General features: G+C 43.5%; 1 protein-coding gene across 2 annotated transcripts; it reads left to right on the top strand.

The window, feature by feature from the left end:
• Positions 1 to 15,379: 15,379 nt before the first annotated feature.
• LOC139366674 (uncharacterized) lies at positions 15,380 to 49,214 on the top strand. 2 transcript variants are annotated; one of them, XM_071104357.1, is made up of 6 exons: positions 15,380 to 15,513; positions 37,288 to 37,416; positions 37,520 to 37,597; positions 37,700 to 37,819; positions 38,005 to 38,349; positions 48,915 to 49,214. In XM_071104357.1, the coding sequence occupies exons 1-5, from the start codon at positions 15,400 to 15,402 to the stop codon at positions 38,290 to 38,292; spliced, it is 729 nt and encodes a 242-aa protein (XP_070960458.1). In that variant the 5' UTR covers positions 15,380 to 15,399; the 3' UTR covers positions 38,293 to 38,349; positions 48,915 to 49,214. The 2 variants fall into 2 exon arrangements, with proteins under 2 accessions (XP_070960458.1, XP_070960459.1); XM_071104358.1 differs by having other exon boundaries at positions 15,464 to 15,513; positions 37,350 to 37,416.
• The last annotated feature ends 22,875 nt before the right edge of the window (positions 49,215 to 72,089 follow it).

Here is a 72,089-nt window from a genome sequence, read left to right as displayed (position 1 = left end):
ATTCCGAATAAAATGTGCTTCGCCCTGAGATAGTCTTCTCTGGAGCAGGTTAGATCTGAAGGATTCGTTGACATATAAATGTACCTGGCTAATAGGTGAGCCACATTCGTGGTACCAGTTATCTCGAGTTGAACTCAAGAGTTAACCAAAGTTATCTTGCTAACACCTCAAACGACATTTGTAGTATGGGGCTGTGGTCGCAGACAAGGCTGCAGTAGCGGTGCCTGGGTAAAATCACCGGGGAAGCCAGGCCAGGGGGGAAAAAGCCATATTACAACCTATGTGTTGTGATAATTGCCTTGTTTTCTCTTTAACCTGGTAGTTCATGTGCCTTGTGACTGTGATATATAGGCCTAAGGCTGAGACAGTAAGAACACACAGTGGCAGAACAAATTGAACCACAGTTTTGTTTCATCACAAAACCGGAGAGCAACATCTGTCCGGTGAAGTCCACAGAGCGTATTGCATGTAACAATCAGTTACATGACCTACAGCATGGCCAAGCAAGTTAATGTTTCTGACATTATCGGACCACTAAACTGTTGATTTAGAACCACGGAGAGTTCCTGGAAGTCGCAAGAAAACAGGAGCTGCCTTCACTATTCGAGCACCATTTCAACATCATCAAATCAACTATGCTTAGTCTAATACAGTGACAACTAAAAGATACCAAGAACAAGTTTAGTCTAATCCACATAAGCTAAATATGGTGACTGTCCAGGGTCCTGATTTCTGTGTGTGTGTGTGTGTGTGTGTGTGTGTGTGTGTGTGTGTGTGTGTGTGTGTGTGTGTGTGTGTGTGCGTGCGTGCGTGCATGTAGAAAAAACATATTGACTCACCCTTCTCGTAGAGAAACACCAATGCCATCCTCCTCTCTCATGTTGACAAAATGGTCTATGACTCTGTCATACAGTACACACTTAAATGTTTTGTTGTCCTAGGCTACCTGGCTAAAATGATTGCTCGCTAGCTTAACTTCCTTTCATTGTCAAGGTTAGCTAGTGTTAGGTTCTAATTCTCAGAGTAAAAAACTCACCGGACATTATGATCAATCAATCAATCAATCAATCAAATGTATTTATAAAGCCCTTCTTACATCAGCTGATGTCACAAAGTGCTGTACAGAAACCCAGCCTAAAGCCCCAAACAGCAAGCAATGCAGGTGTAGAAGTACGGTGGTTAGGAACAACTCACCAGAAAGGCCGAAACCTAGGAAGAAACTTAGAGAGGAACCAGGCTCTGAGGGGTGGCCAGTCCTCTTCTGGCTGTGCCGGGTGGAGATTATAACAGAACATGGCCAAGATGTTCAAATGTTCATAGATGAACAGCAGGGTCAGATAATAATAATCACAGTGGTTGTAGAGGGTGCAACAGGTCAGCACCTCAGGAGTAAATGTCAGTTGGCTTTTCATAGCCGATCATTCAGAGTATCTCTACCGGTGCTGCTGTCTCTAGAAAGTTTAAAACAGCAGGTCTGGGACAAGGTAGCATGTCCGGTGAACAGGCAATGGTTCCATAGCCGCAGGCAGAACAGTTGAAACTGGAGCAACAGCACAAGCAGTTGGACTGGGGACAGCAAGGTGTCATCGGGCGAGGTAGTCCTGAGGCATGGTCCTAGAGAAAAAGAGAGAAAGAGAAACAGAGAGAGAAAAAGACAGAGATAATTAGAGAGAGCAGACTTAAATTCACACAGGACACCGGATAAGACAGGAGAAATACTCCAAATATAAGACTGACCCTATCTCCCCGACACATAAACTATTGCAGCATAAATACTGGAGGCTGAGACAGGAGGGGTCAGGAGACACTGTGGCCCTGTCCGACGATACCCCTGGACAGGGCCAAACAGAACAGAAGGATATAACCCCACCCACGTTGCCAAAGCACAGCCCCCACACCACTAGAGGGATCTCTTCAACCACCAACTTACTATTCTGAGTCAAGGCCGAGTATAGCTCACGAAGATCTCCCCCACGGCACGAACTAGAGGAGGGGGCGCCAACCCAGACAGGAAGATCCCGTCAGTGACTCAACCCACTCAAGTGACGTACCCCTCCTAGGGACAGCATGGAAGAGGACCAGTAAGCCAGTGACTCAGCCCCTGTAATAGGGTTAGAGGCAGAGAATCCCAGTGGAGAGAGGGGAACCGGCCAGGCAGAGACAGCAAGGGCGGTTCGTTGCTCCAGTGCCTTTCCGTTCACCTTCATACTCCTGGGCCAGACTACACTCAATCATAAGACCTACAAAAGAGATAAGTCTTCAATCAAGACTTAGAGGTGGAGACCGAGTCTGCATTTCTCACATGGATAGGCAGACCATTCCATAAAAATGAAGCTCTATAGGAGAAAGCCCTGCCTCCAGCTGTTTGCTGAGAAATTCTAGGGACAGTAAGGAGGCCTGCGTCTTGTGACTGTAGCGTACGTGTAGGTATGTACGGCAGGACCAAATCGGAAAGATAGGTAGGAGCAAGCCCATACATTTTTCTGCATCATTTTTGGAAAGAAAGTTTCTGATTTTTGCAATGTTACGTAGATGGAAAAAAGCTGTCATTGAAACAGTCTTGATATGTTCTTCAAAAGAGAGATCAGGGTCCAGAGTAACGCCGAGGTTCTTCACAAATTTTTTTTTGAGACGACTGTACAACCATCAAGATTAATTGTCAGATTCAACAGAAGATCTATTTGTTTCTTGGGACCAAGAACAAGCATCTCTGTTTTGTCTGAGTTTAAAAGTAGAACATTTGCCACCATCCACTTCCTTATGTCTTAAACACAGGCTTCCAGGGAGGGTTTCATCGAAATGTACAGCTGTGTATTGTTTCCAATCTCTCCAAAATATTGTGGTGATCGATGGTATCAAAAGCAGCACTAAGGTCTAGGAGCACGAGGACAGATGCAGAGCCTCGGTCTGACGCCATTAAAAGGTCATATACCACCTTCACAAGTGCAGGCTCAGTGCTATGATAGGCTCTAAAACCAGACAGAAGCATTTTGTATACATTATTTATCTTCGGGTAGGCAGTGAGGAACATTTTAAACATTTTTGAGAGGAATGGAAGACACGATAATACGTTTTTATATTTTCTGGGTTAAGGTTTGTCTTTTTCAAGAGAGGCTTTATTACTGCCACTTTTAGTGAGTTTGGTACACATTCGGTGGATAGAGAGCCGTTTATTATGTTCAACATAGGAGGGCCAAGCACAGGAAGCAACTCTCAGTAGTTTAGTTGGAACAGGGTCCAGTATGCAGCTTGAAGGTTTTGAGGCCATGACTATTTTCATGAATGTGTCAAGAGATATAGTATTAAAAAACTTGAGCGTCTCCCTTGATCCTAGGTCCTGGCAGAGTTGTGCAGACTCAGGACAACTGAGCTTTGGAGGAATACGCAGATTTAAGGAGGAGTCCGTAATTTGCTTTCTAATGATCATGATCTTTTCCTCAAAGAAGTTTGAATTTATCACTGCTGAAGTGAAAGCCATCCTCTCTTTAGGAATGCTGCTTTTTAGTTAGCTTTGCGATAGTATCAAAAATACATTTTGGATTGTTCTTATTCTCCTCAATTAAGTTGGAAAAATAGGATGACCGAGCAGCAGTGAGGGCTCTTCGATACTGCACAGTACTGTCTTTCCAAGCTAGTCGGAAGACTTCCAGTTTAGTGTAGCTCCATTTCCGTTCCAATTTTCTGGAAGCTTGCATCAGAGCTCGGGTATTTTCTGGTTACCAGGGAGCTAGTTTCTTATGACTTAAGTCTTAAGTGTTTTTTGTTTTTAGGGGTGCGACTGCATCTAGGGTATTACGCAAGTTCCTCAGTTGGTATTTAACTGATTTTTGTACTCTGATGTCCTTGGGTAGGTGGAAGGAGTCTGGAAGGTCATCTAGGAATCTTTGGGTTGTCTGATAATTTATAGCACAGCCTTTGATTATCCTTGGTTGGGGTCTGAGCAGAATATTTGTTGTGATTGCAAGCGTAATAAAATGGTGGTCCAGGATTATGAGGAATAACATTAAGATCCACAACATTTATTCCACGGGACAAAACTAAGTCCAGAATATGACGCTCAGTGAGTAGGTCCGGAGACATGTTGGACAAAATCCACTGAGTCGATGATGGCTCCGAAAGCCTTTTGGAGTGGGTCTATGGACTTTTCCATGTGAATATTAAAGTCACCAAAATGTTGAATATTATCTGCTATGACTACAAGGTCCGATAGAAATTCAGGGAACTCAGTGAGGAACTCTGTATATGGCCCAGGAGGCCTGTAAACAGTAGCTATAAAAAGTGATTGAGTAGACTGCATAGATTTCATGACTAGAAGCTCAAAAGACGAAAACGCAACCGTTTTTTGTGTAAATTGAAATTTGCTATTGTAAATGTTAACAACACCTCCGCCTTTGCGGGATGCGCGGGGGATATGGTCACTAGTGTAACCAGGAGGATAGGCATCATATGACACAGTAAATTCATCAGGCTTAAGCCATGTTTCAGTCAGGCCAATCACATCAAGATTATGATCAGTGATTAGCTCATTGACTATAACTGCCTTGGAAGTGAGGGATCTAACATTAAGTAGCCCTATTTTGAGATGTGAGAATCACAATCTCTTTCAATAATGACAGGAATGGAGGAGGTCTTTATTCCAGTGAGATTGCTAAGGCGAACACTGCCATGTTTAGTTTTGCCCAACCTAGATCGAGGCACAGACAATGGGGATAGTTGAGATGACTACACTGACTGTGCTAGTGACAGACTCCACTAAGCTGGCATGCTGGCTAACAGCATGCTTCCCTGCACTCAACACATTCCAAGCTTACTAAAATCAAATCAAATCAAATGTATTTGTCACATACACATGGTTAGCAGATGTTAATGCGAGTGTAGCGAAATGCTTGTGCTTCTAGTTCCGACAATGCAGTAATAACCAACGAGTAATCTAACCTAACAATTCCAAAACTACTACTTTATACACACAAGTGTAAAGGGATAAAGAATATGTACACAAAGATAAGATATATACTATATACCTTCCTCCTACAGATAACCATTAACTTCTGGTGTAGGCCCTGTAAACATCAGCACTCCCTCAGTGACATGTATACGTATATTTCATACTCTCAGAACCCAACACTAGTTAACATTAGCCTTCTACATCTAGCTACGTGTTGAATTTCTCTCAGTCCAGGGTCACAATGTATGAGTTAATGGTTGGATCAGAATCGCTGTTATAATCATTGACCAGTACAGAGAATTAAGTAAAACCACAAGTCCAAATCACTATCTCCATCCATGGCTAATTTAGGAAAGGGACAATTTTAGCTATATTATTAGCTGCCGGAGGACAACAACACAACGAGATGCAACAATTCAAGTTGTTTCTGTCATTTACATATTTATCTCGATGCAATATGATAGGAGTGAAGCCAAATCCAAACTGGCTTCCCTTTACACTTTTTTTTGGTGCACCAGGGCCATTCACAGTTGAGCTCACTCAGTTTAGCTCACTCGCTGATTGGCTATTATTTTATACTTGTTTTTATCAAAGGAGGCCAAATGCTCGCTGGCTTCCCTTGCATTCAATTCTACAGGTGGCAAAAATGTCATACTCTTTTTGACCAGACTGCATCAACTAGATGGCCTACACGTAGAGAGAAAGGGGAGCGCTGTTTCACTCACTCAGATGCTTTCTCCGGTGAGATAAATTCAGCCTTTTGTGAAATGAAGAAAAATTATGAAAACACAGAGTGACTAAACACATTTTATATGTTTTGTGGGGGGTGGGGGGTGGGCTGGACTAAAGCTTAGATTCATTGATACTGTGTAATGTGCAATTTAAATTTAAATTTTTGCCTCATTGCCTGCATCCGTAATGGGTCAGCGGTCAAACGACCTCCTCTCATCACTGTAAAACACTCCCTGAAACACTTCAGCGAGCAGGCCTTTCTAATCGACCTGGCCGGGGTATCCTGGAAGGATATTGACCTCATCCCGTCAGTAGAGGATGCCTGGATATTTTTTAAAAATGCCTTCCTAACCATCTTAAATAAACATGCCCCATTCAAGAAATTTAGAACCAGGAACAGATATAGCCCTTGGTTCTCCCCAGACCTGACTGCCCTTAACCAACACAAAAACATCCTATGGCGTTCTGCATTAGCATCGAACAGCCCCCGTGATATGCAGCTGTTCAGGGAAGCTAGAAACCATTATACACAGGCAGTTAGAAAAGCCAAGGCTAGCTTTTTCAAGCAGAAATTTGCTTCTTGCAACACTAACTCAAAAAAGTTCTGGGACACTGTAAAGTCCATGGAGAATAAGAACACCTCCTCCCAGCTGCCCACTGCACTGAAGATAGGAAACACTGTCACCACTGATAAATCCACCATAATTGAGAATTTCAATAAGCATTTTTCTACGGCTGGCCATGCTTTCCACCTGGCTACTCCTACCCCTGTCAACAGCACTGCACCCCCAACAGCAACTCGCCCAAGCCTTCCCCATTTCTCCTTCTCCCAAATCCATTCAGCTGATGTTCTGAAAGAGCTGCAAAATCTGGACCCCTACAAATCAGCCGGGCTAGACAATCTGGACCCTTTCTTTCTAAAATGATCTGCCGAAATTGTTGCCACCCCTATTACTAGCCTGTTCAACCTCTCTTTCGTGTCGTCTGAGATTCCCAAAGATTGGAAAGCAGCTGCGGTCATCCCCCTCTTCAAAGGGGGGGACACTCTTGACCCAAACTGCTACAGACCTATATCTATCCTACCATGCCTTTCTAATGTCTTTGAAAGCCAAGTCAACAAACAGATTACCGACCATTTCGAATCTCACCATACCTTCTCTGCTATGCAATCTGGTTTCAGAGCTGGTCATGGGTGCACCTCAGCCACGCTCAAGGTCCTAAACGATATCTTAACCGCCATCGATAAGAAACATTACTGTGCAGCCGTATTCATTGATCTGGCCAAGGCTTTCGACTCTGTCAATCACCACATCCTCATCGGCAGACTCAACAGCCTTGGTTTCTCAAATGATTGCCTCGCCTGGTTCACCAACTACTTCTCTGATAGAGTTCAGTGTGTCAAATCGGAGGGTCTGTTGTCCGGACATCTGGCAGTCTCTATGGGGGTGCCACAGGGTTCAATTCTTGGACCGACTCTCTTATCTGTATACACTGAGGTCGCTCTTGCTGCTGGTGAGTCTCTGATCCACCTCTACGCAGACGACACCATTCTGTATACTTCCGGCCCTTCTTTGGACACTGTGTTAACAACCCTCCAGGCAAGCTTCAATGCCATACAACTCTCTTTCCGTGGCCTCCAATTGCTCTTAAATACAAGTAAAACTAAATGCATGCTCTTCAACCGATCGCTACCTGCACCTACCCGCCTGTCCAACATCACTACTCTGGATGGCTCTGACTTAGAATACGTGGACAACTACAAATACTTAGGTGTCTGGTTAGACTGTAAACTCTCCTTCCAGACCCATATCAAACATCTCCAATCCAAAGTTAAATCTAGAATTGGCTTCCTATTTCGCAACAAAGCATCCTTCACTCATGCTGCCAAACATACCCTTGTAAAACTGACCATCCTACCAATCCTCGACTTTGGCGATGTCATTTACAAAATAGCCTCCAATACCCTACTCAACAAATTGGATGCAGTCTATCACAGTGCAATCCGTTTTGTCACCAAAGCCCCATATACTACCCACCATTGCGACCTGTACGCTCTCGTTGGCTGGCCCTCGCTTCATACTCGTCGCCAAACCCACTGGCTCCATGTCATCTACAAGACCCTGCTAGGTAAAGTCCCCCCTTATCTCAGCTCGCTGGTCACCATAGCATCTCCCACCTGTAGCACACGCTCCAGCAGGTATATCTCTCTAGTCACCCCCAAAACCAATTCTTTCTTTGGCCGCCTCTCTTTCCAGTTCTCTGCTGCCAATGACTGGAACGAACTACAAAAATCTCTGAAACTGGAAACACTTATCTCCCTCACTAGCTTTAAGCACCAACTGTCAGAGCAGCTCACAGATTACTGCACCTGTACATAGCCCATCTATAATTTAGCCCAAACAACTACCTCTTTCCCAACTGTATTTAATTTATTTATTTATTTTGCTCCTTTGCACCCCATTATTTTTATTTCTACTTTGCACATTCTTCCATTGCAAAACTACCATTCCAGTGTTTTACTTGCTATATTGTATTTACCTTGCCACCATGGCCTTTTTGCCTTTACCTCCCTTCTCACCTCATTTGCTCACATTGTATATAGACTTGTTTATACTGTATTATTGACTGTATGTTTGTTTTACTCCATGTGTAACTCTGTGTTGTTGTATCTGTCGAACTGCTTTGCTTTATCTTGGCCAGGTCGCAATTGTAAATGAGAACTTGTTCTCAACTTGCCTACCTGGTTAAATAAAGGTAAAATAAATAAAAAAAATAAAAAAAACCTCTGCATAGACAAGTAATGGTCCATTTGTTTTAGTGTTTATCAATATTAACTCACTACACCTCAGGAGGAAACAGAGAGGTGGCACTACACCTCAGGAGGAAACAGAGAGATGGCACTACACCTCAGGAGGAAACAGAGAGGTGGCACTACACCTCAGGAGGAAACAGAGAGATGGTACTACACCTCAGGAGGAAACAGAGAGATGGTACTACACCTCAGGAGGAAACAGAGAGATGGTACTACACCTCAGGAGGAAACATAGGTGGAAGTTACCTCCGTAGCCTACATTTATTCAGAAAGCCGGTGGCAAGTATTTGTTGTCGTTGTTTAGCTGTCTAACAAACATTTGATACCCACGGTTAGCTCCTGGTTCTGATCCGCTCTGCCAAGCGGAATCCTTGTCCAGAGGTGCGCAGTTACTGGTGTGACTTCATTGGAGTAGACTGTAGCCTGGTTTCACAAAAGCATCTTAAGGCTAAATTCATTGTTAGAACCATTGAGCCTTAAGATGCTTTTGGGGAACTGGGTCGAGAGCCGTAGAGAGTTTTCCATCCTTTCTGCCAGAGCATTCTATGAACACGGTATTGAACTAATATTACATTATGATTGTTATTGTGTCTCTGTATTGATTTATATCAATACTGAAGGTCAATAATAATAATACATTTAACTTGTTTAGCGCTTTTCATTACAGAAAATAATCTCAAAGTGCATAAAAATCAAAGTAAACGTTTAAATTGAGATGGTAAAGATGGAGATGAAATGTCTATATTTTGCTTTGGATGAAAGGCTCAGTGTTGATGCAGTTTGGATTGGAAATATACTGTACAACTGGAAATACGATCAATCCGTGTACAGAATCAAATACGTTATTATGTATTCGTTTTTTTTTTATATCATTGAGATACTTTCCTGTTATGAGGTTTAAGAAAATATAGCCGTTATTGTATTTAAGCAGGCTGTGGAAGCGACAGGCTATAGGCCTAATGCACATGCTTCTTTGGGCTATGCCATGCCACCGTGGCATTTGTATGTAGCTGTGTAATTGTCTTGAACAGTTTATTCAGCTAAGATCTGTAAGCAAGTCAATTTCCTTTTGGGATTTTAAGCCCACGTGTCATTTTTTGTCTTTCGTCATCCTTTCACTGTACATATGGATATCCTGCACTTGTAAATAAACTATTCTGCACTTGAAGACCTTTCTGCAAGCCAGCCTTCCTGTCTCCTCCCTTGGCTGTAAGGGTCAGCTATTTTAAACACACACACACTGTAGGAATTCACACTTTGAGAAATAACATCAGGTCAGTTAGTGACATCCTCATATAGTTTTTAATTGAAAGGAGAACACCCAGCTAGCACATAACGTTCTGAGAACCATATGGTGGGAATTTCAGTTCTTCAGCATAACGTTTCCTACAGGTTTCCTCGTGGTTCTATTTAAAGTAATGTTCTCAAATTGTTCCTAGAAAGTTAAGAAAAAACATTCTTCTGTGGGAATTTCAGTACTTCAGCGTAAGGTTTCCTACAAGTTTCCTCATGGTTCTATTAAAATAACGGATGTTATTTAAAAACGTATACAGTCCGTTCTCAGCATCAACAAAACTCTCTATCCTCCATTTTGTTAAGTGTGTTCAGGTATGTTGGCCGCACCCACTGTTTGGATCTTAATAAGTGCCTGTTTCCTTTGAAATGGGGTCTGTTTGAACAGACTAAAATGAACAGCGTTGCATGAGTTACAAAAAAACATGTCATGGTAGCTCCATCCTGGTGGTGCTGTGGACTGATTCCATAATAGAGAACAAAAGATCATAGGTTTGAATCTCACTGCGCAAAAAAAATGTGCTTGCATGATTAATACCTAAGCAAATTCATTTCCATGTGTCCTATCTGTGCTTGGAGTTCAAAGCAGTTAACCCAAATTAAGCTAGCAGTGTTATTAAAAAGTCATATTGAAAAATTTTCTCGGAACGCTATTTAATTACCTTTGAATAACCTATCATTTCCATTCTCAGCACGTTAATAAAACCTTCCAGGAAAACTTTCAGGGAACCATAGTAAAACGTTCTCAGAACCCTCTTGGAACCCTAGTAAAACGTTCTCAGAACCCTCCTGGAACCATAGCAAAACGTTCTCAGAACCCTCCTGGAACCCTAGTAAAACGTTCTCAGAACCCTCCTGGAACCCTAGTAAAACGTTCTCAGAACCCTCCTGGAAACCTAGTAAAACGTTCTCAGAACCCTCCTGGAACCATAGTAAAACATTCTCAGAACCTCCCTGCGATTAAAACATTTACGTTCCCAGAACAAGTGAAATTTTCAGAACGTTTACATTTTTATTTTCAATCTTACCTGAAAGGAAACTACTGGCTTCATTCCCAGAATCAATGTGAAACCAAAAACCTATAATCCCACAACTTCCAAGGAACCAAATATACTAGCTGGGCATTGCTATAATCACAGGAACATGACAGTGGTGCCACTGACACCAATCAACCCAGTAAAACAAACTCAAATATCAAATAGCAGCGTTATGTGGCTCTGGCTAAAAGTGGTGCACTATATGGGGAATAGGGTGCAAGATAGTGAGATGGCTGGAGACTCAACAGGCGTGATGAATGGATATGCTAGTTGACATGGTTTTGACCCCATCCTTTCACAGGGGGGCCATTAAGCTTCACAGCACTGCTGATGGACATCTCAATGAGGCGAGGCTATGAGATATCATGTCTGTAGTGTGTCTCTGCACATTGACACTGCTTCTTCTCATGGGAACACTGTAACCTAATCTCTCTGGGGTCAACTGTCACTATAAATCTCTGTTATGGAACAGAGAGAGAGTGTGTGTGTGTGTGTGTGTGTGTGTGTGTGTGTGTGTGTGTGTGTGTGTGTGTGTGTGTGTGTGTGTGTGTGTGTGTGTGTGTGTGTGTGTGTGACTGTGAGAGTGTGTGAGTGTGTGTACAGTGACGGTTCTAGCTTGCACCCCCACTCGTAAATATCAAAAAGAAGTAACAAAGGGCCTCCCGGGTGGCGCAGTGGTCTAGGACACTGCATCGCAGCGCTAGCTGTGCCACCAGAAACTCTGGGTACGCGCCCAGGCTCTGTCGCAGCCGGCCGCGACCGGGAGGTTCGTGGGGCGACGCACAATTGGCCTAGCGTCGTCCGGGTTAGGGAGGGTTTGGCCGGTAGGGATATCCTTGTCTCGTCGTGTACCAGCGACTCCTGTGGCGGGCCGGGTGCAGTGCGCGCTAACCAAGTGTTTCCTCCGACACAGTGGTGCGGCTGGCTTCCGGGTTGGATGCGCGCTGTGTTAAGAAGCAGTGCGGCTTAGTTGGGTTGTGTTTCGGAGGACGCGTGACTTTCGACCTTCGTCTCTCCCGAGCCCATACGGCAGTTGTAGGGATGAGACTAGTAATTACTAACAATTGGATAACACGAAATTGGGGAGAAAAGGGGGTAAAATTAAAATAAATAAAAAAAGAAGTAACAAAGACAAATAGAAACAAATTGTAGTATATAAATACAAACAAAAAGAGGATCAAACTATAACACTATTACTCTACCGCTAACAAAAAACACACAAATAAAACTAAATTGCACAATATGATAAATGATAAAGAAGAGAACCTGAATAGTACACTATTGCCTTTCAAACAAGAAACGCACAACTATTTGATAGGTTCCCCCGCTCCCCCTACCACGGGCTTCCAGTGGGGAGACCTGAGGTCAACTTTCCCCCCCGCCCCCCTCCCCGTCTCGTACTTCTGACCGGGAGACCTGAGGTCAACTTCCCCCCCCCCCCCCCCCCCCGCCCCCCTCCCCATCTCGTACTTCTGACTGGGAGACCTGAGGTCAACTTTCCCCCCCGCCTCCTCCCCGTCTCGTACTTCTGACTTGGAGACCTGAGGTCAACTTTCTCCCCCCCGCCCCCTGCCCGTCTCGTACTTCTGACTGGGAGACCTGAGGTCAACTTTACCCCCCGCCCCCCTCCCCGTCTCGTACTTCTGACTGGGAGACCTGAGGTCAACTTTCCCCCCCGCCCCCCTCTACGTCTCGTACTTCTGATTGGGAGACCTGAGGTCAACTTTCCCCCCCGCCCCCCTCCCCGTCTCGTACTTCTGACCGGGAGACCTTCCCAGGCAGTAGCCTGCCTAGCTCACAAACTAGAATCAGGGCGCCCACTCCGACAAAGGTTAATTGACCCACAGTCCCACACGGTGACATGATATCATGGACATGACATGCAATAGAAAACCGATCGCGTAAATGTCACCATTCCAAATGTATTTTCTATTATTATCATTATAATGTTTTATTGCGGGCACCCTGTGCCGCCCTGGGCAAGATGCCACCCTCGGCAAGATGCTGCCCTGGGTGGCTGCCCTGGGCAAGATGCTGCCCTGGGTGGCTGCCCTGGGCAAGATGCTGCCCTGGGTGGCTGCCCTCGGCAAGATGCTGCCCTGGGTGGCTGCCCTCGGCAAGATGCTGCCCTGGGTGGCTGCCCTCGGCAAGATGCTGCCCTGGGTGGCTGCCCTCGGCAAGATGCTGCCCTGGGTGGCTGCCCTCGGCAAGATGCTGCCCTGGGTGGATGCCCTCGGCAAGATGCCGCCCTGGGCAAGATGCCGCCCTGGTTGGCTGCCCTTGGCAAGATGCCGCCCTGGGTGGCTGCCCTCGGCAAGATGCCGCCCTGGGTGGATGCCCTCGGCAAGATGCCGCCCTGGGTGGCTGCCCTCGGCAAGATTCCGCCCTGGGTGTTTGCCCTCGGCAAGATGCCGCCCTGGGTGGCTGCCCTCGGCAAGATGCCGCCCTGGGCAAGATGCCGCCCTGGGTGGCTGCCCTGGGCAAGATGCCGCCCTGGGTGGCTGCCCTCGGCAAGATGCCGCCCTTGGTGGCTGCCCTCGGCAAGATGCCGCCCTGGGTGGCTGCCCTCGGCAAGATGCCGCCCTGGGTGGCTGCCCATGTCGCCTTTACCTAAATCCTCCACTGCGCTTATGTTAATATGTTGGCATGTTTCAAACGATGGGAGGGAACTGTTTACTTTAGCTCTAGACTTCCTGGAGCTGCGGAGGGCTGATGAAGTATGAGGAAATCTCATCACACACACAGTTTAAACACACCTCTCACATTTCCAACTGATTAGAGACATGCTTTTGACTCAACACCATCAACATCCTCACCTCATCCCCCTCTCCTCTGTAGGACTAAGACGCTTATCGTGTGTGAAGCACCTCACTGACAAGAGCGGTATATCTGGCAATGACTAAATGTATCGTTGTGTTGCAATGCATATACTGGTAGCTCTGGCAAGGGTTCCCTCAATCTGACTACTGTCTCAGAAATGATCCAACTTGTCGGCTGTATTTGAGGCGTAGTCCACCACACCCACATCCTCTCAAAGGCAACATTTGTTTCAAATCCATTTTAATTTACACACCGCCTTGTCACATCAGGGAAAGTGGATCGATGTCTGATTACTCTCAAACAATTGCCTTCCTTCACTTTCGAGTATGACCACTGACATGAGAATATGGTAGCAGGGGTGACCAATTAATTATTGGCAAACCAATTCAGGGACTGAAAAATGTTTCTGTTCCCAAGAGATGCACATTTTTGTTCCAGCCCAGCACAAACACGTTCAAATAATCAATTGATTATCAAGCCCTCCATTTGGTATTTTTATGTCATTTCTTTCCATACCATGGACTGAATTGACCCCAACCTTGTTTGAGGGGGTTGAAGGCAGGCAGTTCATTCAGGAAGTGATGATGAAATAATGAAATTTTGACATAAATAGCTTCTCGTTTTCAGCTGATTGAGAACGTATTCATTTTTAAATTAAAGTCCTGAATTGACTACCTTCAATTCAAATTGACCATGACCCTGACCCCAAGTCAGTTTTCCATCATATTGCTTTCACCTACTGAAAAAGGGCAGTGATTTGGACTGAACAGGGTGATAGATAAACTCACAGATGATGAAAGGCAGTAACGTGCTAGTTCCCAGAGAAAGGTCCTTTAACTTGTTATTATTGGCTCAGGGAATGGAGCAAGGCTACATGACTCACCCCTAAGATTCAACATACCGCACACATAAATAAGGAAACGGGTGCATTGCATGAAATTAGATCTGCCTTGCCAATGTCAACTCCTACAAATGAGGACAAGAGTTATCATGCTGGAACCTCAGCCTGGAATGTGATGACTGTTGTCATCAGTGCTTGACTTGGACTGAAATACATGTTTGTACTCATTTTGGGTGGTGGAACAGTTCATATTTAGGTGCTATCTCGTTGATATAAATCTGAATGCATTACCAGCGCATTGAAAAGTTGATGTAATACTTTCCTGTGAATATATTGTCTACTGCCAAAAGGACCAACAGCATGAACAACTGGTAAAGTACAGTAAAATGTCATTTTATTCAACCTTCTGGCTTGTAGAGGTTGTGCGAGGAAACTTTCCTTATTCAAACTAATTTCTGCCTGATGTAGAATTCTGTGCAATTCAATGTTGGGTTTCCAGGCAAAGCCCCTGTGAGCTCCTGCCCAAGTCAAGCAATGGTTGTCATGGTTACCCTGTTGACGTTCTGTTTTCCAGGATGCACCAGTTCCCAGCCATCAAACTCTGATGGATGACTAACAGACACAGACCTGCATGCCCCCTCTCTCACACTGCCTCTAACACTCTCTCTCATACACACACTTACAAAATGGCCTGAAACTCATGACAAAACCTCATGTTCCTTCCAAGGGACAACATCATTGACATGTCTATCATTGATTGGCCATTAGGCTCAGCAGGAGAGTATAAGAAAAAATTGGAAGTAGCGAAATATTTGACTCTTTTCATGCAAATATGCTGGTTTCTTCACACAGAAGTTGCAGGTGTTGCAATCGACCCCCCTTACTTTGCCCCAGTCTCCCCCCAGTGTGGGACGTCCCAATGGGCGGATTTCAGGAGGGTTTGACAAGTAAAACTCCCAGTGTCGATTCTCTCGTCAAGTGTTGTCGCGCGTGTTTATTTCTTGGCTGGAGTATGAGCGGACCAAAGCTACAGGTAGGTCGACTGCATTGGTGTTTCCGGTGATATCATGCGCAGCGTCAGCGACGCACTCACAGCGCGTTTGGGGCTTGGTACGCGTGGATGGGGAGACGGGAGTAGGAATAGTTGTAATGCGCGCGCCTTGTAAACATTTTATACGTTCCCATCGGTTTTTAATTGGACATTGAAGCGAAAACGTTTAATTTGATGATATAGCCTACTCCAGTATTTTGGATTTGAGAGCAAATGTGTTTTATAGGAAGCTATAGTATAGAACAGAATGTCGCATTTTATTCGAAGGTATCTGTTTTACCGTTTAGAAATGAAAGCACTGTATCTAGTTCCCCATTTGAAGGTGTCATATCATACGTATTTGGACAAATTCACTTAGTGTTTTAAAGTGATCAAAAGTTTAATAGTTGGTCCCAAATAGAGCCCCGCAGCGGTAAAGCTGCAATAGCGTACCACAGTATGAGTCACAATACCCATAAAACATAGCGGTCAAACAGTTTCCACGTTTTTCCACCATTCATTTTTTCCACGGGGGATTTTAGAAACACTTAAAATAAGGGCTGTGTGACTGTGTGACAATTTTCTCCCTGGTCCCTAAAAGAAATAGACACATTTAAAAGTGTTAACTACAATTAGTGTTAACTAGAACCACTAATGGGGTGGCAGGTAGCCTAGTGGTTAGAGCGTTGAGCCAGCAAGAGAAAGGTTGGTAGATCAAATCCCTGAGCTGACAAGGTAAACATCTGAACAAGGCAGTTCCCAGGTAGGCCGTCATTGTAAATAGGAATTTGTTCTTAACTGACTTGTGAAGTAAAATAATGCATTCATTCTATCACCCCTTTTCTGGTGAGCACTACTTTATTTAGTCTTCTGGGGCAACAAGTTATGACAGAAGAGAGGCTGCTTATATCTAACTATAGTTGACAAACAATGGCCTCCCAAATGTCACAAATTATAAGCAGAAAGTTGTCTAAATTTGGGGTGAAAATAGCAAGTAGGCTATACGGTCCAGTACGGTGTATCAGCTAAATAAATGATTGTGGAATTATTATGGTGGATCAAACTGCTCGAGTAGTCTACTTTTTGAAGTGATTTGTTTGACAGTCCAGATGAAAACATGATCACACAACACCCATGATACGAGAAACTGAGCCTGCGCAGACCGTAAAACAACAGTAAACGGGATAAGATAGTTAGTTACATGCCACTGTATCCCGTCTAAGATCAGTATATACCATGCATCTTATCTGGGTTTCTCATAACCGGGTTACAAGCTTTTTGGGGTTATTGTAAATGGGATATGATGTTTATATGTGCCGACTCAAGTATTTTGTTTTTGAGTATCCCGAATAACAACAGGATATTGGCATGTATGTAAACATGGTCTTTGACATTCTGATTGAATCTATTCCGTTTGTGTTGGAAAGAGTTGATACTGTGGGGGAAAAAAATATCCAATCTTTTTCTTTGGTGGTCTCTGGAGAAAGAAATCTAGCAAGCTAGGGACATTTCCATCTAAAAGGACCCATGAGCAACAACATGTGAAGTTCATAGAAGCATGGTCAATTGGGTTTGACATCAAAGCTATTAGTCAATAAAAACAATGTTTTAAATGAAGGCATATACAAAAGTATGTGGACACCCCTAAAAAAAGGGTGGCTACTTTGAAGACTCTCAGATACAGTGGGGCAAAAAAGTATTTAGTCAGCCACCAATTGTGCAAGTTCTCCCACTTAAAAAGATGAGAGAGGCCTGTAATATTTATCATAGGTACACTTCAACTATGACAGACAAAATGAGGGGAAAAAATCCAGAAAATCACATTGTAGGATTTTTAATGAATTTATTTGCAAATTATGGTGGGAAATAAGTATTTGGTCAATAACAAAAGTTTATCTCAATACTTTGTTATATACCCTTTGTTGGCAATGACAGAGGTCAAACGTTTTCTGTAAGTTTTCAAAAGGTTTTCACGCACTGTTGCTGGTATTTTTGCCCATTCCTCCATGCAGATCTCCTCTAAAGCAGTGATGTTTTGGGGCTGTTGCTGGGCAACACAGACTTTAAACTCGCTCCAAAGATTTTCTATGGGGTTGAGAAGCCACTCCTTCGTTGCCCGGGCGGTGTGTTTGGGATCATTGTCATGCTGAAAGACCCAGCCACGTTTCATCTTCAATGCCCTTGCTGATGGAAGGAGGTTTTCACTCAAAATCTCCCGATACATGGCCCCATTCATTCTTTCCTTTACACGGATCAGTCGTCCTGGTCCCTTTGCAGAAAAACAGCCCTAAAGCATGATGTTTCCACCCCCATGCTTCACAGTAGGTATGGTGCTTTGGATGCAACTAAGCATTCTTTGTCCTCCAAAAACGACGAGTTGAGTTTTTACCAAAAAGTTATATTTTGGTTTCATCTGACCGTATGATATTCTCCCAATCTTCTTCTGGATCATCCAAATGCTCTCTAGCAAACTTCCGACGGCCTGGACATGTACTGGCTTAAGCAGGGGGACACGTCTGGCAGTGCAGGATTTGAGTCCCTGGCGGCGTAGTGTGTTACTGATGGTATGCTTTGTTACTTTGGTCCCAGCTCTCTGCAGGTCATTCACTAGGTCCCCCCGTGTGGTTCTGGGATTTTTGCTCACCATTTTTGTGATCATTTTGATCCCATGGGGTGAGATCTTGAGTGGAGCCCCTGATCGAGGGAGATTATCAGTGGTCTTGTATGTCTTCCATTTCCTAATAATTGTTCCCACAGTTGATTTCTTCAAACCAAGCTGCTTACCTATTGCAGATTCAGTCTTCCCAGCCTGGTGCAGGTCTACAATTTTGTTTCTGATGTCCTTTGACAGCTCTTTGGTCTTGGCCATAGTTGAGTTTGGAGTGTGACTGTTTGAGGTTGTGGACAGGTGTCTTTTATACTGATAACAAGTTCAAACAGGTGCTATTAATACAGGTAACAAGTGGAGGACAGAGGAGCCTCTTAAAGAAGAAGTTACAGGTCTGTGAGAGCCAGAAATCTTGCTTGTTTGTAGGTGACCAAATACTTATTTTCCACCATAATTTGCAAATAAATTCATTAAAAATCCTACAATGTGAATTTCTGTATTTTTTTTTTCTCATTTTGTCTGTCATAGTTGAAGTGTACATATGATGAAAATTACAGGCCACTCTCATCTTTTTAAGTGGGAGACCTTGCATAATTGGTGGCTGACTAAATACTTTTTTGCCCCACTGTATATACAGTCGAAGTCGGAAGTTTACATACACTTAGGTTGGAGTTCTTGTTAACAAACTATAGTTTTGGCAAGTCGGTCAGCACATCTATTTTGTGCATGACACAAGTAATTTTTTCCAACAATTGTTTACAGACAGATTATTTAACTTATAATTCACTGTATCACAATTCTAGTGGGTCAGAAGTATACACACACTAAGTTGACTTGCCTTTAAACAGCTTGGAAAATTCCAGAAAATTATGTCATGGCGTTAGGAGCTTCTGATAGGCTAATTGAGTCATTTGAGTCATTCGGAAGTATACCTGTGGATGTATTTCAAGGCCCACCTTCAAACTCAGTGCCTCTTTGCTTGACATCATGGGAAAATCTAAAGAAATCAGCCAAGACCCCAGAACAAAATTGTAGACCCCCACAAGTCTGGTTCATCCTTGGGAAAAATGTCCAAATGCCTGAAGGTACCACGTTCATCAGTACAAACAATTGTACACAAGTATAAACACCATGGGACCACACAGCCATCATACCACTCAGGAAGGAAACGCATTCTGTCTCCTAGAGATGAACGTACTTTGGTGCGAGAAGTGCAAATCAATCCCAGAAAAGCTTGTGAAGATGCTGGAGAAAACAGGTACAAAAGTATTTTATCCACAGTAAAATGAGTCCTATATTGACATAACCTGAAAGGCTGATCAGCAAAACCGCTGCTCCAAAACCGCCATTAAAAAAGCCAGACTACGGTTTGCAACTGCACATGGGGACAAAGATCATACTTTTGGAAGAAATTAAAAATTAAACTGTTTGGCCATAATGACCATTGTTATGTTTGAAGGGAAAAGGGGGAGGCTTGCAAGCCGAAGAACACCATCCCAACCGTCAAGCGCCGGGGTGACAGCATCATGTTGTGGGGGTGCTTTGCTGCAGAGGGACTGGTGCACTTCACAAAGTAGATGGCATCATGAGGAAGGAAAATTATGTGGATATATTAAAGCAACATCTCAAGACATCATAAAGCTTGGTCGGAAATGGGTCTTCCAAATGGACAATGACCCAAGCATACTTCCAAAGTTGTGGCAAAATGGCTTGAGGACAACAAAGTCAAGGTATTGGAGTGGCCATCACAAAGCCCTGACCTCAATCCCATAGAAAATGTGTGGGCAGAACTGAAGAAGCGTGTGCGAGCAAGGAGGCCTACAAACCTGACACCAGCTCTGTCAGGAGGAATGTTCCAAAATTTACCCAAGTTATTTTTGGAAGTTGTGGAAGGCTACCCTAAACATTTGATCAAAGTTAAACAATTTAAAGGCAATACTACCAAATACTAATTGTGTATGTAAACTTCTGACCCACTGGGAATGTGATGAAATAAATAAAAGCTGAAATAAATCATTCTCTCTACTATTATTCTGACATTTCAGTCTTAAAATAAAGTGGTGATCCTAACTGGCACAAAACAGGGAATTTTGTTATGGTGAGTGAATGAGGACCCAAAAGCGAACTAACTTAAACAGAGCTTCTTTAATAACCAAACATAGGTAGGCTCAGATAGACCGGCAGATTCCGACAGGACAGGACAAGGTTACAGCAAACATGACGATAGTCTGGCTCAGGCATGAAACACAAACAAGAATCCGACAAGGACAGGAACAGAAACAGAGAGAGATATAGGGACCTAATCAGAGGGAAAAAAGGGAACAGGTGGGAAACGGGGTGAATGGGTAGTTAGAGGAGACAAGGAACAGCTGGGAGAAAGCGGGGGAGAAAAGGTAACCTAACAACGACCAGCAGAGGGAGACAGGGTGAAGGGAAAGGACAGAGACAAGACACAACATGACAGTACCCCCCCACTCACCGAGCGCCTCCTGGCGCACTCGAGGAGGAAACCTGGCGGCAACGGAGGAAATCCTCGATCAGCGCACGGTCCAGCACGTCCCGAGAGGGAACCCAACTCCTCTCCTCAGGACCGTACCCCTCCCAATCGACAAGGTACTGGTGACCACGGCCCCGAGGACGCATGTCCAAAATCCTGCGGACCCTGTAGATGGGTGCGCCCTCGACAAGGATGGGGGGGGGGGGGGGGGGAAGACGAGCGGGGGCGCGAAGAACGGGCTTAATACAGGAGACATGGAAGACCGGGTGGACGCGACGAAGGTATCGCGGAAGAAGAAGTCGAACTGCGACAGGATTAATGACCCGAGAAATACGGAACGGACCAATGAACCGCGGGGTCAACTTGCGAGAAGCCGTCTTAAGGGGAAGGTTCTGAGTGGAGAGCCAAACTCTCTGACCGCGACAATATCTAGGACTCTTAGTTCTACGCTTATTAGCAGCCCTCACAGTCTGCGCCCTATAACGGCAAAGTGCAGACCTGACCCTCTTCCAGGTGCGCTCGCAACGTTGGACAAAAGCCTGAGCGGAGGGGACGCTGGACTCGGCGAACTGAGATGAGAACAGCGGAGGCTGGTACCCGAGGCTACTCTGAAAAGGAGATAGCCCGGTCGCAGACGAAGGAAGCGAGTTGTGGGCGTATTCTGCCCAGGGGAGCTGTTCTGACCAAGACGCAGGGTTGCGAAAAGAAAGACTGCGTAAGATGCGACCAATAGTCTGATTGGCCCGTTCTGCTTGACCGTTAGACTGGGGGTGAAAGCCGGAAGAGAGACTGACGGAAGCCCCAATCAAACGGCAAAACTCCCTCCAAAATTGAGACGTGAATTGCGGACCTCTGTCCGAAACGACGTCTGACGGAAGGCCATGAATTCTGAAAACATTCTCGATGATGATTTGTGCCGTCTCTTTAGCAGAAGGAAGCTTAGCAAGGGGAATGAAATGAGCCGCCTTAGAGAACCTATCGACAACCGTAAGAATAACAGTCTTCCCCGCTGACGAAGGCAGTCCGGTGACAAAATCTAAGGCGATGTGAGACCACGGTCGAGAGGGGATAGGAAGCGGCCTGAGACGGCCGGCAGGAGGAGAGTTACCGGACTTAGTCTGCGCGCAGACCGAACAAGCAGCCACGAAACGACGCGTGTCATGCTCCCGGGTGGGCCACCAAAAACGCTGGCGAATGGAAGCAAGCGTACCCCGAACGCCAGGGTGGCCGGCTAACTTGGCAGAGTGAGCCCACTGAAGAACGGCCAGACGAGTAGGAACGGGAACGAAAAGAAGGTTCCTAGGACAAGCGCGCGGCGACGGAGTGTGAGTGAGCGCTTGTTTTACCTGCCTCTCAATTCCCCAGACAGTCAACCCGACAACACGCCCCTCAGGGAGAATCCCCTCGGGGTCAGTGGAGGCTACTGAAGAACTGAAGAGACGAGACAAAGCATCAGGCTTGGTGTTCTTAGAGCCCGGACGATAAGAAATCACGAACTCGAAACGAGCGAAAAACAGCGCCCAACGCGCCTGACGCGCATTAAGTCGTTTGGCAGAACGGATGTACTCAAGGTTCCTATGGTCAGTCCAAACGACAAAAGGAACGGTCGCCCCCTCCAACCACTGTCGCCATTCGCCTAGGGCTAACCGGATGGCGAGCAGTTCGCGGTTACCCACATCATAGTTACGTTCCGACGGCGACAGGCGATGAGAAAAATACGCGCATGGGTGGACCTTGTCGTCAGAGAGGGAGCGCTGAGAAAGAATGGCTCCCACGCCCACCTCTGACGCGTCAACCTCGACAACGAACTGTCTAGAGACGTCAGGTGTAACAAGGATAGGAGCGGATGTAAAACGATTCTTGAGGAGATCAAAAGCTCCCTGGGCGGAAACAGACCACTTAAAGCACGTCTTGACAGAAGTAAGGGCTGTGAGAGGAGCGGCCACCTGACCGAAATTACGGATGAAACGACGATAGAAGTTCGCGAAGCCGAGAAAGCGCTGCAGCTCGACGCGTGACTTAGGGACGGGCCAATCAATGACAGCTTGGACCTTAGCGGGATCCATCTTAATGCCTTCAGCGGAAATAACAGAACCGAGAAATGTGACGGAGGAGGCATGAAAAGTGCACTTCTCAGCCTTCACAAAAAGACAATTCTCTAAAAGGCGCTGGAGGACACGTCGAACGTGCTGAACATGAATCTGGAGTGACGGTGAAAAAATCAGGATATCGTCAAGGTAAACGAAAACAAAGATGTTCAGCATGTCTCTCAGGACATCATTGACTAATGCCTGAAAGACAGCTGGAGCGTTAGCGAGGCCGAAAGGAAGGACCCGGTATTCAAAGTGCCCTAACGGAGTGTTAAACGCCGTCTTCCACTCGTCCCCCTCCCTGATGCGCACGAGATGGTAAGCGTTACGAAGGTCCAACTTAGTGAAAAACCTGGCTCCCTGCAGGATCTCAAAGGCTGAAGACATAAGAGGAAGCGGATAACGATTCTTCACTGTTATGTCATTCAGCCCTCGATAATCTATGCAGGGGCGCAGAGACCCGTCCTTCTTCTTGACAAAAAAAAACCCCGCTCCGGCGGGAGAGGAGGAGGGGACTATGGTACCGGCGTCAAGAGCTACAGACAAATAATCTTCGAGAGCCTTACGTTCGGGAGCCGACAGAGAGTATAGTCTACCCCGGGGGGGGGTGGTTCCCGGAAGGAGATCAATACTACAATCATACGACCGGTGTGGAGGAAGAGAGGTGGCCCTGGACCGACTGAACACCGTGCGCAGATCGTGATATTCCTCCGGCACCCCTGTCAAATCACCAGGCTCCTCCTGTGAAGAAGAGACAGAGGAAACAGGAGGGATAGCAGACATTAAACATTTCACATGACAAGAGACGTTCCAGGAGAGGATAGAATTACTAGACCAATTAATGGAAGGATTATGACAAACTAGCCAGGGATGGCCCAAAACAACAGGTGTAAAAGGTGAACGAAAAATCAAAAAAGAAATGGTTTCGCTATGATTACCAGAAACAGTGAGGGTTAAAGGTAGCGTCTCACGCTGAATCCTGGGGAGAGGACTACCATCCAGGGCGAACAAGGCCGTGGACTCCCTTAACTGTCTGAGAGGAATGTCATGTTCCCGAGCCCAGGTCTCGTCCATAAAACAGCCCTCCGCCCCAGAGTCTATTAAGGCACTGCAGGAAGCTGACGAACCGGTCCAGCGTAGATGGACCGACAAGGTAGTGCAGGATCTTGAAGGAGAGACAGGAGTAGTAGCGCTCACCAGTAGCCCTCCGCTTACTGATGAGCTCTGGCTTTTACTGGACATGAAGTGACAAAATGACCAGCAGAACCGCAATAGAGACAGAGGCGGTTGGTGATTTTCCGTTCCCTCTCCTTAGTCGAGATGCGGATACCTCCCAGCTGCATAGGCTCAGCTCCCGAGCCGGCAGAGGAAGATGGTAGTGATGCGGAGAGGGGGGCAACGGAGAACGCGAGCTCCTTTCCACGAGCTCGGTGACGCAGATCAACCCGTCGCTCAATGCGAATAGCGAGTTCAATCAGGGAATCCACGCTGGAAGGGACCTCCCGGGAGAGAATCTCATCCTTTACCTCTGCGCGGAGACCCTCCAGAAAACGAGCGAGCAAAGCCGGCTCGTTCCAGCCACTGGAGGCAGCAAGAGTGCGAAACTCAATAGAGTAGTCTGTTATGGATCGATTACCTTGACATAGGGAAGACAGGGCCCTGGAAGCCTCCTCCCCAAAAACAGATCGATCAAAAACCCGTATCATCTCCTCCTTAAAGTCCTGATACTGGTTAGTACACTCAGCCCTTGCCTCCCAGATTGCCGTGCCCCACTCACGAGCCCGTCCAATAAGGAGAGATATGACGTAGGCGACACGAGCAGTGCTCCTGGAGTAAGTGTTGGGCTGGAGAGAAAACACAATATCACACTGGGTGAGGAACGAGCGGCATTCAGTGGGCTCCCCAGAGTAACACGGCGGGTTATTGATTCTGGGCTCCGGAGATTCGAAAGCCCTGGAAGTGGCCGGTGGATCGAGGCGGAGATGGTGAACCTGTTCTGTGAGGTTGGAGACTTGGGTGGCCAGGGTCTCAACGGCATGTCGAGCAGCAGACACTTCCTGCTCGTGTCTGCCTAGCATCGCTCCCTGGATCCCGACGGCTGAGTGGAGAGGATCCGAAGTCGCTGGGTCCATTCTTGGTCGGATTCTTCTGTTATGGTGAGTGAATGAGGACCCAAAAGCGAACTAACTTAAACAGAGCTTCTTTAATAACCAAACATAGGTAGGCTCAGATAGACCGGCAGATTCCGACAGGACAGGACAAGGTTACAGCAAACATGACGATAGTCTGGCTCAGGCATGAAACACAAACAAGAATCCGACAAGGACAGGAACAGAAACAGAGAGAGATATAGGGACCTAATCAGAGGGAAAAAAGGGAACAGGTGGGAAACGGGGTGAATGGGTAGTTAGAGGAGACAAGGAACAGCTGGGAGAAAGCGGGGGAGAAAAGGTAACCTAACAACGACCAGCAGAGGGAGACAGGGTGAAGGGAAAGGACAGAGACAAGACACAACATGACAAATTTTTACAAGGATTAAAGGAATTGTGAAAAATTGAGTTTAAATGTGAATGTTTAAATGTGAAAGGTGAATGTAAACTTCCGACTTCAGCTGTATATATATATATATATATATATATATATATTTTTTGTTTTTGTTTTATATATATATATATATATATTTATATCACATCGTGGCCAACATTTTTGAGCATGAAACAAATATTAATTTCCACAAAGTTTGCTGCTTCAGTGTCTTTAGATATTTTTGGAATTCGGAAAGTATAATGACAAATATTTCGTAAGTGTCAAAGGCTTTTATTGACAATTACATGAAGTTGATGCAAAGAGTCAATATTTGCAGTGTTGACTCTTCTTTTTCAAGACCTCTGCAATCCGCCCTGGCATGCTGTAAATTAACTTCTGGGCCACATCCTGACTGATGCCAGCCCATTCTTGCATAATCAATGCTTGGAGTTTGTCAGAATTTGCAGGGTTTTGTTTGTCCACCCGCCTCTTGAGGATTGACCACAAGTTCTCAATGGGATTAAGGTCTGGGGAGATTCCTGGCCATGGACCCACAATATCGATGTTTTGTTCCCCGAGCCACTTAGTTATCACTTTTGCCTTATGGCAAGGTGCTCCATCATGCTGGAAAAGGCATTGTTCTTCACCAAACTGTTCCTGGATGGTTGGGAGAAGTTGCTCTCAAGGATGTGTTGGTACCCTTCTTTATTCATGGCTGTGTTCTTAAGCAAAATTGTGAGTGAGCCCACTCCCTTGGCTGAAAAGCAACCCCCCACATGAATGGTCTCAGGATGCTTTACTGTTGACATGACACAGGACTGATGGTAGCGCTCACCTTGTCTTCTCCGGACAAGCTTTTTTCAGGATGCCCCAAACAATCGGAAAGGGGATTCATCAGAGAAAATGACTTTACCCCAGTCCTCAGCAGTCCAATCCCTGTACCTTTTGCAGAATATCAGTCTGTCCCTGATGTTTTTCCTGGAGAGAAGTGGCTTCTTTGCTGCCCTTCTTGACACCAGGCCATCCTCCAAAAGTCTTTGCCTTACTGTGCGTGCAGATGCACTCACACCTGCCTGCTGCCATTCCTTAGCAAGCTCTGTACTGTTGGTGCCCCGATCCCGCAACTGAATCAACTTTAGGAGACGGTCCTGGCGCTTGCTGGACTTTCTTGGGCCCCCTGAAGCCATCTTCACAACAATTGAACTGCTCTCCTTGAAGTTCTTGATGATCCGATAAATGGTTGATTTAGGTGCAATCTTACTGGCAGCAATATCCTTGCCTGTGAAGCCCTTTTTGTTCAAAGCAATGATGACGGCACGTGTTTCCTTGCAGGTAACCATGGTTGACAGAGGAAGAACAATGATTCCAAGCACCACCCTCCTTTTGAAGCTTCCAGTCTGTTATTCGAACTCAACCAGCATGACCGAGTGATCTCCAGCCTTGTCTTCGTCAACACTCACACTTGTGTTAACGAGAGAATCACTGGCATGATGTCAGCTGGTCCTTTTTTGGCAGGGCTGAAATGCGGTGGAATTTTTTTGGGGGGGATTCAGTTCATTTGCATGGGAAAGAGGGACTTCAATTCATCTGATCACTCTTCATAACAATCTGGAGTATATGCAAATTGCCGGCATACAGACTGAGGCAGCAGACTTTGTGAAAAGTAGTATTTGTGCCATTCTCAAAACTTTTGGCCACGACTGTATATATATATTGAACAAAAATATAAACGCAACATGTAAAGTGTTGGTCCCATGGAAAAAGCTGAAAAAAACGATCCCAGAAGTTTTCCATATGTTGAAAATTCTTGTTTCTCTTGAATTTTGTGCACAAATTTGTTTACATCCCTGTTAGGGCACATTTCTCCTTTGCCAAAATAATGAATCCACCCAACAGGTGTGACATATCAAGAAGTGTATTAAACAGCATGATCATTACACAGGTGCACATTGTGCTGGGAACAATGAAAAGCCACTCTAAAATGTGCAGTTTTGTCACACAACACAATGTCACACAACACGTTTTCTGATAGCAGAAGTCGCATGTAAATGTCAAGTGTAGACATGACCTTAGATACACACCACAACCATTCTCTGTGTACCTTTAGGCTGAAGACAGAAATGTGTAGCATTAACATCTTCTGACTTCACGCCTCATTGGGTGGAATGGTACTGTATACCATCACCAGAATACACTAGGTATTTATTTGGACAGAGAAGCTAAAACATTTAATTTGGCTCTATACTCCAGCATTTTGGATTTGAAATCAAAATTTGATGCAAATCCAAAATTAATGTTCTGAGGCGACAATACAGAATGTCACCTTTTATTTGAGGGTATTTTCATACATAGTGTCATGGAGATTCTTACACAGGGACACTCAAAGTTAATCTTAAGTGAATCATTGTTTATTGTCGGCGCGCTGGAGAGGTTCCAACCAACTAATCCCGGAGCAGACCCAGCAGTTGTTTTATATACGGCTATATACACAGACAAGTTATATTTGCATGATTTAGCAAAATTAATTAATCATTACCATTTTGTTTCATTCATGGGACCAACCAATACTGTTTCATAACATGTGACAGACCAACACCGCGAGGCTTCTCCTCTCTAAGTTGAGATCTTGAAACTGAGATATCTTTTGTTTGTTCTCAAAACAAGGTCTGTGCGTACTGCCAAATTGCATCTACTGAAAAGAGGAGGATTTATTCAGTCAACCACTTGCATGGACACAGAAATTGGTTTATAGAACAACACATGAAAATAACACAGAAATGAGTTATAAGAAATGTACAAACATGAAAATTCCCATTACAATAGGTTATCTGTTTTACCGTTTAGAAATTAATGCACTTTATGTAAATCTTTGTGGGGCAAACAAAAGCAGAAATGTGGGATGCATGCCAGCAAAGCCACTACACAACACAACACTAATCAATACAATAATTGCACTAATGGTGAAAAACTGTGCCCACAAACTGTTAGGGCCTACATGAAGCTGTCCCAACAGAAGAGTCCCAACAGCAGTCCCAACACCTTACCACTGCTACACCTGGCTATCAGCGGAGCCTTGTCTGGCAGCTAAACAGTTCATTCAGCCTCATTTACTGCCTTTTAAAAAATATAGCTGATATGGCTGACTTGCTTAAACAATGGGGTTTCTACTGGAAATTGAGATGTACAAACTATGACATAAGGGAACGACAAGCGGATAAGAGGCAATTCTCAATTTCAATTAAGACTGAGCGAGCTAGGACAGACGTAGTCAGTATAACTATTTGGTCAGCACTTTTGAAATGTACGGTGATAGAATTCAGAACATGGGCCGTTCTTACAGTATTCTCCCTGTATACCAAGTCAGAACCGTAGGATAAATAAAGGGAGCATATAAGCAGACAATGAAAGCTCTTACGATATTTGATGATTACATTTCTCTAAAACAGGTTTATAGGCTACACGTACACCACCAAGTCAGAACAGAAGGCAAAATTAAGAGGAGAAAATAGACCAAATTATTAGCGTGAGGCACACGGGCTACTAACAGCTTAATACACAACATACAATACCAGTCAAAAGTTTGGACACACTTACTCATTCAATGGTTGTTATTGTCTTTATTGTTATTGTTATTGTCTTTATTTTTACTATAATAGTGAAGGCATCAAAACTATGAAATAACACATATGGAATCATGTAGTAACCAAAAAAGTGTTAAACAAATCAAAATATATTTTAGATTTTAGATTCTTCAAAGTAGCCACCCTTTGTCTTGATGACAGCTCTGTACACTCTTGGCATTCTCTCAACCAGATTCATGAGGTAGTCACTTGGAATGCATTTCAATTAACAGGTGTGCCTTGTTAAAAGTTAATTTGTGGAAGTTATTTCCTTCTTAATAGGTGGTAGGTGTGTCCTTGACTGGTACTGTACACATAGTACTACTTTCTTAGCTACAATATATCTTTGCCTTGCATATTACATCATTTATGCAGCAGCATACAAGACAATTTTGGACTCACCTTGTCGTGCTCTACTCACTTGAACAGGAGAGTGGTGCGGCGGTCCTTTGTGGGCAAATTTAGTCATCCAACTTTGTCATCAAAGTCTGGCATTCTTTGGATTTATGGTGCTTTCAAGACAACTGGGAGCTCTGGAAAAAAACAAGGTCGAATCATGATGACATCAGTGATCTTCAGGTTGTAGCTCTAGAAAGACGTCCGAGTTCCAGATGTACAATTCTGAGTTGGATGACCGTTCAAAACATATTTTCCCCCAGTTCCCAGTTGTCTTGAACTCAATGAAGTCAGATTTCGCAGTTCCGAGTTAACAGTTGTTTTGAGCGTGGTACAAATCAGCATAGCCAATGTTGAACGTTTATCATTATGATTATGCTTGGAAAAGAGACCCTTAATCCCAGACTTGGGACCACACAGCCACTCCACGGAATAGCAGGCTAGGGACTGCTTTGCAATGCTTGTAGTTAGCCAAATATTCCTTCAAATCCACTCATTGTTGAATTTGCGATTTCCAACTTGTTGTGTAATGTTTATGTCCAATGGCCGATGACCCCCGATACGTTTTATCTAAAATTTCTCTTCATTATTTTTGTCTTCATATGACAAGGATTAAAAAGGATTTGCCAGTAGATTGTCAATTTGATTCATGATGATGACTGCTAGCTAAGAATTTGAAAGTAGTCCAATCAAAGCTACAGTAGATGTGATTTGACATAATTGTATCTGTGGCCAATGACCTTGAGTCTTCTTGGATGGGCACTTCTAATGTAACTTTATGGCAGCACGCAATGGGATTGAATTTTCGAGCTCTACCCTTAAACTTGGCGGTGACGTAGTGTCCCCATAAGTGACAAAACACTGAGCCAATCACGGCGCAACTAAGAGAACATTACCAATCCCTCCGTATATTCCGCTTGCTGACCCATCACCACAGAAAGCACTGAGCCAGGCTGGAACACCTGCATTTTGGAGCTTATTTACCCCAGAAAGCAAGGCTGGAACACCTGCATTTTGGAGCTTATTTACTCCAGAAAGCAAGGCTGGAACACCTGCATTTTGGAGCTTATTTACTCCAGAAAGCAAGGCTGGAACACCTGCATTTTGGAGCTTATTTACCCCAGAAAGCAAGGCTGGAACACCTGCATTTTGGAGCTTATTTACTCCAGAAAGCAAGGCTGGAACACCTGCATTTTGGAGCTTATTTACCCCAGAAAGCAAGGCTGGAACACCTGCATTTTGGAGCTTATTTACTCCAGAAAGCAAAAAGAGACCATGTTTGTATGCGGTTTTATTAACTCCATTTTTTTCAACATTGTTTGCAAACTGATATGTGATACGTATTAATGCCGAAATAAAGTGCAAAATAGGCAAGCCAAAAGTACTTTGTATTTTTCTCTGCTCATACAGGAGTAATATAGACCTAGTGCACTAATTTGGTGGGGATTTGTTATTTATTTATTTCAGAGCAACACCTCAGCACCCCTACTTCCCGTTGCTATGCTTATCTGACGGGGCTGCTAGCGGATGGAAACTGTGTGCCTCCCAAAACTATCTCCTTTAGCCTGAAGTGTAGGGCTACCCTTGTGCACTAGCCTACTTCCCACAGATCGAGAAGCATTGGTGCATCGGAGGCATGGGATAGTGGGAGTTTCCACCATATTTCTTATACCAGTCATTTCCTTTCAAATCAGAGAAGTGAAGGGAACAAGTGCACACATTGGGAGGATGGAGATAATTGGGACATAGCCCCTCGTTAGCGAGTCCACAAGGCTACTGCAGCACTTTCTGTAATCCACAGGATGGAGAGTGAAAGCTATTGGAGTCAGTTAAAGGTCCAATGCAGCTGTTTTATCTCAATATCAAATTATTTCTGGATAACAAGAATGTACCTTACTGTAATTGTAAAATGGTCAAAAGTTAACAAAAATAGCTTCTTAGCTAAGAGCAATTTTTCAAGATAGAAGTGGGAAACTGAAAACCATTGCTGTTATTGGCAGAGCGGTTTGGAACTAGGGCTGGGCGATATCTAAATAATTAAATTAATATTTTAGCACGATGTTCCAAATGCCTTTATCGTAAGAATATATTTTTTTAATTTGCGTTTTTTGTTGTTCTTCGTCTTGTCTCCTTTGCTCCTTCTGTACTGTGTGCACCTTCCCACTCCACAGACACCAAGCCCCTCCTCCTTCTGTGCTGTGTGCACTGTGCACCTTCCCACTCCACAGACACCAAGCCCCTCCTCCTTCTGTACTGTGTGCACTGTGCACCTTCCCACTCCACAGACACCAAGCCCCTCCTCCTTCTGTACTGTGTGCACTGTGCACCTTCCCACTCCACAGACACCAAGCCCCTCCTCCTTCTGTGCACTGTGCACCTTCCCACTCCACAGACACCAAGCCCCTCCTCCTTCTGTACTGTGTGCACTGTGCACCTTCCCACTCCACAGACACCAAGCCCCTCCTCCTTCTGTACTGTGTGCACTGTGCACCTTCCCACTCCACAGACACCAAGCCCCTCCTCCTTCTGTGCTGTGTGCACTGTGCACCTTCCCACTCCACAGACACCAAGCCCCTCCTCCTTCTGTGCTGTGTGTACTGTGTACCTTCCCACTCCACAGACACCAAGCCCCTCCTCCTTCTGTGCTGTGTGCACTGTGCACCTTCCCACTCCACAGACGCCAAGCCCCTCCCCCTTCTGTGCTGGGTGCACTGTGCACTTTCCCACTCCACAGACACCAAGCCCCTCCTCCTTCTGTACTGTGTGCACTGTGCACCTTCCCACTCCACAGACACCAAGCCCCTCCCCCTTCTGTGCTGTGTGCACTGTGCACCTTCCCACTCCACAGACACCAAGCCCCTCCCCCTTCTGTGCTGTGTGCACTGTGCACTTTCCCACTCCACAGACACCAAGCCCCTCCTCCTTCTGTACTGTGTGCACTGTGCACCTTCCCACTCCACAGACACCAAGCCCCTCCCCCTTCTGTGCTGTGTGCACTGTGCACCTTCCCACTCCACAGACACCAAGCCCCTCCTCCTTCTGTACTGTGTGCACTGTGCACCTTCCCACTCCACAGACACCAAGCCCCTCCCCCTTCTGTGCTGTGTGCACTGTGCACCTTCCCACTCCACAGACACCAAGCCCCTCCTCCTTCTGTGCTGTGTGCACCTTCCCACTCCACAGACACCAAGCCCCTCCCCCTTCTGTGCTGTGTGCACTGTGCACCTTTCCACTCCACAGACACCAAGCCCCTCCTCCTTCTGTGCTGTGTGCACTGTGCACCTTCCCACTCCACAGACACGAAGCCCCTCCTCATTCTGTACTGTGTGCACTGTGCACCTTCCCACTCCACAGACACCAAGCCCCTCTCCTTCTGTACTGTGTGGACTGTGCACCTTCCCACACACACACACACACACACAAACAAAGCCCCTCCCCCTGCCAGTCACAACAACAACAGCGAAAGATAGCTTCTTCCTCTCTGACAGACAACAAGCAGTTGGAACTCGCTATTTGCACTTAAGGTTTGGTCCTACAGAATCGGTCATATGGTAGGTGTGACAATATTTAGACAATATTTTACTGTAATAGATGAGAGCACAACCTTTCTAGAAATACCCTTTTTATATATCTAAACTCCCAAAATGTAGAACAGAGCAGACCCTACAAAAACAAGAGTATCAATGAACATGACTGTGGAAGATTAAGGCTCAGTTTCTGTCATGCGCGGCACTGCGGTACCGCTAGCAGCATTTTCGCCACAGACTGTCATGTGCCAGATGTCTAGTCTGTGATTTAGAAATGTGCAATGAGCATACAAAGACTAATTTATGTCAGGAATTGGCAACCTGTTCTCATTCTGTAAAATAAGCATCTTGATGATCATTACTCAGGTGCACCTTGGGAAAATTAAAGGCCACTCTAAAATGTGCAGTTTTGTCACAGAACACAATGCCACAGATTCAAGTTTCGAGGGAGCGTGCAACTGGCATGCTGACTGCAGGAATGTCCACCAGAGCTGTTGCCAGATAATTTAATGTTAATTTCTCTACAATAAGCCACCTCCAAAGTCACTTCAGAGAATTTGGCAGTATGTCCAATCGGCCGCATAACCGTAGACCATGTGTATGGCTTCGTGTGGGGTGAGCGGTTTGCTGATGTCAACGTTGTGAAAGCAGTGCCCCATGGTGGCAGTGGGGCTATGGTATGGGCAGGCATAAGCTACAGACAATGAACACAATTGCATTTTATCAATGGCAATTTAAATGGACAGAGAAACCGTGACGAGATCCTGAGGCCCATTGGCACGCCATTCATCTGCCACTATCACTTCATGTTTCAGCACGATAATGCACGGCCCCATGTCACAAATATCTGTACACAGTTCCTGGAAGCTGAAAACTTATTCCATGGTCTGCAGTCTCACCAGACGTGTCACCCATTGAGCATGTTTGGGATGCTCTGGATCAACGTGTACGACAGCGTGTTCCAGTTCCAGCCAATATCCAGCAAATTCTCACAGCCATTGAAGAGGAGTGGGACAACAATCCACAGGCCACAATCAACAGCCTGATCAACTCTATGTGAAGGAGATGTGTTGCTCTACAATTGTAAACGAGTGGTCACACCAGATACTGACTGTTTTTCTGATCCACGCACCCTACCTTTTTTTCTAAGGTATCTGTGACCAACAGATGCATATCTGTATTCCCTGTCATGTGAAATTCATAGAATCAGGCCTAATGAATTTATTTAAATTGACTGATTCCCTTATATGAAATGTAACTCAGTAAAATCTTTTAAATTGTTGCATGTTGGGTTTTTATATTTTTTATTCAGAATAGATCCAAGTAGACTTTATATTTAAAGATAAGCTGGCTACTCACTAGCACATTGGCTTGAGAGATTGTTTGAGATCTGTGTTCATTTTCTATAACGCCTGCTACAAGAAGTTGGTCATTGTTTTGAGCCGATGTGCGTTGTGCATCGTTCTGGTGAAATTGTTGTCAAACATTGCATTTTCATAGACAGTTTTGAAAGCCAGATCAGTGATTCATTTTAAAAAGCAGGTTAAAACTATTTTGATAATTTTTTTTTTTTTACCTTATGGTTGTGGAAGGCCTATAGTCAGGTTAGGTATAATTTAATTGTTTTACCTTATGGTTGTGGAAGGCCTATAGTCAGATTAGGTATAATTTTACATGCAGTGTATTGACTTTTTTTAATCGTGCAACAAAGCTTACTTAGAGAAAACGTTATAACAACATCTATATATTGTGAATCCCTCGTGTAAAAATGTTTGATGATTGTCAGGCCATATCGCCCAGCCCTATTTGGAACTCTTTCTTATTGGTCTATTGAGTAATTGATCACCTGGTGATGTCACCAGGCAGGCCAAAACTCCATCCCACAAAACAGGCTGAAATGTCAGGTCTTTTCAAACTGTTCTTACACTAAAAAAGCATTATCATAATTTTCACAATTTCACATTATTATTCCAACCTCATCATGTGGACACTGTGGATACACTGCTCAAAAATGAAAGGGAACACTTAAACAACACAATGTAACTTCAATCACACTTCTGTGAAATCAAACTGTCCACTTAGGAAGCAACACTGATTGACAATACATTTCACATGCTGTTGTGCAAATGGAATAGACAACAGGTGGAAATTATAGGCAATTAGCAAGACACCCCCAATAAAGGAGTGGTTCTGCAGGTGGTGACCACAGACCACTTCTCAGTTCCTATGCTTCCTGGCTGATGTTTTGGTCACTTTTGAATGCTGCCGGTGCTTTCACTCTAGTGGTAGCATGAGACGGAGTCTACAACCCACACAAGTGGCTCAGGTAGTGCAACTCATCCCGGATGGCACATCAATGCGAGCTGTGGCAAGAAGGTTTGCTGTGTCTGTCAGCGTAGTGTCCAGAGCATGGAGGCACTACCAGGAGACAGGCCAGTACATCAGGAGATGTGGAGGAGGCCATAGGAGGGCAACAACCCAGCAGCAGGACCGCTACCTCCGCCTTTGTGCAAGGAGGAGCAGGAGGAGCACTGCCAGAGCCCTGCAAAATGACCTCCAGCAGGCCACAAATGTGCATGTGTCTGCTCAAATGGTCAGAAACAGACTCCATGAGGGTGGTATGAGGGCCCGACACACATTCCACAGAGTTCATTATTTTCCATAGAACGCTGATATTGTTAAAAGCAGTCCTGACAAAATAGCCTATCATTATAATGCTCTAGTCTAGGCTTTTGTGTAAGCAAACAAAGGTGCTGTCATGACGTTGGCCTGGGGGTAGGTTTATGACAGTCATAAATACCTCTTACCCCCTTTTTCCTCTCTCTACCCTACTGATGTGACATTTGCAAACCCTTTTGGGTAACATAGAGATTCTGGGAACATCAGAAGGTCGGGGGAAATTAACTATATTCTGGTAGTCTGACCAATTGAACATGTGCGGTGGTACTTAATGAATATGATGTCAGTTCGGTTGTCATCTGAGACATTCTCATCAATGATAAGATTACATAAACTCTACAGTGGAAAGTCTATACATCAGAGTTATCAGATTAACATGGAATTGTTGTTCAATTTAAATGTTTAAATATGAAATTATTCGTGATGGGATGAAATGTGATTTTAGCTTCTAAAATGTGAGATTTGGGTTTTCATAAGGTTAGGGCTATGCTCAATCAGTGGCCCTCCCCTGTGAAGGGACACGGACTATAAAACTTTTCAAACACGCCCTCCTCTCCCTTCTTATATAAAACCTTGACGACAATGTGATCTCCTGTTCCGGGGACGTGAGGACGACGGTCCGATGTCAGAATGGTTCAGATAATAACTACAGAACGAAGCCAACATCAGCGTGAGCTTTGGTTGCGAATGGTATGAACTTTGAACTCTTATTCACAACAGAAGTGATACCTCCTAGCCGTTGAGTTAGCAACAGCAGATGCAAACGCAGGTTAGGAAGGAACAGACAGAGTATCCCGTCTATCACACAACGACGTTACTACAACGCATCCAATTGACAAGACAGAGACATTCTTCAAAGGACTCGGTTGGGCAACACGGCCTTCCATCTACCACCAACCTACCGAAGCGCAGCTCAGAGTAAATATTTATTGTATTTTCCTTTTCCAAATGGGCGGTAATTTAGAATGCATAAGATACTGTATTTATGATAGCATAGCTTCTCCCTTTGTTCCTCAGTCTTCCCGCTCTTTCACTCAAACCCAGCCCCTTTTCTTTTGTGTAACAAGCTGTCATATCTGTTCCGCCCGCTAGGGACGTTTTCCTTTATGACGGAATTTGTAATCAAGTTGATTAATTATCTGTATGTGTAATTCTGTGTGATTAGTTAGGTATTTAGTAGATAAATAATTAAACCCAATTTTGTATTGCTGATTCAACTTGTTAGCCAGGATTCTTGCAGATAACCAAGAATAGACAACTTTCAGATGAGACTGAATTAAGGTGCTGATTAATATTGACTGCTATTGATGTAAAATATTACTAGGTCTTTCAGAGTTTATTCGGAAGATAACAGCTCTATAAATATTATTTTGTGGCGCCCCGACTCTCTAGTTAATTACATTTACATGATTAGCTCAATCAGGTAACATTAATTACGGAGAAATTATTTTATAGAATAGCATGTCATTTTTTTTATAATTCATAAAACATGAATTCATAAAACATGCGACCATCCGTCTGTAGTTCCACAGTAGGCTAGGCTACTGCCAGACCAGAGATCCCTTGTAAAAAAAAAAAGAACTCAATGGCACTCACCTGGATTGGTAAAGTATGAATAGGTCAAGACAAAAACGTCTTATTTTAACTGGTGTGAATAATGCTACAAGACTGATTTTTGTACACCTTTCTGTCTCTCTCTCTTTGTCTCTCTCTCTCTCTCTCTCTCTCTCTCTGTATGTCTCTCTCTCTCTCTCTCTCTCTCTCTCTGTATGTCTCTCTCTCTCTCTGTATGTCTCTCTCTCTCTCTCTCTCACACCCACACACACACACACAGCATCTTCTTGGCACCTCTGTCTTTTCTCTCATGCTGCTACCTCTGGTGTTGTCTTGTGACAGCAACCGGACTATGAGAGAGATCGCTGAGGACTACGAGTCTGTCATCTCCCTGCTCCTTCAGAACCTTGTAAGTAACATGATGGACAATGAGTTTTCATTTTGCCATTGAGATGAATAGAGTTTATGGATTTTAAACTGTGTTAAACTGAGATCTCTTCTCTCACTCCTAGGAGAACAACATCACTGAATCATTAAAATTGTCTCATAAAAGCTGCACAGGGGAAATGCCTGAATGTGAGAAGGATAACGTGAGTATTTACAATATCCTGAACAATCCACCGTTTCTTCGAAAAATCTACTCTTGACTTCCTTCCATCTAAATCATTGCTCTGGTCACATTGTTTTTGTAGGAAAGACAGTTTATTTACAACATGATGTGTAGCCATACCAGACTCATTAGGCTCTTTAAGCTAGAGAGGCTCAAGAGAGAAATCCTGTGCTCACTGGGCCGCTACTGTCCTAGAAAACAGGTGAGATCCATTCATTAGTAGAACTAACGTTACCAACTATTAAACCAACTACACTTACATAATGTCTTTCTTATGCATGTTGAGATTCTCTCCTTTACATCTAATCACTGTATTATTCCTGACCATAGATATTGATTGACCATATTATTATTGTGTTGTCAATGGTCTGGTTTCTCAACGTCCAGAGGAGTTCACAAGGACAGCACACAACCCATCGGCATCAGAGGAGAAAGAAGAAGAAGCCAGGAGGGGAAAAGGTGGAGGAGAAAGAGAGAACGGAGGAGAACAGAGGGACCACGGAGGGAGGGGAGAGGTTGAACAGTTGGAAACAGCAGAGACGAGAGAGAAAGGAGAGAAGCAGGAACACAGAGGCCATGAAAAGGAGGCGGAGACAGTGTGGACTGAAGGTGTTTGTGGACAGCCTGAAGGAGTGCTACATGTCTCTGGCTGAAAGACATGGAGACCTGAAGTGAGAGGAGAGATGCAGCCGAGCTAACCCCATCAAGCATTTATTTACCACTTTCTTGCAGGTATAATACCCCTTTATACATATCAGTGGGTAACTGGCAAAATTCGAGGGGTGGAGAGTGTTTTTAAACCATGGGGGCTGTTTGCATTTCAAATTAGGGAGGAGTTAAACAATTAAGTGTTAATTCATTTACCTGCAAAAAAAGCAAAGAGAAACATTCACACAGATTTCTGTCTTTTGTTTACAGGCTCTGTGAAAAGGCAGGAACCATGACTAGGTGTTTAGGTGTTTTTTATTTCCCATGCTTTCTACACCTTTCATAAGCTAGGTTTCCATTCAACTGGAGACAGACGTGAATAGTCTAAAATGCCCGTAACAAAATATGCAAATTTTCCCACCTGACTTGTTTCCATCAAATTGACTTGTTGCTGATAAAAGGCTGTGTGTTAGGATGGAAGGCACATAAAAGTCACTTTTGTAGTTAAATTACCATGTACAGAATAAAACATACAAGTTAAATGGGTTTCGATTGCATTTTCAACTCTACTGATGGTTTTGTCACATATAACGAATGTACCCACTCAGGTATTGGCATGTACGCTCTATCGCAGATACAGTGTCTACATGATGAGATTCTTATTGACAAAAGAGCATTTTTGTTTGTCAAACGGCATCCAAGCATTGATCATCATGTCACCAGAATAAGACCCTCGATATTTATTGGAAAAGAGCATGAAGCTCATCACCTTACACTTTCACCACCCTGTAAAGTTCATCATAACTTATTGCATCTGTAGCCTAATAAACGACATGCTTTTCTGAGTCGTAGGAGGAGGACCAAACACCATGTCATCACGTGACTCCAAGTTTACTTCCCTATGATGGTTATTATATCAATATTTGCACATAAGAGTTTCCACTGCCCTTTCTCACATAATTAATTTGACAAACAACGATCCCATCTTGTCTAGAGTATTTTGTTTTGTCGACATTTGGAAAGTTTACCGACAAATTAGCTGTTTCCATCAAGCCTGTCTTGACATGTTTTATCCGACATGTGCTTTACTCGCATAAAAATGTTACCTGGTTAGAAAAACTAAAAGTGGTATAAGAATGCAGGCATGGTAAATTAGTGGGATTTTGGTATGTGTATGAAAGGGATATTACTGTAAAATGTATACAGTTACTGTAAAAAGAAAGTGTATAGTAAACATCCTGTAAGGTAGTATAGTCTGTATGCAGTTACTGTAAAAAGAAAGTGTATAGTAAACATCCTGTAAGGTAGTATAGTCTGTATACAGTTACTGTAAAAAGAAAGTGTATAGTAAACGTCCTGTAAGGTAGTATAGTCTGTATACAGGGCTTTCGGAAAGTATTCAGACCCTTTGACTTTTTCCACATTTTGTTAGTTTATGTTGTGGAATATTGACTCAAAATATTTCACAGATACCGGAACTTGTAAATTCAATTAGACTTCATTACAAAGTAACAGAGATAAGCAATTCCATGGAACAACCCCCCTTTCTCATCACAGAGCTCTGTCTAGTTTTCCTTCTTAACATAACACATATAGTCACTCCCTTGTATGTATATGAATAAGTCCCCTTGGCCTTGCGCCACCATTATCTTGATACAAAAAAATCATACATTTATTGCATACATATGTCTCCAGTATTAGTTATTTTCCGATGATCCTAGATCAGTACAACCATGGTTTCTTTGTTACATTTTCTGCTGACATCCTGTTTCTACATGATTGGTTATCAGCTTCATATACCTTTCCTGCTGACATGCAATTTCTACATGTCTGGTGATGAATTCCATATGTCTTTTCTGCTGACAATATATTTTTACTGTTGTCTAATGGTCAACTATGTTTATCTAGCTCTGTCCATTTATCTGAGCTCAGCAGATATTCTGCTCACTTATGTCTTATTCGTTATATATGTTTTTCTGTCTCAACGCTTCAAAGTGGTCAGTCTGAATACTGGAAATGTAATCATTGGCATGAGTTTCGCTCCTACAGTTACAGCCTTATTCTAAAATGTAATACATAGTCGTCGTCCCCCCCCCCCCCATCAATCTGCATACCCAATAATGACAAAGCAAAAACAAGTTTGTAGACATTTGTGCAAATGTATTAAAAATAAATCAACTGAAATATCACATTTACATAAGTATTTAGACCCAATATTCAGTACTTTGTTGAAGCAACATTGACAGCGATTACAGCCTCGGGTCTTCTTGGGTATGACTCTACAAGCTTGGCACACCTGTATTTGGGGAGTTTCTCCCATTCTCCCGTACTTTGCACCGTTCATCTTCACCTTGATCCTGGCTAGTCTCCCAGTCCCTGCCGCTGAAAAACATCCCCACAGCATGAGTCTGCCACCACCATGCTTCACCGTATGGATGGTGCCAGGTTTCCTTCACACGTGACACTTGGCAGTCAGGCCAAAGAGTTCAATCTTGGGTTCATCAGACCGGGGAATCTTGTTTCTCATGGTCCGAGGGTCTTTAGGTGTCTTTTTGCAAACTCCAAGCGAGCTGTCATGTGCCTTTTACTGAGGACTGGCTTCCGTCTGGCCAGTCTACCTTAAAGGCCTGATTGGTGAAGTGCTGCAGAGATGGTTGTCCTTCTGGAAGGTTCTCTCATCTCCACAGAGGAACTCTGGAGCTCTGTTAGAGTAACCATTGGGTTCTTGGTTATCTCCCTGACCAAGACCTTTTGCTCAGTTTGGCCGGGCGGCCAGCTCTAGGAAGAGTCTTGGTGGTTCCAAAATTCCTCCATTTAAGAATGATGAATGCCACCGTGTTCATGGGGACCTTCAATGCTGCAGACATTTTTTGGTACGCTTCCTCAGATCTGTGCCTTGACACAATCCAGCTCTACAGACAATTCCTTCGACCTCATGGCTTGGTTTTTGCTTTGACATGCACTGTCAACTGTGGGACCTTATATAGATACAGTGCCTTGCAAAAGTATTCATCCCCCTTGGCATTTTTCCTATTTTGTTTCTTTACAACCTGTAATTAAAACTGATTTTTATTTGGATTTCATGTAATGGATATACACAAAATAGTCCAAATTGGTGAAGTGAAATGAAAAAAATTACTTGTTTAAAAATATTCCAAAAATAAATAAACGGAAAAGAGGTGCATGCATATGTATTCACCCCCTTTGCTATGAAGCCCCTAAATAAGATCTGGTGCAACCAATTACCTTCAAAAGTCACACAATTAGTTAGATTGCACACAGGTGGACTTTATTTAAGTGTCACATGAACTCAGTATATATACACTGGTTCTGAAAGGCCACTGGGACTTCAATACCACATAGGGCACCACATAGGGCACCACATAGGGCACCAAATAGGGCACCACATAGGGCACCACATAGGGCACCACATAGGGCACCACATAGGGCACCACATAGGGCACCACCAAGCAAGTGGTGAACATACCACGGAGCACCATTAAATCCATTTTTTTTTTAAATGGAAAGAATATGGCACCACAACAAATCTGCCAAGATAAGGCCGCCCACCAAAACTCATGGACCAGGCAAGGAGGGCATTAATCAGCGAGGCAACAAAGAGACCAAAGATAACCTTGAAGGAGCTGCAAAGCTCCACAGCGGCGATTGGAGTATCTGTCCATAAGACCACTTTAAGCCGTACACTCCACAGAGTGGGGATTTATGGAAGAGTGGCCAGCAAAAAGCCATGGCTTAAAGAAAAAAAAAAAAAAACACGTTTGGTGTTCGCCAAAAGGCATGTGGGAGACTCCCAAAACATATGGAAGAAGGTACTCTGGTCAGATAAGACTACAATTGAGCTTTTTGACCATCAAGGAAAACGCTGTCTGGCGTAAACCCAACACCTCTCATCACCCTGAGAACACCATCCCCACAGTGAAGCATGGTGGTGGAAGCATCATGCTGTGGGGATGTTTTTTATCGGCAGGGACTGGGAAACTGGTCAGATGATGATGGATGGCTAAATACAGGGAACTTCTTGAGGGAAACCTGTTTCAGTCTTCCAGAGATATGAGACTGGGACGGAGGTTCACCTTCCAGAAGGAAAATGAACATAAGCATACTGCTAAAGCAACACTCAAGTGGTTTAAGGGGAAACATTTAAATGTCTTGGAATGGCCTTGTCAAAGACCAGACCTCAATCCAGTTGAGAATCTGTGTTATGACTTAAAGATGTCTTTACACCAGCGGAACCAATCCAACTTGAAGGAGCTGGAGCAGTTTTGCCTTGAAGAATGGGAAAAAATCCCAGTGGCAAAATGTGCCAAGCTTATAGAGACATACCCCAAGAGACTTGCAGCTGTAACTGATGCAAAAGGTGGCTCTACAAAGTATTGACTTTGGGGGGTGAATAGTTATGCAAGCTCAAGTCAATTGTTTTTTTTTATTATTTCTTGTTTGTTTCACAATAAAAAATATTTCGCATCTTCAAAGGGGTAGGCATGTTGTGTAAATCAAATGATACAACCCCCCCAAAAAAATACATTTGAATTCCAGGTTGTAAGGCAACAAAATAGGAAAAATGTCAAGGAGGTGAATACTTTCACAAGCCACTGTAGGTGTGTTTCTTTCCAAATCATGTCCAATCAATTTAATTTACCACAGGTGGACTCCAATCAAGTTGTAGAACCATCTCAAGGACTATCAATGGAAACAGGATGCACCTGAGCTCAATTTCGAGTCTCAGACCAAAGGGTATGAATTCTTATGTAAATTAGGTATCTGTTTTTATTTTTTATGAATTTCCAAACATGTCTAAAAACCTGTTTTCGATTTGTCATTATGGGGTTTTGTGTGTAGATTTCTGAGGATAATGATATATTTAAGTCAAGGGATCTGCAAACTTTCCAAGGGGACTGTATAGTTCATAGTCCTGGAAGGTAGTGTAGTCCTGTAAGGTAGTATAGTCTATATATAGTCCTATAAGGTAGCATAGTATATCTATAGTCCTGTCAGATAGTATAGTCCTGTAAGGTAGTGTAGTCTATATATAGTATATAGTCATGCAAGGTAGAATAGTCTATATATAGTATATACTTATGTAAGGTAGTATTGTATATGTATAGTCCTGGAAGGTAGTATAGTCTATATATAGTAAATATTCCTGTAAGGTAGTATAGTACTGTAAGGTAGTGTAGTCTATATATTGTCCTGTAAGGTAGAATAGTCTATGTGTAGTCCTGTTAGGTAGTATAGTATATATATATAGTATATAGTCATGTTAGGTAGTGTAGTCCATATATAGTATATAGTCCTGTAAGTTAGTATAATCATGTAAGGTAGCATAGTCTACATATAGTCCTGAAAGGTAGTGTAGTCTAAATATAGTCTATGTTCCTGTACAGTAGAATAGTTTATACACAGTATATAGTCCTGTAAATTAGTACGGTCCTGTGAGTTAGTATAGTCATGTAAGGTAGTATAGTCTATATATAGTATGTAGTATTGTAAGGAAGTATAGTCTACTCTACATATAGTATATAGTCCTGAAAGGAAGTATAGTACTGTAAGGAAGTATAGTCTACTCTACATATAGTATATAGTACTGAAAGGAAGTATAGTCCTGTAAGGAAGTATAGTCTACTCTATATATAGTATCTAGTCCTGAAAGGAAGTATAGTCCTGTAAGGAAGTATAGTCTACTCTATATATAGTATATAGCCCTGTAAGGTAGTATAGTCCTGTAAGGTAGTATAGTAAGGTAGTATAGTCTATATCTAGTCCTGTAAGGAAGTATAGTCTACTCTATATATAGTATATAGTCCTGTAAGGTAGTATAGTCCCGTAAGGAAGTATAGTCTACTCTATAAGTCTATATATAGTCCTGTAAGGTAGTATGGTCCTGTAAGGTAGTATAGTCTACATATAGTCCTGTAAGGTAGTATAATCCTGTAAGGTAGCATAATCTATATTTAGTATATAGTCCTGTTAGGTAGTGTAGTCTATATCTGGTGTGTAGTCCTGTAAGACAGTATACTCTTATAAGGTAGCATAGTTCTATATATAGTATATAGTCCTGCAAGGTAGTATATAGTCCTCTAAGGTAGTATAGTCATGAAAGTTAGTATATATACAGTATATAATCATGTAAAGTAGTATAGTCCTGTAAGGTAGTATAGTATATATTTATTTTACCTTTATTTAATGAGGCAAGTCAGTTAAGAACAAATTCTTATTTTCAATGACAGAGGAACAGTGGGTTAACTGCCTTGTTCAGGGGCAGAATGACAGATTTGCACCTTGTCAGCTCGGGGATTCGAACTTGCAACCTTTCGGTTACTTGGACTAGGCAACACTGCCGTCCCTATATGTAGTATATAGTACTGTAAGGTGGAATAGTCCTGTAAGGTAGCATAATCTATATTTAATATATAGTCCTGTGAGGTAGTGCAGTCTATATCTGGTATGTAGTTCTGTAAGGCAGAATAGTCTTAAAAGGTAGTATAGTATATACAGTGGGGCAAAAAAGTATTTAGTCAGCCACCAATTGTGCAAGTTCTCCCACTTAAAAAGATGAGAGAGGCCTGTAATTTTCATCATAGGTACACTTCAACTATGACAGACAAAATGAGAAGAAAAAAAATCCAGAAAATCACATTGTAGGAAGTCTTCACAAAGTTTTCACACACGGTTCCTGGTATTTTGGCCCATTCCTCCATGCAGATCTCCTCTAGAGATCCTCTATATAGTATATAGACTTGTAAGGTAGTATAGTCCTGTAAGGTAGTATAGCCCTGTAAAGTTAGTATAGTCTATGTATATTATATAGTCTTGTAAGTTAGTATATACTTAAAATGTAGTAAAATGTATATATAGTCCTGTTAGGTAGTATATTCTATATATAGTATACAGTCCTGTAAGGTAGTATAGCACTGTAAAGGTAGTATAGTCTCTATATAGCATATAGTCCTTTAAGGTAGTACAGACTTGTAAGGTGGTATAGTTTATATATAGTCAGGTAAGGTAGTATATTCTATATATAGTATATAGTCATGTAAGGTTGGATAGTCCTGTAAGATAGTATAGTCTATATATAATGCTATAAGCTGTATAGTCTGTTTGCCACGCCGCCACCTTACTGGAGTCTGCCACTACCGTAGTCAGTGTAGTCAGCTGAGCTATCCCCATTGAGACCTCATCTGTGCCTCAGGTTTTCTGTGCCTCAGGTTTTCTGTGCCATCTAGTTTGGGCAAAACTAAACATGGCGTTGTTTGCTTTAGCAATCTCACAGGAATGAAGACCTCCTCCATTCCTTTCATTCTTGAAAGAGATGATATCTCACTTCTTAAAATAGGGCTATTTAATGTTAGATCCCTCACTTCCAAGGCAGTTACTGTCAATAAACGAATCACTGGTCATAATCTTGATGTGATTGGCCAGACTGAAACATGGCGTAAGCCTGATTTACTGTGTTAAATGAGGCATCTCCTCCTGGTTACACTAGTGATCATATCACCCGCGCTTCCCGCAAAGGCGGTGTTACTAACATTTACGATAGCAAATTTCAATTTACAAAAAAAAAAGACTGCTTTTTCGTCCTTTGAGCTTCTAGTCATGAACTCTATGCAGCCTACTCAATCACGTTTTATAGCTACTGTTTACAGGACTCCTGGGCCATATACAGCGTTCCTCACTGAGTTCCCTGAATTCCTATCGGACCTTGTAGTCATGGCAGATAATATTAAAAATGTTGCTGACTGTAATATTCACATGGAAAAGTCCACAGACCCACTCCAAAAGGCTTTCGGACCCATTATCAACTCAGTGGGTTTTGTCCAACATGTCTCCGGACCTACTCACTGCCACAGTCATACTGTGGACCTAGTTTTGTCCCATGGCATAAATATTGTGGATCTTAATGGTTTTCCTCATAATCCTGGACTATCGGACCACCATTTTATTACGTTTGCAATCGCAACAAATAATCTGCTCAGACCCCAACCAAGGATCATCAAAAACCGTGCTATAAATTCTCGGACAATCCAAAGATTCCTAGATGCCCTTCCAGACTCCCTCCACCTACCCAAGGACGTCAGGTGGTAAACCAATTTTTGTACTCTAACTGAGGAACTCAATGTAACCTTGCGTAATACCCTAGATGCAGTCGCACCCCTAAAAACAAAAAACATTTGTCATAAGAAACTAGCTCCCTGGTATACAGAAAATACCCAAGCCCTGAAGCAAGCTTCCAGAAAATTGGAACGGAACTGGCGCAACACCAAACTGGAAGTCTTCCGACTAGCTTGGAAAGACAGTACCGTGCAGTATCGAAGAGCCCTCACTGCTGCTCGATCATCCTATTTTTCCAACTTAATTGAGGAGAATAAGAACAATCCAAAATTAAATGTTTATACTGTCGCAACGCTAAATAAAAAGCAGCATTCCCCAAGAGAGGATGGCTTTCACTTCAGCAGTGATAAATTCAAACTTCTTTGACGAAAAGAACATGATCATTAGAAAGCAGATTACGGACTCCTCTTAGATCTGTGTATTTCTCCAAAGCTCAGTTGTCCTGAGTCTGCACAACACTGCCAGGACCTAGGATCAAGGGAGACACTCAAGTGTTTTAGTACTATATCTCTTGGCACATTGATGAAAATAGTCTTGGCCTCAAAACCTTCAAGCAGCATACTGGACCCTATTCCAACCTAACTACTGAAAGAGCTGCTTCCTGTGCTTGGCCCTCCTATGTTGAACATAATATAAGGCTCCCTATCCACCGGAACTCACTAAAAGTGGCATTAATAAAGCCTCGCTTGAAAAAGCCAAACCTTGACCCAGAAAATGTATGCATATCGAATCTCCCATTCCTCTCAAAAATATTTGAAAAAGCTATTTGAAAAGTGCTGCTTTTGATACCATCGATCACCACATTCTTTTGGAGAGATTGGAAACCCAAATCGGTTTACACGGACAAGTTCTGGCCTGGTTTAGATCTTATCTGTTGGAAAGATATAAGTTTGTCTCTGTGAATGGTTTGTCTTCTGACAAATCAACTGTACATTTTGGTGTTCCTCAAAGTTCCGTATTAGGACCACTATTGTTTTCACTATATATTTTACCTCTTGGTGATGTCATTCGGAAACATAATGTTAACTTTCAATGCTATGATACACAGCTGTACATTTCGATGAAACATGGTGAAGCCCCAAAATTGCCCTCCCTGGAAGCCTGTGTTTCAGACATAAGGAAGTGGATGGCGGCAAATGTTTTACTTTTAAACTCGGACAAAACAGAGATGCTAGTTCTAGGTCCCAAGAAACAAAAGAGATGTTCTGTTGGATCTGACAATTAATCTTGATGGTTGTACAGTCATCTCAAATAAAACTGTGAAGGACATTGGTGTAACTCTGGACCCTGATCTCTCTGGACCCTGATCAAGGACAGCTTTTTACATCTTCAAAACATTGCAAAAATCAGAAACTTTTTATCCAAAAATGATGCAGAAAAATGTATTCATACTTTTGTCACTTTTAGATTAGACTACTGCAATGCTCTACTTTCCGCCTACCCGGATAAAGCACTAAATACACTTTAGTTAGTGCTAAACACGGCTGCTAGAATCTTGACTAGAACCAAAAAAATGTATTATATTTCTCCCGTGCTAGTCTCTCTACACTGGCTTCCTGTTAAGGCTAGGGCTTATTTCAAGGTTTAACTGCTAACCTGCAAAGCATTGCATGGGCTTGCTCCTACCTATCTTTCCGATTGGGTCCTGCCGTACATACTTACACGTACGCTACGGTCACAAGACGCAGGCCTCCTTACTGCCTAGAATTTCTCAGCAAACAGCTGGAGGCAGGGCTTTCTCCTATAGAGCTCCATTTTTATGGAATGGTCTGCCTATCCATGTGAGAGACGCAGACTCGGTCTCAACCTTTAAGTCTTTATTGAAGACTCATCTCCTCAGTAGGTCCTATGATTGAGGGTAATCTGGCCCATGGGTGTGAAGGTGAATGGAAAGGCACTGGAGGGACGAACGGCCCTTGCTGTTTCTGTGCGGCCGGTTCCCCTCTCTCCACTGGGATTCTCTGCCTCTAACCCTATTATGGGGTCACTGACGTGATCTTCCTGTCCGGGTTGGTGCCCCCCTCGGGTTTGTGCCGTGGGGGAGACATTCGGGGGCTATACTCGGCCTTGTCTCAGTGTAGTAGGTTGGTGGTTGAAGATATTCCTCTAGTGGGTGGGGTTATATCCTGCCTGGTTGGCCCTGTTCGGGGGTATCGTTGGACAGGGCCACAGTGTTTCCCGACCTCTCCTGTCTCAGCCTCCAGTATTTATGCTGCAATAGTTTATGTGTCAGTCTAATACCTGGAGTATTTCTCCTGTCTTATCCGGTGTCCTGTGTAAATTTAAGTATGCTCCCTCTAATTCTCTCTCTCTCTCTCTCTCTCTCTCTCTCTCTCTCTCTCTCTCTCTCTCTCTCTCTCTCTCTCTCTCTCTCTCTCTCTCTCTCTCTCTCTCTCTCTCTCTCTCTCTCTCTCTCTCTCTCTCTCTCTCTCTCTCTCTCTCTCTCTCTCTCTCTCTCTCTCTCTCTCTCTCTCTCTCTCTCTCTCTCTCTCTCTCTCTCTCTCTCTCTCTCTCCCCAGGACCACCTGGCCTGATGACTCCTTGCTGTCCCCAGTCCACCTAGTCATGCTGCTGCTCCAGTTTCAACTGTTCTGCCTGCGGCTATAGAACCCTGACCTGTTCACTGGACATGCTACCTTGTCCCGGACCTGCTGTTTTGGACTCTCTCTCTAACGCACCTGCTGTCTCTAACGCTGAATGATCGGCTATAAAAAGCAAACTGACATTTACTCCTGAGGTGCTGACCTGTTGCACCCTCTACAACCACTGTGATTATTATTATCTGACCCTGCTGGTCATCTATGAACATTTGAACACCTTGGCCATATTCTGTTATAATCTCCACCCGGCACAGCCAGAAGAGGACTGGCCACCCCTCAGAGCCTGGTTCCTCTGTAGGTTTCTTCCTAGGTTCCGGTCTTTCTAGGGTTTTTCCTAGCCACCGTGCTTCTACATCTGCATTGCTTGCTCTTTGGGGTTTTAGGGTGAGTTTCTGTACAGCACTTTGTGACATCGGCTGATGTAAAAAGGGCTTTATAGATACATTTGATTGATTGATTGATATATAGTCCTGTAAGGTAGTATAGTTTATATATAGTATGCAGTCATGCAAGGTAGTATAGTCAGGTAGGATACTTTATATATAGTCCTGTAAGGTCGAATAGTCCTGTGAGGTAATATAGTCTAGATATAGTATATAGTCCTGTAAGGTAGTAAAAAATATGGCGTTTGACCAGATGCATTGCTATTTCACAGTAAACTACAGAACAGAATTTCAGCACGCTTATAGGGAAGGACATTCAACAAGCACAGCACATTCACAAATGACTGATGATTGGCTGAGAGAAATTGATGATAAAATGATTGGGGACTGTCTTTTTAGACTTCAGTGCAGCTTTTGACATCATCGATCATAGTCTGCTGCTGGAAAAACATATGTGTTATGGCTTTACACCCCCTGCTATAATGTGGATAAAGAGTTGCTTGTCAAACAGAACACAGACGGTGTTCTTTAATGGAAGCATTTCAAACATAATCCAGTTAGAATCAGGAATTCCCCAGGGTAGCTGTTTAGGCCCCTTGCTTTTTTCAATTTTTACTAAGGACATGCCACTGACTTTGAGTAAAGACAGAGTGTCTATGTATGAGGATGACTCAACACTATACACAACAGCTACAACAGCAACTGAAATGACTGCAACACTTAACAAAGAGCTGCAGTTAGTTTCAGAGTGGGTGACAAGGAATAAGTTAGCCCTAAATATTTCTAAAACTTAAAGCATTGTATTTGGAACAAAACACTCACTGAACTTCAACTAAATCTTGTAATAAATAATGTGGAAATTGAGCAAGTTGAGATGACTAAACTTCTTGGAATAACCCTAGATTGTGAACTTTCACGGTCAAATCATATTGATGCAGTAGTAGCTAAAATGGGGAGAAGTCTGTCCATAATAAAGCGATGATCTACCTTCTTAACAACACTATCAACAAGGCAGGTCCTACAGGCCCGAGTTTTGTCGCACCTTGACTACTGTTCAGTTGTGTGGTCAGGTGCCACAAAAAAGGACTTAGGAAAATTGCAATTGGCTCAGAACAGGGCAGCACGGCTGGTCCTTGGATGTACAGAGAGAGATAATATTAAAAATATGCATGTGCAATATGCATGCTCTCCTGGCTCAAAGTGAAGGAGAGATTGACTTCATCACTACTTTTATTTATGAGCTTTTGACATGTTGAACGCACCAAGCTGTCTGTCTAAACTAGCGGCACACAGCTCGGACACCCATGCATACCCCACAAGACATGTCACAAGAGGTCTCTTCACAGTCCCCAAGTCCAGAACAGACTATGGGAGGCACACAGTACTACATAGAGCCATGACTACATGGAACTCTATTCCACATCAAGTAACTGAAGCAAGCGGTAAAATTAGATTTAAAAACAGATTAAAAAGTCACCTTATGGAACAGCGGGGACTGTGAACCAACACAAACATTGGCACAGACACATGCAGACATACATACACACACACGATGACATATGCATTATACATACACATTGATTAAGTACTGGGGGCACTGGGGGCACACAGTGTGTTGTGAAATCTGTGAATGTATTGTTAGGTTTTTAAAATTGTATAATCTGCCTTAATATTGCTGGACCCCAGGAAGAGTAGCTGCTGCTTTGGCAGCAGCAAATGGGGATCAATAATAAAGACAAATATATAGTATATAGTCCTGTAAGGTAGTATATAGTCCTCAAGGTAGTATAGTCCTGTAAGGTATGTCGTGTCTTTGCTATGCCAGATTAAGTGATATGACATGCTATTTTATAAAATTATTTCTCTGTAATTAATATTACATGATTAAACTAATCATGTAAATGTAATTAACTAGAAAGTCATGGCACCAGGAAATAATGTTCATAGAGCTGTTATCTTCTGAATAAACTCCTAAAGACCTGGTAATGTTTTAAATCAATAGCAGTCAATTACTAATTGTCACATTATTCAGTCTCATCTGAAAGTCGTAGAATTCTTGGTTATCTTCACGAACCTTGGCTAACAAGTTGAATCAGCAATACACAATTTGGTTTAATTATTTATTTACTAAATACCTAAATAATCACACAGAATTACATATGCACAGGATGGATCATACACTGATTACTAATTATGTCATACACGAAAACATCCCTTGCGGATGGAACAGATATGACTGCTGCTTACACAAAGAAATGGGGTTGGGTGAAATGAAGGCGCGGGAAGACTGAGGAACAAAAGGTTTGGGTCTTTATTGGACCCAATGCAGCTATGCTATCGTAAATACAGAATCTTATGCATTCTAAATGACAGCCCATTTGGAAAAGGAAAATGCAGGAAATAATTACTCTGAGCTGCGCTTCAACAGGTTGGTCGTAGATGGAAGGCCGGGTTGCCCAGTAGGGATCTCTTGTCCTCTGAAGAATGTCTGGTGGTAGAGTGGATACGTTGTAGTACCGTCGTCGTGTGGCGGAACAGATACTTTGTCCGTCCTTTCCTAGTCCACGTTTACAGCTGCTGCTGCTAACTCAACGGCTAGGAGCTATCACTTCTTTAGTGAATAAGAGTTCAAAGTTCATACCAAGTTGCCATACTAAAAGCTCATGCTATATTCTGGCTGGTATAGTCAAAATTCACCCCTCCAGTGTGTCAATCGTCACCTCCACGTTGAAAATCGCCCTTTTTAACGTATGGACAGCAGTCCTCACGTTCTCGGAACACGATGCTAATTTCGTTAGGTTATTGTCTTAGTTCTGTAGTTGATATTAGCCCTTTTAACGTATGGACAGCAGTCCTCACATCCTCGGGAACACAAATGTTACATTTTCGTAAAGGGGCTTATGTAGTAGGGAAGAGAAGGTCGTGTTTCATAGTTCACAACCAATGTCTGTTCACTTGGGCGGGGCCACTGAGTGAACAGAGTTTACCTTATGAAAACAATTCAATTCTCTCATTTAGAAGCTAAAATAACATGTAACCTTTTCAAAGATAGTTTCATATTTAAACATTTAAATTGCACAACAATTCATTGTGAATATTAAGTTCTGCTTTTCTGCTGTATCAAATACTTATGTGATGCAATAAAATGCAAATGAATTACTTAAAAATTATACAATGTGATTTTCTGGATTTTTCTTTTAGATTCCGTCTCTCACAGTTGAAGTGTACCTATGATAAAAAAATTACAGACCTCTACATGCTTTGTAAGTAGGAAAACCTGCAAAATCAGCAGTGTATCAAATACTCTCCCCACTGTACATATGAGATGAGTAATGTAGGGTATGTAAACAAAGTGGCATAGTTTAAAGTGGCTAGTGATACATGTATTACATAAAGATGCAGTAGATGATATAGAGTACAGTATAAACATATAGATATGAGATGAGTAATGTAGGGTACAGTGTATGTAAACGTTATATTAAGTAGCATTGTTTAAAGTGGCTAGTGATATATTTTTACATCAATTTCCATTATTAAAGTGGCTGGAGTTGAGTCAGTGTGTTGGCAGCAGCCACTCAATGTTAGTGGTGGCTGTTTAACAGTCTGATGGCCTTGAGATAGAAGCTGTTTTTCAGTCTCTCGGTCCCTGCTTTGATGCATCTGTACTGACCTCGCCTTCTGGATGATAGCGGGGTGAACAGGCAGTGGCTCGGGTGGTTGTTGTCTTTGATGATCTTTATGGCCTTCCTGTGACATCGGGTGGTGTAGGTGTCCTGGAGGGCAGGTAGTTTGCCCCCGGGGATGTGTTGTGCAGACCTCACTACCCTCTGGAGAGCCTTACGGTTGTGGGCGGAGCAGTTGCCGTACCAGGCGGTGATACAGCCCGACAGGATGCTCTCGATTGTGCATCTGTAGAAGTTTGTGAGTGCTTTTGGTGACAAGCCAAATTTCTTCAGCCTCCTGAGGTTAAAGAGGCGCTGCTGCGCCTTCTTCACGACACTGTCTGTGTGGGTATATTGTATATAGTCCTGTAACATAGTATAGTCTACGTATATCAAGTTAGTATAGTCTACATATAGTATATAGATAGTCCTGTAAGGTAGTATAGTCTATATATAGTATATATTCCTATAAGGTAGTATAGGCCATATGTAGTATATAGGCCTGTAAGGCAGTACAATCCTGTAAGGTGGTATAGTCTATACGTTGTGTATATTCCTTAAAGGTTGTATGGTCTTGTGAGGTAGGACAATCTATGTACAGTATGTACAGTATATGCCATGTTTCATAAGCTGAAATAATTGATCCCAGAAATGTTCCATTGGCACAAAAACCTTATATCTCACAAATTTGTTTCCATCCCAGTTAGTGAACATTTCTACTTTCCCAAGATAATCCATCCACCTGGCAGGTGTGCCATATCAAGAAGCTGAATAAACAGCGTGATCATTACACAGGTGCACCTTGTGCTGAGTACAATAAAAGGCCACTCTAAAATGTGCAGTTTTGTCACACAACACAATGCCACAGATGTCTCAAGTTGAGAGAGCGTGCAATTGGAATATTGACTGCAGGAATGTCCACCAGAGCTGTTGGCAGATAATTGAATGTTCATTTTTCTACCATAAGTCACCTCCAACGTCATTGTAGAGAATTTGGTGCAACAGGCATCACAACCGCAGAGGTATCAGTCAGTGACTAACAGATCTGTATTTCCAGTCGTGAAATCCATAGATTAGGGCCTAATGAATGTATTTCAATTGTCTGATTTTCTCATTTAAACTGTAATTTAGACAAATATTTGAAATTGTTGCATGTTGCGTTTATATTTTTGTTCAGTTTATTATATTATACAAAAGGGGAAAATATGTATATGGCAAAGACAATTAAAGACAATGTGGGAGTTGTTCTGTTGGTAAGCCTGTTTCACAGGGCAATTACCCCAAAGACAATTAAAGACAATGTGGGAGTTGTTCTGTTGGTAAGCCTGTTTCACAGGGCAATTACCCCAAAGACAATTAAAGACAATGTGGGAGTTGTTCTGTTGGTAAGCCTGTTTCACAGGGCAATTACCCCAAAGACAATTAAAGACAATGTGGGAGTTGTTCTGTTGGTAAGCCTGTTTCACAGGGCAATTACCCCAAAGACAATTAAAGACAATGTGGGAGTTGTTCTGTTGGTAAGCCTGTTTCACAGGGCAATTACCCCAAAGACAATTAAAGACAATGTGGGAGTTGTTCTGTTGGTAAGCCTGTTTCACAGGGCAATTACCCCAAAGCAAACCTACAAGGCTGAATACTTTCAACTCTGGTTTCTTAAATGAAATCCAAGTTACTTAAGCCTTCCAAAAATCTTTAAATCCAACTTAGATCTTGTGAAATTCAGCCATAGCCTTCGTGCAGGTCTTCTCCCCTTATTTGATGAACGATGCTTATCTTGATTTCAAGCTTTGTAAGGTAGTGTGGGGGTAAAATGGTTTCGTTAGCCTAAAATGCTATGAAATGCTTGAGTTGAATAGTAATTTCCCCTGTAGTCCAGTAACCTCTTCACACACCCCAGAAAGGAGTGATTTGTTATTGTCTCGTTAGCAATCAGGCTAAATTCTTGTTCTGCTTGTTTAGACTCTAAAGATCTTATCACTCCCCTATCTTCGACAACAAACGCTGTGAGAACTGGGTAGAACCGGTTCTTGTTTGTACTATTCTTCTAAGGATGTGGAACCTCAGGATGTTATCCATTCTCCTTTGTAAGCTTACCTCTCCCAGAAGTGAGTATAGCTCTTTTTGTAGATGAAGTACACTAAATGACCAAAAGTATGTGGACACTTGCTCTTCGGACATCTCATTCCAAAAATCATGGCCATTAATATGGAGTTAGTCCCCCCTTTGCTGCCACGACAGCCTACACTTTTCTGGGAAGGCTTTCCACTAGATGTTTAAGAATTGCTTCGGGGCCGGGCACTGATGTTGGGCGATTAGGCCTGGCTAATCGGTGTTCGATGGGGTTGAAGTCAGGGATCTGTGCAGGACAGTCAAGTTGTTCCACACCAATCTCGACAAACCATTTCTGTATGGACCTCACTTTTGTGCCTTCCCCAAACTGTTGCCACAAAGTTGGAAGCACATAATCATCTAGAATGTCATTGTATGCTGTAGTGTTAAGATTTCATTTCACTGGAACTAAGGGGCCTGAAATGAAAAACAGCCCCAGACCATTATTCCTCCTCCACCAAACCTTACAGTTGGCACTATGCATTCAGGCAGATAGCGTTCTCCTGGCATCTGCCAAACCTAGATTTGGCCGTTGGACTGCCAGATGGTGAAGCGTGATTCCTCATTCCAGAGAACGCGTTTCCACTGCTCCAAAGTCCAATGGCTGCGAGCTTTACACCACTCCAGCCGACGCTTGAGATTGCACATGGTGATCTTAGGCTTGTGTGAGGCTGCTCCGCCATGGAAACCCATTTCATGAAGCACCCAACAAACTGTTTTGGTGCTGACGTTGCTTCCAGAGGCAGTTTGGAACTCGGTAGTGAGTGTTGCAACCGAGGAAAGACGATTTTTACGCGCTACGTGCTTCAGCACTCGGCAGTCCCATTCTGTGGGCTTGTGTGGCCTACCACTTCGCAGCTGAACTGTTGTTGCTCCTAGACGTTTCCACTTCACAATAGCATCACTTACAGTTGACCGGGGCAGCTCTAGCAGGGCAGCAATTTGATGAACTGACCTGTTGGAAAGGTGGCATCCTTTGATGGTGCGACGTTGAAAGTCACTGAGTTCTTCAGTAAGGCCATTCTAGTGCTAGTGTTTGTTTGTGGAGATTGCATAGCTGTGTACTCGGTTTTATACACCTGTCAGCAACACTTGTGGCTGAAATAGCCGAATCCACAAATTTGAAGGGGTGTCCACATATTTTTGTGTGTGTATATACAGTATATAAAGACTAACATGTAAATAATCAAGTTCCTCACCAGTATATCAAGAGAGAAAACTTCATTGCAATTGCTTGAATAAACTCGATTGGAAAATGAGCTCTGCTTGATCCTTGGAACAAGTTTTCACTATACATCTTGCGTTTATATATTTGTTCAGTGTATATTTTTATATTCAACAGCAAATACCTTCTACGGTATATTCCTTCTTTAAAGACCAACTAACCTGCCAATTAAAGGACATCTAAAAGCAGTCTGCTGTTTGTACTAGCTAAAGAAGAACACACACACACCGATGGACAAATACACGGATGATTCTTCATCAATATTCATTGTTCAATTTAAAGGATGGAAGTGGCATTAAAGCATGTCCATATTAGGGCGTCTGAAATCCATATCCAGTATAGGAATGTCCTATCCAGTCAGGTAATAATGCCTGCATCAGGGAGCATTTTACAGTAATAATGCCTGCATCAGTGTGAATTTACAGTAATAATACCTGCATCAGGGATCATTTTACAGTAATAATGCTGCATCAGGTATCATTTTACAGTAATAATGCCTGCGTCAGGGATCATTTTACAGTAATAATGCCTGCATCAGGGAGTCACTGAACATTTTTAAAATGACACATTAAGATGTTTTGATACAGCTCAATATACTAAAGATGACAACAATAACGTTAATGATAGTGATGAAATTTGCTAAATTTAATGTAAAATTATCATTACAATGAGCTGGGTAGCAGGCAGATACTGTACGTCTTAGTTTACTTCCAGATAGAAACTGACAGATGTGGTTGGAAGTGATTGTAGTGAACATGTTCTTCATCCCTGGTCCTGGCTGGCTGTAGTGTGTGCAGGATATGAATTACAGTCCTTACCCAGGTATGTGGAAATAGCAGGATTTGAATTACAGTCCTTACCCAGGTATGTGGAAATAGGAGGATATGAATTACGGTCCTTACCCAGGTATGTGGAAATAGCAGGATATGAATTACGGTCCTTACCCAGGTATGTGGAAATAGCAGGATATGAATTACGGTCCTTACCCATGTACAGTTGAAGTCGGAAGTTTACATACACCTTAGCCAAATAAATTTAAACTCAGTTTTTCACAATTCATGACATTTAATCCTAGTAAAAATTCCCTGTCTTAGGACAGTTAGGATCATCACTTTAATTTAAGAATGTGAAAGGTCAGAATAATAGTAGAGAATATAATTTATTTCAGCTTTTTTTTCTTTCATCACATTCCCAGTGGGTCAGAAGTTCACATACACTCAATTAGTATTGTTTAACTTGGGTCAAATGTTTCCACAAGCTTCCCACAACAAGTTTGTAGGCCTCCTTGCGCTTTTTCAGTTCTGCCCACAAAATGTATATAGGGTTGAGGTCAGGGCTTTGTGATGGCCACTCCAATACCTTGCCACAACTTTGGAAGTATGCTTGGAAGACCCATTTGCGACCAAGCTTTAACTTCCTGACTGATGTCTTGAGATGTTGCTTCAATCTATCCACAATTTCCCTTCCTCATGACGCCATCTATTTTGTGAAGTGCACCAGTCCCTCCTGCAGCAAAGCATCCCCACAACATGATGCTGCCACCCCCGTGCTTCACGGTTGGGACGGTGTTCTTAGGCTTGCAAGCCTCCCCCTTTTTCCTACAAACATAACCATGGTCATTATGGCCAAACAGTTATATGTTTGTTTCATCAGAGGACATTTCTCCAAAAAGTACGATCTTTGTCCCCACGTGCAGTTGCAATCCGTAGTCTGGCTTTTTTATGGCGGTTTTGGAGCAGTGGCTTCTTCCTTGCTGAGCGGACTTTCAGGTTATGTCAATATAGGACTCGTTTTACTGTGGATATAGATACTTTTGGACCTGTTTCCTCCAGCATCTTCACAAGGTCTTTTGCTGTTGTTCTGGGATTGACTTGCACTTTTCGCACCAAAGTACGTTCATCTCTAGGAGACAGAACGAGTCTCCTTCCTGAGCAGTCTGACTGCTGTGTGGTCCCATGGTGTTTATACTTGCATACTATTGTTTGTACAGATGAACGTGGTACCTTCAGGCATTTGGAAATTGCTCCTACAAATAATTGTTTGAGGTCTTGGCTGATTTCTTTAGATTTTTCCATGATGTCAAGCAAAGAGGCACTGAGTTTGAAGGTAGGCCTTGAAATACATCCACAGGCACACCTCAAATGATGTCAATTAGCCTATCAGAAGCTTCTAAAGCCATGACATCATTTTCTGTAATTTTTCAAGCTGTTTAAAGGCACAGTCAACTTAGTGTATGTAAACTTCTGACCCACTGGAATTGTGATACAGTGAATTATAAGTGAAATAATCTGTCTGTAAAGAATTGTTGGAAAAAAATGACTTGTGTCATGCACAAAGTAGATGTCCTAAGCGACTTGCAAAAATTATAGCTTGTTAACAAGAAGTTTGTGGAGTGGTTGAAAAACGAGTTTTAATGACTCCAACCTAAGTGTACGTAAACTTCCGACTTCAACTGTATGTGGAAATATTAGGGTTTGAATTACAGTCCATTTCAAAGCTTTGTATTGTATATGTTGTATGGTGTATTGAAATGGTGGACTTTAAAACCCTGACCTGTACCACAACTATTTAACAGCAATGGCCTCACATTGGTCCCAGTGAAAATAATGTATTTGCCAAATACATAACATTTCATTCTACTCATGACCCAATGAAAATAATGCATCCCCTTAGCACGAATGACACATTCCATTCAGCTTCAATATAAAAAAATGAAACTATTTAAAAAAAAATCAGTAGTCAATCATATTGCACTTCATTAGTAACACATTGAATAAGTAATGCAGAAGAGAAACGGTAGGGGAGGGAGTGAATGGGATGAGAGTGTGAGTTCCATTGGAGAGGGTTTATAGACCATGGTTCATAGAGACTGGATGGACTCATGTTTATAGTGGAAATTAAGCCAACATAATAACCCTGTCCTAATAATGTCATAAAAAGTTATGGCAACTGATGCCAAATTGACTGTGATGTTAGGACCCCCAAAAAATATCTGTCTGGCCTTGTGCTATTTTAGCTAGGTAACAGTATTATGTGTCATAACACCAATATAGCCCAGGGTTCCAGTAAACTACTCCCCTTCAATTTCATTTCCTTTTTCTCCTCCCCACTTCTCTTTTCTTCTATCCACGTCCTCCCTTCTATCTCTCCTCTCATCAGAACTTGGCCCAGTCTACAGGGTACTGGGATCCACACTCACAACAGAACTTGGCCCAGTCTACAGGGTACTGGGATCCACACTCACAACAGAACTTGGCCCAGTCTACAGGGTACTGGGATCCACACTCACAACAGAACTTGGCCCAGTCTACAGGGTACTGGGATCCACACTCACAACAGAACTTGGCCCAGTCTACAGGGTACTGGGATCCACACTCACAACAGAACTTGGCCAAGTCTACAGGGTACTTGGATACACACTCACAACAGAACTTGGCCCAGTTTACAGGGTACTGGGATCCACACTCACAACAGAACTTGGCCAAGTCTACAGGGTACTGGGATCCACACTCACAACAGAACTTGGCCCAGTCTACAGGGTACTGGGATCCACACTCATAACAGAACTTGGCCCAGTCTACAGGGTACTGGGATACACACTCATGGCTGAACATTGTCATCATTCCACCATTATCCACATCGTTGTCGTGTTTAGCATCGTTCCTGAAGGGGAGAAAGGCAAAGAGAGCGAGAGAGAGGGCAACCACTGCAGAGGTTTAATTATGCTGAGCAATACCACAAGAGATCAGTATTCATTCTCCAGACTTGGAGTTGTCTAACACTTCATCACAATCATCACACACACAATACACTCCCAGTCACTCAGACAGGCCCTTTCCTACCTGGAGTTGGAGTTGTCTGCTTTCCTGTTGTTGAGTCCCCCTGCTGAGAGACAGTTCTTCACAGAGCCGTAGGGACCTACTGGACAGGGCTTACCTCCAACACTGAGAGGAGGAGTAAGAAGGAGGGACAGAATGAGAGGAGAAGGAATGAAAGGAGAAGGAATGAGGGAAAGAAGGAAGAACAGGGAATAGTTTTTGCTGGTGGTCTTACATTTATAGTGTGTTACATATTGACAGGATTTATTGACGCGTGCGTGCGTGCGTGTTTTAGCCCTAAAGGAGGACTAGTCAGGCCAGACGCAGCAGTGCGGTTAGGAGAGTAACCAGATGGGGCGCTCCTCACTGATCCTGCAGAGGTAACCTTAATAGATGGGATCCCTATAGGGAGGAGAGAGAAAAGGAGAATAGAGGAGAGGGGGGATGAGGACAGGAAAGGAGGAGCGAGATAGGAGGTGAGGAGATGAGGGGAGAGAGAAGGTGAGGGGAGAGAGGAGGAGTGGAGAGAGGAGGTGCAGAGATGAGGGGAGAGAGGAGAAGCGGAGATAAGGGGAGAGCGTAGAGAGGAAGAGATATGAGGAGAGCGGAGAGAGGAAGGGAGATGAGAGGAGAGCGGAGAGAGGAAGGGAAATGAGGAGAGGGGAGAGAGGAAGGGAGATGAGAGGAGAGCGCAGAGAGGAAAGGAGATGAGAGGAGAGCGCAGAGAGGAAAGGAGATGAGAGGAGAGCGCAGAGAGGAAGGGAGATGAGAGGAGAGCGGAGAGAGGAAGGGAGATGAGAGGAGAGCGGAGAGAGGAAGGGAGATGAGAGGAGAGCGGAGAGAGGAAGGGAGATGAGAGGAGAGCGGAGAGAGGAAGGGAGATGAGAGGAGAGCAGAGAGAGGAAGGGAAATGAGGAGAGGGGAGAGAGGAAGGGAGATGAGAGGAGAGCGGAGAGAGGAAGGGAGATGAGAGGAGAGTGGAGAGAGGAAGGGAAATGAGGAGAGGGGAGAGAGGAAGGGAAATGAGAGGAGAGCGGAGAGAGGAAGGGAAATGAGAGGAGAGCGGAGAGAGGAAGGGAGATGAGAGGAGAGTGGAGAGAGGAAGGGAGATGAGAGGAGAGCGGAGAGAGGAAGGGAAATGAGGAGAGGGGGGATGAGGACAGGAAAGGAGGAGAGCGGAGAGGAGACAGGAAGATTACTTGTTAGATATTACTGCATGGTCGGAACTAGAAGCACAAGCATTTCGCTACACTCGCATTAACATCTGCTAACCATGTGTGACATTTCTTAATTTTTTTTATTTGATTTGAGGAGCGGCGAGAAGAGGGGAGGAGACAAGGGGAGATAGGAGGTGAGGAGATGAGGGGAGAGAGGAGGTGCTGAGAGAGGAAAGGAGGAGAGGGGAGAGGAGAGAGGAAAGGAGGAGAGGGGAGAGGAGAGAGGAAAGGAGGAGAGGAGAGAGGAGAGAGGAAGAGCGGAGAGAGGATGTGAGGAGGAGTGGAGAGAAGACGTGCGGAGAGAAGATGGGGAGAGAGGAGATGAGGAGTCGAAGAGGGGAGAGAGGAGATGAGGAGGCGAAGAGGGGAGAGATGAGATGAGGAGGCGAAGAGGGGAGAGAGGAGATGAGGAGGCGAAGAGGGGAGAGATGAGGAGGCGTAGAGGGGAGAGATGAGATGAGGCGAAGAGGGGAGAGATGAGATGAGGAGGCGAAGAGGGGAGAGAGGAGATGAGGAGGCAAAGAGGGGAGAGATGAGATGAGGAGGCAAAGAGGGGAGAGATGAGATGAGGAGGCGAAGAGGGGAGAGATGAGATGAGGAGGCGAAGAGGGGAGAGATGAGATGAGGAGGCGAAGAGGGGAGAGGAATACAGGGTGTAGACATAAAACATGACAGTCCTATCTCTCCTTTAGTTCAGTGACATTGTATCTGAAGGTCTGATGACTGCACATCCCAAGATGTTGTGTTAGTTTAGTACTACAGAGTGCTAGCTCCAGTGTTAGTTTAGTACTACAGAGTGCTAGCTCCAGTGTTAGTTTGGTACTACAGAGTGCTAGCTCCAGTGTTAGTTTAGTACTACAGAGTGCTAGCTCCAGTGTTAGTTTAGTACTACAGAGTGCTAGCTCCAGTGTTAGTTTAGTACTACAGAGTGCTAGCTCCAGTGTTAGTTTGGTACTACAGAGTGCTAGCTCCAGTGTTAGTTTGGTACTACAGAGTGCTAGCTCCAGTGTTAGTTTAGTACTACAGAGTGCTAGCTCCAGTGTTAGTTTAGTACTACAGAGTGCTAGCTCCAGTGTTAGTTTGGTACTACAGAGTGCTAGCTCCAGTGTTAGTTTGGTACTACAGAGTGCTAGCTCCAGTGTTAGTTTAGTACTACAGAGTGCTAGCTCCAGTGTTAGTTTAGTACTACAGAGTGCTAGCTCCAGTGTTAGTTTAGTACTACAGAGTGCTAGCTCCAGTGTTAGTTTAGTACTACAGAGTGCTAGCTCCAGTGTTAGTTTAGTACTACAGAGTGCTAGCTCCAGTGTTAGTTTAGTACTACAGAGTGCTAGCTCCAGTGTTAGTTTAGTACTACAGAGTGCTAGCTCCAGTGTTAGTATAGTACTACAGAGTGCTAGCTCCAGTGTTAGTTTGGTACTACAGAGTGCTAGCTCCAGTGTTAGTTTGGTACTACAGAGTGCTAGCTCCAGTGTTAGTTTAGTACTACAGAGTGCTAGCTCCAGTGTTAGTTTAGTACTACAGAGTGCTAGCTCCAGTGTTAGTTTAGTACTACAGAGTGCTAGCTCCAGTGTTAGTTTAGTACTACAGAGTGCTAGCTCCAGTGTTAGTTTAGTACTACAGAGTGCTAGCTCCAGTGTTAGTTTAGTACTACAGAGTGCTAGCTCCAGTGTTAGTTTGGTACTACAGAGTGCTAGCTCCAGTGTTAGTTTGGTACTACAGAGTGCTAGCTCCAGTGTTAGTTTGGTACTACAGAGTGCTAGCTCCAGTGTTAGTTTAGTACTACAGAGTGCTAGCTCCAGTGTTAGTTTGGTACTACAGAGTGCTAGCTCCAGTGTTAGTTTAGTACTACAGAGTGCTAGCTCCAGTGTTAGTTTGGTACTACAGAGTGCTAGCTCCAGTGTTAGTTTAGTACTACAGAGTGCTAGCTCCAGTGTTAGTTTAGTACTACAGAGTGCTAACTCCAGTATTAGTTTGGTACTACAGAGTGCTAGCTCCAGTGTTAGTTTAGTACTACAGAGTGCTAGCTCCAGTGTTAGTTTGGTACTACAGAGTGCTAGCTCCAGTGTTAGTTTAGTACTACAGAGTGCTAGCTCCAGTGTTAGTTTAGTACTACAGAGTGCTAGCTCCAGTGTTAGTTTGGTACTACAGAGTGCTAGCTCCAGTGTTAGTTTGGTGCTACAGAGTGCTAGGTCCAGTGTTAGTTTAGTACTAGAGTGCTAGTGCCGGTGTTAGTTTCAGTCAGTGTGGCCTAGCACAGAAGAGACCGGGTCTATTTTGAGATGTCCTCTAGAAGACAGAGACAGTTTTGTAAAAGAGACTGAGCAGAAAGAGACAAGCATGTGAAATAACCCCTGGGTTACACAAATATCTCTACCATCATCTTACTGTGAGGACCAACGTGTGTGTGCTTGTGTGTGTGTTACCGGAGTGCTGGGCCAGGCCAGATCTCTGGGGTAAACAGGAGGAAGAGTAGGACACAGCAGGAGATTTGGCCTTCTTCACAGAAGAACTGTGGAGATTGCATGTGTGCGCACACCCACACCATTATATTCTGCGTCAGTGCTGTCCTTCACTCATACCCACGAGTCAGTGCTGTCCTTCACTCATACCCACGTGTCAGTGCTGTCCTTCACTCATACCCACGAGTCAGTGCTGTCCTTCACTCATACCCACGCGTCAGTGCTGTCCTTCACTCATATCCACGCGTCAGTGCTGTCCTTCACTCATACCCACGAGTCAGTGCTGTCCTTCACTCATACCCACGAGTCAGTGCTGTCCTTCACTCATACCCATGCGTCAGTGCTGTCCTTCACTCATACCCATGAGTCAGTGCTGTCCTTCACTCATACCCATGAGTCAGTGCTGTCCTTCACTCATACCCATGAGTCAGTGCTGTCCTTCACTCATACCCATGAGTCAGTGCTGTCCTTCACTTATACCCATGAGTCAGTGCTGTGCTTCACTCATACCCATGCGTCAGTGCTGTCCTTCACTCATACCCATGAGTCAGTGCTGTCCTTCACTCATACCCATGGGTCAGTGCTGTCCTTCCTATCTGTGTGCGTGCAGCTCCTCACAGAATTTAATGTGTCTGCTGCATTCTCACTGAACCTCCGCTGGCAGGATGGACACTGGACATAATCTGAAACAACACAATCACACAGTTCTCAGACTAACTTTGCTTTACAGCGCTCAGCAGTGAGGCTGAGGCAAGCTGCAACGCATGCAGGAGGAAGCAGTGGAGACAGAGAGAGGAAGCAGTGGAGACAGAGAGAGGAAGCAGTGGAGACAGAGAGAGGAAGCAGTGGAGACAGAGAGAGGAAGCAGTGGAGACAGAGAGAGGAAGCAAGCAGAGAGAGGAAGCCATGGAGACAGAGAGAGGAAGCAGTGGAGACAGAGAGAGGAAGCAGTGGAGACAGAGAGACGAAGCAAGCAGAGAGAGGAAGCCATGGAGACAGAGAGAGGAAGCAGTGGAGACAGAGAGGGGAAGCCATGGAGACAGAGAGAGGAAGCAAGCAGAGAGAGGAAGCCATGGAGACAGAGAGAGGAAGCAGTGGAGACAGAGAGAGGAAGCAAGCAGAGAGAGGAAGCAAGCAGAGAGAGGAAGCAGTGGAGACATAGAGAGGAAGCAGTGGAGACAGAGAGAGGAAGCCATGGAGACAGAGAGAGGAAGCAGTGGAGACAGAGAGAGGAAGCAAGCAGAGAGAGGAAGCAAGCAGAGAGAGGAAGCAGTGGAGACAGAGAGAGGAAGCAAGCAGAGAGAGGAAGCAGTGGAGACAGAGAGAGGAAGCAGTGGAGACAGAGAGAGGAAGCAGTGGAGACAGAGAGAGGAAGCAGTGGAGACAGAGAGAGGAAGCAGTGGAGACAGAGAGAGGAAGCCATGGAGACAGAGAGAGGAAGCCATGGAGACAGAGAGAGGAAGCAAGCAGAGAGAGGAAGCAGTGGAGACAGAGAGAGGAAGCCATGGAGACAGAGAGAGGAAGCAGTGGAGACAGAGAGAGGTTAGTACAGTGGCCCTTGGGGTTGAGGTCCCATGAGAAAATCTTTACTAATCTTATGAAAAAAAGTTACCAATCAATATGAAGATCTCCACATGGGCCTAGGCTTCCTATAAACCTACAGGCCTATATTAAAATGCAAAACACTTGTTTTATCGCTAATGCTAAGTGTCAGTGTGAATCATATTTCCCCTCTTTCAGGGGTAAAACATTACAATTGTAAAGCTAATAGGCTATGTGTTTGTTGATGGACTGAGGTGAATGAACCTCAGCAGCCAAGGTGACAATGGGTGTGGTCATTTTGGCTTGTTTTTGCTGTTCTCCAAATAGCACATTAATGTTTATTTCTTTTTTATTGTATAGAAAAGCACTAAAACCCTGGTTACAGCCCTGATCCTGTTGCCATGTCACTTTACCCCACCTACAGTGCCTTCGGAAAATATTACATAAAGTTAATCACAGATACACACCATGTAACACATTATATTAATAATTCCCTAAATATTGGATGTCATTGTCTTTCATAACTGTTGCAATACGAAACATTGAAACGTTGTTCAATATTTGTTACTTTGGTATACATTGAGTGAAATGTTATACATTTAGAGAGAGAGAGTGTGTGTAATATTACACCATTAAATAATAGATCACTCACACTGTAGAGACATGGCTTCATCGTTGTTCACAGTTTATTATCATAGTTTCTAATTATCGTTTCTAATCATAGTTTGAACATAGTTTGAACATAGTTTCTAATCGTATTTTCTAGTCTGAGAGGTTTTGATGTAATAAGAGCGTCAAATAGAACCTAAGAGGGCAGAAGCTATTGTTTACAAACAGTATGAATAAAAACAATGGCTACTGATCCATGGCTAAATAGACTTCATTTAAAAAATACATTAAAAACCTGTCAATCAAATCAATTAAGACAAATCATTCTTCAATAATATATATCTATATACAAACATCACATTGAATATTCAACTCACCTTCAAAAAGCTCAATGAGGAAGGGAGGATTCCCAGATGATCTTTTAGCTGTTCTGTCTTCATGCTGTTCTGGGCTGATGGCTGTTGGAGAGGGGAGGGGCAGTCGAGTGAGCTGGGGTCTTTTATGGCCCTGCCTCTGGGGGCCTGTCTTCATGCTGCTCTGGGTTATGGCTGTTGGAGAGGGGAGGGGCAGTCGAGTGAGCTGGGGTCTTTTATGGCCCTGCCTCTGGGAGCCTGTCCACTTGTGACATAATGAGAGTGAAAAAGGATATTTTGTGCTACAAACATACTTCAATTTTTGTTTGACCATTCAGGGATCTACTATCAAACAGTCATGAAATCATAAAAAAAAATGAATGTCTACCCTATAGAATGTGAATTTGCCCTCCCAGGCCCACCCATGGCTACGCCCCTGCCCAGTCATGTGAAATCCATAGAATAGGGCCTAATGAATTTATTTCAGTTGACTGATTTCCTTATATGAACTATAACTCAGTAAAATCATTGACATTTTTGGTTTATATCTTTGTTCAGTATATGCGTTTTGACCATGACAGTTTACAATCTAAAGTAAAACCAGTGATTTAGTATCCTCAAGTTGTTCAACAGCCACACCAATCATTACCAGATTCCACTGAGGTCTAAAAATTAGTGAATGATTTGTACCAAATACAATGCTCTTCGTTTTAGAGATGTTCAGGACCAGTTTATTACTGGCCACCCATTCCAAAACAGACTGCAACTCTATGTTAAGGGTTTCAGTGACTTCATTAGGTGTGGTTGCTGATGTGTATCTGGTTAAATAATCAGCATACATGGACACATGCTTTGTTTATTGCCAGTGGTAGGTCATTGGTAAAAATAGAAAAAAAAGAGTAGATGGGCTTTGACATTAGAGAAGCTTCCATTAAAGAAAACACTCAGTTCAATTAGAAAGATATATCATGGATTCAGAGCTTGCACAGGTAGAAAAGCTTTTTAAAAAAGCACATTCCAAACAACCGGTTATGGTCAATAATCATCAGTAATTTGTGTCGATACAGTACATGTTGAGTGCCCTTCTCTATAAGCTTGCTGAAAGTCTGTAGTTAATTAGTTTACAGAGAAATAGCATTCTATTTGGTCAAACACACGCAAGCTGATAAGTCTGCTGTTAGAACCAGTGACTTTAGCTTCCCTCCAGCCTTGAGGACAAAGACTTTCCTCTAGGCTCAGATAAACCTTATGACAGACAGGAGTGGCAATAGAGTCAGCAACCATCCTCAGTATCTTTCCATCTACGTTGTCAATGCCAGGAGGTTTGTCATTATTGATCAATAATAATTTTCCCAAGTCTCCCATACTTACTTTACAAAATTCAACTTTCAATGCTTTTCTTACATTATTTGTTTTTCCTTTTATGCATGAGTACAATGGCTCACTGTTGGCATTTCCTGCCTAAGTTTGCCCACAATGAAATAATCATTAAAATAATTGGCCACATCAAATGGTTATGTGATGAATAAACAATCTGATTCAATGAAAGATGGAGTTGAACTGGTCTTTCTGCCCATAATATAATTTAAAGTAGTTAACATCATTCTTTATATCATTGATCTTGGCTTCATAAAACAGTTTATTCTTCTTTTTGTTGAGTTTAGTCACATTTCTCAATTTGCCAGTTAGATCTGCAACCAGACTTAATAGCCACTCCTTTTGCCCCATCTCTTTCAACCATACACTTTTTCAATTCCTCATCAATCCATGTTATCAGTTAACAGTCAGTTTCTTAACAGGTGCATGTTTATCAATAATTGAAAGAAGCAATTTCATAATTTCATCAAGTGCAGTGTCCGGATGCTCCTCATTAATCACATCAGACCAACAAATATTTTTAACATCATCCACATAAGAGTCACAGCAAACTCTTTTGTATGATCTCTTACACACTATTTTAGGCCCAGCTGTTGGAACTTTGGCTTTCCTGTATATAGCCACTATATTGTGATCACTGCATCCAAATACAGCTTTAGAACAAAGTTCTACAGTATTAGTAAAAATGTGATCAATACATGTGGATGATCTTGTCCCTGTAGTGTTTGTAAACACCCTGGTAGATTGATTAATAACCTGAACCAGATTACAGGCACTGGTTACACTGAGAAGTTTCCTCTTGAGCAGACTGTCAATATTCAGGTCTCCAAGAAAGTAGACCTCTCTGTTTACATCACATACATTATCAAGCATTTCACACATATTATTTAGATACAGACTGTTATAAAAAAAAAAGCAACCAAAGCAAGAGAAAAACATATACATTCCATTAATCAGTTGGTGTGTGTAAGTGTGTTTGTGTGACTGTGTGTGTGTGCGCTGCGGGGTCAATGCTACGAACCCATGGGCTCTCTCTTCCCTTCCAAGCTTTTGGGAGGGATGGTGGACAATGAGCCTGTCATATTGGATGTAGGCATAGTCCCCACGGGCTTTGGCAGCTTTCTTGGCTGGGATAAGTTCTTTCCTCTTCTGCCGCACAGCTTCAGTATAGTCCTCATTGAGGAAGATATATGTTCCTCTCAAGTTCTTGGCTCTTTCCAGAACAGCTACCTTGTCCTTGAACCTCAGGAACTTGACCACTATCGGTCTGGGCTTGTCATCTGGGCCGGTGGTGGGCTCAATCATCCTGTGGTCCCTCTTCAGTTTCTCTGAGATAATTTCTCTCACTTTGTCCTCAGACTACACCCAGGTCTCAGTGTGGCAAACTCGGGCAGCGTGGCAAACTCAGGCAGAAGCAGTGGATAATAGTCTAGGCATCTAGCTTCTCCTTGTCAATCAGACTACTGTCTACACAACAAGCAATAGTGACTAGTTGAGCTAAAGACAAATCTGGGACCAAGCTAGTTTAGCTAAAGAACAGATTTGGAACAGGGCTAGGAGCAAAGCTCTGCTCTGGAAGGTCCGATGCACATACAGCTTAGACTAGAATTACATTTCCAGTTTCCAAAATAGATTGGGTTGAAAAAGTTCATTTCAAACATAGGGAGATAATTTAACGGCGGATTAGTACATGCAGTTGTCAGACAACAGTCTTGAATTGGTCATATGATATTCTGAGATCATAGGATTTTCCAACACGATAGATACTTTATCTCTGTCTCATGGTTATGATCTGTTCCATATGAATTCCATATCAGTTATGGCACACCAGTATTTACATTGTTTTTTTTACTTATACTATAGGCTCATGTATGGAATTGGCATCAAGGCACTGTTAATGCCCAGGGTAGTGGTACAGGCCAGCACTACCGATGTCAGGCTACAGGCCAGCACTACCGGTGTCAGGCTACAGGCCAGCACTACCGGTGTCAGGCTACAGGCCAGCACTACCGGTGTCAGGCTACAGGCCAGCACTACCGATGTCAGGCTACGGGCCAGCACTACCAATGTCAGGCTACGGGCCAGCACTACCGATGTCAGGCTACGGGCCAGCACTACCGATGTCAGGCTACGGGCCAGCACTACCGATGTCAGGCTACGGGCCAGCACTACCGATGTCAGGCTACGGGCCAGCACTACCGATGTCAGGCTACGGGCCAGCACTACCGATGTCAGGCTACGGGCCAGCACTACCGATGTCAGGCTACGGGCCAGCACTACCGATGTCAGGCTACGGGCCAGCACTACCGATGTCAGGCTACGGGCCAGCACTACCAATGTCAGGCTACTGTTTCTAATTATGCTTCTGACACAATAGAGCAAGATGCAGTGCCCAAAGGGCTGGGCCAATACACATTCGAAAACTCTAGCTAATACACACAGCAATGATGTGTTTCATAACCATACAAACATACGTAAAATAAAGACTATTCAACTTACTTTCACAGCCCTAGTGGTGGTGGTAGAAGTTTTGACTGAAATACATAAGTGGTTTAAGGTATATAATAAATCTGGAAACAGAAATGATACACAATATGACCAAAAGTATGTGGACACCTGCTCGTCAAACAAAATCATGGGCATTAATATGGAGTTGGGTCTCCCCTTTGCTGCGGAGACTCTGCCACTAGAGCATTAATGAAGTCGTGCACTGATGTTGGGCGATTAGCTCTGGCTCACAGTCGGTGTTACAATTCATCCCAAAGGTGTTTGATGCAGTTGACGTCAGGGATCTGTGCAGGACAGTCAAGATCTTCCACACCGATCTCAACAAACCATTTGTGTATGGACCTTGCTTTGTGCACGGGGGCGTTGTCATGCTGAAACAGGAAAGGGCCTTCCCCAAACTGTTGCCACAAAGTTGGAAGCACTGTATCGTCTAGAACGTCATTGTTTGCTGTAGTGTTAAGATTTTCCATCACTGGAACTAAGGGGCCTGAACCATGAAAAACAGCCCCAGACCATTATTCCTCCTCCATGAAACTTTATAGTTGGCACGACGCATTGGCGTTCTCCTGGCATCTGCCAAACCCAGATTCTTCCGTCGGACTGCCAGATGGTAATTCATCATTCCAGAGAATGTGTTTCCACTGCTCCAGAGTACAATGGCAGCGAGCTTTACACCACTCCAGCCGACGCTTGGCATTGCGCATGGTGATCTTAGGCTTGTGTGCGGCTGCTCCGCCATGGAAACCCATTTCATGAAACTCCCGACGAACAGTTATTGTGCTGACGTTGCTTCCAGAGGCAGTTTGGAACCCGGTAGTGAGTGTTGCAACCGAGGACAGACGATTTTTACCTGCTACACGCTTTAGAACTCTGCGGTCCCATTCCGTGAGCTTGTGTAACCTGCCACTTAAGTGGCTGAGCTGTTGTTATTCCTAAAAGTTTCCACTTCACAATAACAGCACTTACAGTTGCCCGGGGCATCTCTAGTAGGGCAGACATTTGACAAACTGACTTGTTGGAAAGGTGGCATCCTATGACGGTGCCACGTTCAGTAAGGCCACTATACTGCCAATGTCTGTCTATGGAGATTGCATATCTGTGTTCGATTTTAGACACCTGTCAGCAACGGGTGTGGCTGAAATAGCCAAATCCACTCATTTGAAGGGGTGTCCACATACTTTTGCATATATAGTGTAGGTCATATTTAGCTAACAATGCAGGCTTGTTTTACAGTAGAGATAGCATAAATAACTGCATAAAATAGTTGACTATATAGGGGAAATACATGGAAAACTTCAGTTTGATGTATTTGATACCATTCCACCTATTCCGCTCCAGCCATTACCACGAGTCCGTCCTCCCAAATAAAAAGGTACCACCAACCTCCTCTGGTAGAGGTGCTCAAAAAGTGACTTTTTGGACCTCAATGTCAAAATAAAAGATAGATAAAGGTTCTCAAAGATCATATAGGGGCTCAAAGATCATACAGGGACTCAAAGATCATATAGGGGCTCAAAGATCATATAGGGGCTCAAAGTTGACCTATTTTGCATACCCCACCACACAATGAGACATCCACGTCTTCATCATTGGAAAAAATTAACGGTTGAGATGGACAACATATTAAAGCTTAAATATTTTACAATGTTGTTTAACCTATTAAACATCAATTATCTAAAAATATGTAAACTCCCCAAAAAAAGTATTTCTCGATTTTATACACCTGTCAGCAACGGGTGTGGCTGAAATGACAGAATCCACTAATTTGAATGGGTGTCCACATACTTTTGCATATATAGTGTAGGTCACATTTAGCTAATAAATGTGGGCTT

This window comes from Oncorhynchus clarkii, chromosome 15 (assembly GCF_045791955.1).
Source record: "Oncorhynchus clarkii lewisi isolate Uvic-CL-2024 chromosome 15, UVic_Ocla_1.0, whole genome shotgun sequence".
NCBI classification, from domain to species: Eukaryota; Metazoa; Chordata; class Actinopteri; order Salmoniformes; family Salmonidae; genus Oncorhynchus; species Oncorhynchus clarkii.
Note: the sequence above shows the minus strand (reverse complement) of the source record. Positions and strands in the feature narration are given on the sequence as shown.

What these genes read in the sequence shown, in the direction of transcription:
- LOC139366674 (XM_071104357.1), top strand. Translation starts at nt 15,400, where the DNA reads ATGGGCGGATTTCAGGAGGGTTTGACAAGTAAAACTCCCAGTGTCGAT. An exon ending in CCCTGCTCCTTCAGAACCTT is followed by an intron (nt 37,417 to 37,519) that starts GTAAGTAACATG and finishes TCTCACTCCTAG; the next exon opens with GAGAACAACATCACTGAATC. An exon ending in GCTACTGTCCTAGAAAACAG is followed by an intron (nt 37,820 to 38,004) that starts GTGAGATCCATT and finishes CTCAACGTCCAG; the next exon opens with AGGAGTTCACAAGGACAGCA.